Source organism: Acanthaster planci, linkage group LG18 (assembly GCF_054643075.1).
Source record: "Acanthaster planci isolate LZ-2023a linkage group LG18, COTS_SCS, whole genome shotgun sequence".
Taxonomy (NCBI): domain Eukaryota; kingdom Metazoa; phylum Echinodermata; class Asteroidea; order Valvatida; family Acanthasteridae; genus Acanthaster; species Acanthaster planci.
The window spans coordinates 6786286-6857394 of NC_141794.1; the positions used below are offsets into that span (position 1 = coordinate 6786286).

The following is a 71109-nucleotide window of genomic DNA, read 5'->3' on the forward strand; positions in this document are numbered from 1 at the left end:
CCTTGCGCAGGAATCGGTGAACGCGGCCAACGGGAAACTGAAGGCCAGCCCGCGATGACCTGCTCTTGGCCTTGCTTCTGGATTTGCCGCTCTTTCCTCGTCCAGACATCTTGAGAGAAATCAGTGTGCAGATCTGTTCACCGGGTCGCAGTTGCGCTGGAATGGTTGCTCCGGGGCCCGCGACACAAGTTATAGCAGTCCAGTGGATTGGCCGAAGCGTACCAACTAGCCAATCACGTCACGCAGCGGGTCCATCGCACGGTTGGATGAGCCGGAGCCCACAGGCCGGGATAAACACAAAATCAAGTCCATGAACGGGAACCAAAATGTAACAAAGCCAAAAGAAAGAAAGAACAGAGAGAAAAGAAAACCGGGTCCACATGAGTTACCACACCCCTGGGGGGGGGCTGAAGCCGTCAGAAATACAGTTTGTATATTTTGCGACAGGTCCCTCGCAAGGGGAATGCCCGTTTCACGGTGTCTGGACGTTTACACGAGGCACCCTCTTGGACAATCTGAACAACCGTCAAATATTAAGGTCAGAGCGAGTGCGAAAAAGATCAGGAAAAGTTTTCACCTCAACCCCCCCCCATACAAGCACCGTCAAGAGGTAATATCTATTTGCTTGCAGTGTGCGCGATATTCGGAAAAATACCTTTTTAATTACGAGGCACCTGTATTAGACAAAAGGAGACCAAGAACGGGGAAATAATGTACAACAGAATGTCTCAGTGAACCACACCCAACGTCGAAAACAAAAGGGGGAAAAGACTAACGAGGAGCAGAAAAGCAAAGCATCTCTTTCGTGGAGTTGTTTTGGCTCTGAAAAGAGCCGTTTGGTTGGTAGCGGCGGGCTACTTGGAAGTCGTGTACTTGGTGACGGCCTTGGTGCCCTCGCTGACTGCATGCTTGGCAAGCTCTCCCGGCAGGAGCAGGCGAACTGCTGTCTGCACCTCGCGGCTGGTGATGGTCGACTTCTTGTTGTAGTGTGCAAGGCGAGAGGCCTCGGTTGCGATGCGCTCGAAGACGTCATTGACAAAGCTGTTCATGATGCTCATGGCCTTGCTGGAGATGCCCGTGTCGGGGTGCACCTGTTTCATGACTTTATAAATGTAGATGCCGTAGCTCTCCTTGCGACGCCGGTGCCTCTTCTTGTCTGTGCGAGTCGGGGTCTTGGTGTTTCCGGCCTTCTTCTGACCTTTCCCGCTAACTTTAGGAGCCATGCTGGAGCGCTTGAAGTGTGAGAGATCGAGGGATCGAATGAAAAAGCGTCACGGCTACGCCGGCTTTTATCACGGGCGGCGTGGATTCTGAACACGGGCGCATTGTCCACCTTCCCGCCAGTTGAAAAGAGCGCCCCCCGGCCACCCAGGCGTGAAGACGCGCATGGCTTGCAAGGGCAAGCTGAAACTTACGGCAAGGGAAACGCTGAAAGCGGTCGGTCGTTCGTTCGGTCAATAACCGTTCCGTGCAACCGAGTTATCTGTTCTATTTGAATATTTGGTTATTTTCTCCGCCATCCTCTCAAGCGGCTAACGCGGAATTCGTCTGCCAAAGCACAACGCAGCCTTTCGCGTCGCTAACTAAATTGACAAGAGTACCAGTCAGGAAGTCGATCGGACTCCACAAAGGCGAAACAAGGTCGCTTTCAAAGCGAGGGCCGGGGTGAAGCTGTCGGGGAGGGGTCGTCTGATACTGTACGCTCATTCATACCCAAATACGAATAACTACACAAAACTTAAAGGAGAGGGAAGGAAAAGCAGACCAATCACGCCCCGTGTGAAATCGCAATCGGAGAGCCCTTTCAATTTGTTATATTATTGACTCAACTGTGGCCGTTACTCGGTTGTGTTTAATTTCCTCCCGCCCAGCACCTTTCCCCGCAGACAACTCGAGCAGAATCATTCTCTTTTTGAAGTAGTGGTGGCTCTGATAAGAGCCGTTAGGTTTGGTGGTCGTGGCGCGCCAACACTCAGGCCCGTTCACCGCGAATTCGGCGGGCCAACTGGATGTCCTTGGGCATGATGGTGACCCTCTTTGCGTGGATGGCGCACAGGTTGGTGTCCTCGAACAGGCCCACCAGGTAAGCCTCGCTAGCCTCCTGCAAAGCCATGACGGCAGAACTTTGGAATCGCAGCTCGGTCTTGAAATCCTGTGCAATTTCTCGCACAAGTCTCTGGAAGGGGAGCTTTCGGATCAGCAGTTCGGTGCTCTTCTGGTAGCGACGGATCTCACGGAGGGCAACGGTTCCCGGCCTGTACCGGTGAGGTTTCTTGACGCCGCCAGTAGCCGGAGCGCTCTTGCGGGCCGCCTTGGTGGCCAACTGCTTCCTGGGGGCTTTCCCGCCCGTGCTCTTTCTTGCCGTCTGCTTGGTGCGAGCCATGATGAGGTGCGTCGGGTGCTTGGAGCTTGACACAAGTGAGTGCAGGGCACGGCAACCCAGCGTCTCTTAAGCCCGGCAACGGCATCCCGGGCCGAAGGCCTGACAATGGACCGCTTTCCGATTGGATAACTCCAAGGGCGGGCGCAGCGCTTGACTGGTCACATGTACACTGAGGTTAATTTGGGGGGGGGGGACCGCGACAAGAAGGCAAAGTGCACCGACAGCTCTGTGTCAAGAGAAGAAAAAAACCACCCCCAGCACCACCACCGCCCAACCAACCACACACGGCACTTTCACGCTGAGCACAACTCCGCCTACATCGCGGCAACACCCTTCCGCCCGTCACGCGTTCCATCCAGTACTCAACGCTTTCCACCGTCAGGCTCAACGACAGTACACACGGACGCGCATCAGTGAAACAGCAGGGCTGTGGAAGTCACTTGGGTATCACGAACACATTACGACAACACGGCTACGTACCGTATTAAACGGAAAACGCGGAGAGGGACGAAATGAACCGCAACGACAAGGAACGGAGAGGGAAACGTACAAAAAGAATCCACGGGAAAACGATCGGGGTCATTGATCGAGCTTAAGGAAGGATGGCAATTATAGCTATTAATTACGAACAGGGTAATCATACAGCAGCTATGCGTGGGAATAAATCTCTTTTGGAAAACTGTCGTGGCTCTGAAGAGAGCCGTTGGTTTTGAAATGGGAATTCGGCGGTCTAGCCCCCAAAGCCGTACAGCGTCCGCCCTTGCCTCTTGAGCGCGTACACCACGTCCATGGCAGTGACAGTCTTCCTCTTGGCGTGTTCGCAGTAGGTGACCGCATCGCGGATGACGTTCTCCAGGAAGACTTTCAGGACTCCACGCGTTTCCTCGTAAATGAGACCGGAGATGCGCTTCACTCCTCCCCGGCGGGCAAGGCGACGAATGGCCGGCTTGGTGATGCCCTGGATGTTGTCACGGAGGACCTTCCGGTGGCGTTTGGCACCCCCCTTGCCCAGTCCTTTGCCTCCCTTGCCTCGTCCAGACATGATGTTCTTGCTCTGTTCAATCGCTAGTGCAAATGATGCGGACGACAAGCCGGCAGAGCAGGTATAACGCCTGCGCGGACGCGGTAGAAGCTGCGCGAGCGTGCGGTTGGGGCGACAGCGCCCTCTGGCGGTAAACGGGGTCAAGAGAGCGAGGTCAAAGGTCCACGGGGGGGACGGACAGAAGGAGAATTGGAGGAGGGGGGGGGAGATCGTCATGTGAAAACCCGTCAAAATAAAATGCGATGACGCCAGACAAGAAGTGGGTGTCGTGTCTTTGTCTCTCTCTTTTCCCTGCCACTTTTTATTGGCATTCTTGCATGCCGTTATTGCTCAGAAACATACGGTATATAATGTCCATTTTTGTAAAATGGCCTTTTTTTGTCGAAATGTTTCGGAGAGGAAGAAATAGCCGAGAGATAAAGTAATTCAACAAAAATTAAGTCAGTCCGTGTTTTTATCTTTTTTTATGTCCCCCGAAGGGAGTGGGCCGAATCCCGGATGTACTGCTATACCGGGCCAACCCGTGGCCGGGACGAGGCAAGCCCCTATTCCACAGCCCAAGTTCAAAAATCAGTTTGATAAACTGGCTGTTCAATGAACAGCGTTTCAGATATCACACTGAAAAGAACAGAGGTTTATTACAAATATAATCATTTAAGATACAAAAAGATAAGTAATTATACAATCCAAAGCCTCTTTAACAGAGGTGCTTATAATAAAGTGAACTTTGAAAAAGATCATAAGTTAAACAGGGCGGATTTAAACCCTGTATAATAAGCATAGTTAACTTAGCTAAGTAAAAAATTAAATAAACTGGCATCCTCTTCCGGTCTTCAGTCTTCTTCGTCGCAGCCCCGGCAGATTGCACCTGTAGGAAAGAAGAAAATGAGAAAGTATGGTTATTAGCAAAATACACAATGCAGTATCTTTTCGACAAGTTCGGGAAAGGCCTACTCGTCAGTGTACTGACGGTGGCCGGTGACATGTTCGATGTAGGTGTCCCGGGAACCCTTGATGGCGTCTATGCAGCACAGACGGCGCATCAGACCTCGGTAGCGCTTGGATATCCCAAGGCGCCGAAGTGCTCTCTCGTTTCCCGGGAACCAGGAGCCGAGGGAACCGACCGCGAAGCCGTACACTTCAACGTCCTTACCCGCAGCAGCCAAGGCCTGCCGAAGTCCATCGTACTTGGCGACCTTGGCCGCCGCGGCGATATCCAAGGCATCACGGCCGTTGTCAAAGGGACAGCAGACGTCAACAATGGTGACTTTGTTGCCCTCAACAACCGTGATGTCAGGTCGCTCACGAGGCGTAGGATCCCCTGGGACGTGCTGGTCAATGAAGACCTGCCCGTGTCGCACCGCCGCTTTGATCCGGTTCTGGATCAGGTTGTGCCTTCTCCGGATTGGCAGCATGTTTGGAGGGCAATGGTTGAGGATGTGGGGCAGAGTCTCCTCCCGACTTCCGCAGCGGCGACATTTGGCATCGGTTGCCGCACTCCACCTCTTCGCCGCTGCGTTGGTCGGAAGACAGTTCAGGCGGGCCCTGTGAATGAACCGCCAGTCGCAGAATCGGATGAAACTGCCGGTGGTCATCCACGAGGAGCCGTTACGGTAGGGGTCCTGCTCCAGCGAAGCGGCGACCTTACCCTGGTCCGGGAGAGAGAGCAACTTACCGGAGTAGTGCTCTCGGACAGCGGCCCGCAAGGCGGTGGTGATGCTCTTGGCCGGTATCTCCTTCCCCCCCTCCGTACGCGTGACTACTGTGCCGGAACAGCAGCCGGAAAGAGAGATACGCAGCCGACGAGCCGCTGCCCTGGCCCGGGACCAGAGGGTAGAGATCTGCCCGCTCCAACCGAAGTTGGCCAGTTCCCCTCCATGGACCCGCTCATGAACTGATCGAGCTCCGCTGCGGTGGGGACTCGATGGAGGGTGCGGCGGACGACAGAGGTCAACTGCTGGGTGGCGACACCGCGAACGGTATCATCGGGTGAGGACAGGATACGGACTGCCTGCGTGACTGTTTGAATGTCAGCATCCCGGTTGGGATCCAACAGACCCAGACCGCCCACCTTTCTGTCGGCGAAGACATAATTGGTGGTGGCCCGGGTCGGAAGGTTGCAGACTTTCCGCACCGTCTTCACAATCTCGCTCCTGAGCCGCCGCAGGCTAGCCTTCTGACAGTTGCCGGCACGCAATACATAGGAGGCGCACGGTTCCACAAAGGTTCGTATTGCGTCCAGCTTCTGCCAGGGGGCCAGGAGCGAGGATTCCACCTTGCGTAGATCCTCTGTCATCTTGGCCACCAGTGCCTCAAGGCTCTCGCCGCTCCTGTACAGCCCGACGGGAATGCCGAGGTAGCGGTAATGCTCCTCCTCAGTCAACGCTGGAATTTCGCCGCCCTGCACTCGGTAGACTGAGGGAAGCACCCGCTGACCCCTGCGACACGTCAGGGACAGAGTGGCGCACTTCGATGGTTTGAAGGTGAGCCGAAGCTTGGTGGCCATGATGCTTGCCGTATCCAAAAGCCTCTGCAGGCCCTCGGCCGAGTTGCTGAGTAACACGAGGTCGTCAGCATAGGCGAGGACCGGGATGTCGTGCCCGTGCACCCGAGGAGAGCACTGGCCGGATCTTCCGAAGCTACTCGCGAGTCCTCCATCAGCCCAAGACAGTCACTTCAGCCGAGGGCGAATATATCATGGGGCGAGGATGTGCTACCCCCGCCTACCCTCAGGAGTCGAACCGGCAGGCGGTGCCACCGTACCACTGCGTTTATGGGTTTGGTAGTGGTTGGAGGCACGCCTACCAGAATCGAACTCCCGCGAGCAGACGGAGCACCGGTAGACGTAGTTGAAAGCCATCCGGGGATGGATTCGCTGCTGATGCCGGGTCAGCGCTTGCTGAGCGTGGTAGTTGGAGTGGCAAACCACACAACTCCACCTCCGACAGAACGGGTACAGGAAGACCTGGTCCACCGTTCCGGATTCCTCGGAGAACCCGGACATGAGATGAACCCTTCCCATGTGACGCCGTAGACCATCGGCCGAAAGAAACGACCTCTGGCACAGCGCACACGGGACAGCACTATCCCGGCCCACAGCCTCACCCGTGTTACGAGGACCCCGAGGGGCCCCCGAGCATGCATCCACGGGGTGTTGGGGGGCCAAGACGTTTCCCTCAGAGAGGGAATGTGCCGGATCCAAACTCACATCCGAAGCTACTCGCGAGTCCTCCATCAGCCCAAGACAGACAGCCAATATATCTCTCTGCAGCCCCGGTAGTCCTCCTCCGCCAGCTCCGGTAGTCCTCCTCCGCCGGCTCCGGTAGATCCGTCACAGCCAACTCCGGTAGTTCACGTCAAAAGCGAGATCACAGAAGATCACACTGAAAAGAACAGAGGTTTATTACAAATATAATCATTTAAGATACAAAAAGATAAGTAATTATACAATCCAAAGCCTCTTTAACAGAGGTGCTTATAATAAAGTGAACTTTGAAAAAGAACATAAGTTAAACAGGGCGGATTTAAACCCTGTATAATAAGCATAGTTAACTTAGCTAAGTAAAAAATTAAATATCATGAACAATCTTTCAGTGAGAAATGTTCCCACGGTCGACTCTGCGCAAGTACCTGCGCCGCACTATATGCAAGCCACAAGATGGCGCCCTTCACAATTGCAATTGCACTGTGTCTACACTCGACACCGCGCCGGAAGTGATCCCACGTTGTGGGCGTGGCGATATAGCACGCTTCCAAGACCTCGTGACAGTGACAGTGTGCCATTGCTTACACTCTTTACTTTTAACGGCAGAACCCGTGATATATCCGTATTTCACATTCAGGACTTGTGAGAAGAACCTATCGGGTTTTAAACTTGAAAGGCCGTGAGGGTGTGCTTCACGGGATCACGTGTTGAATGTACGTGTGAAAGGATGGTTTACTGTCGGCAGTAAGAGCCAAACGATGCAGTTCCAAAATTATTGAAAATCATCCATGAGGCACGCACTTGCCTTTTGCGCTACGTAGAAGCGCGCACCCGACGGCGCATAATAAAAAGCTGAACATGTCAATACACAATGATGAACCAACACATCATTTGTAAACTTGGAAAGTTTGCAAGCACACACTGCGTGCTGAATATTTGATGAGATGAACGGCCCTTAGAACAATGAAAAGAATGCACGTCTGTTGCGTAAGTTATACGCGTTGCATATTTGACGCGCGTTGCCTGGATTCAGGTTCGAAACACAAACATGTCATTATACAGCACCGCAACGGCCGGCACGGCAGGAGTAAAGAGAAAGGCAGGGGGGGGCTGAAGCCGTCAGAAATACAGTTTGTATATTTTGCGACAGGTCCCTCGCAAGGGGAATGCCCGTTTCACGGTGTCTGGACGTTTACACGAGGCACCCTCTTGGACAATCTGAACAACCGTCAAATATTAAGGTCAGAGCGAGTGCGAAAAAGATCAGGAAAAGTTTTCACCTCAACCCCCCCCCATACAAGCACCGTCAAGAGGTAATATCTATTTGCTTGCAGTGTGCGCGATATTCGGAAAAATACCTTATTAATTACGAGGCACCTGTATTAGACAAAAGGAGACCAAGAACGGGGAAATAATGTACAACAGAATGTCTCAGTGAACCACACCCAACGTCGAAAACAAAAGGGGGAAAAGACTAACGAGGAGCAGAAAAGCAAAGCATCTCTTTCGTGGAGTTGTTTTGGCTCTGAAAAGAGCCGTTTGGTTGGTAGCGGCGGGCTACTTGGAAGTCGTGTACTTGGTGACGGCCTTGGTGCCCTCGCTGACTGCATGCTTGGCAAGCTCTCCCGGCAGGAGCAGGCGAACTGCTGTCTGCACCTCGCGGCTGGTGATGGTCGACTTCTTGTTGTAGTGTGCAAGGCGAGAGGCCTCGGTTGCGATGCGCTCGAAGACGTCATTGACAAAGCTGTTCATGATGCTCATGGCCTTGCTGGAGATGCCCGTGTCGGGGTGCACCTGTTTCATGACTTTATAAATGTAGATGCCGTAGCTCTCCTTGCGACGCCGGTGCCTCTTCTTGTCTGTGCGAGTCGGGGTCTTGGTGTTTCCGGCCTTCTTCTGACCTTTCCCGCTAACTTTAGGAGCCATGCTGGAGCGCTTGAAGTGTGAGAGATCGAGGGATCGAATGAAAAAGCGTCACGGCTACGCCGGCTTTTATCACGGGCGGCGTGGATTCTGAACACGGGCGCATTGTCCACCTTCCCGCCAGTTGAAAAGAGCGCCCCCCGGCCACCCAGGCGTGAAGACGCGCATGGCTTGCAAGGGCAAGCTGAAACTTACGGCAAGGGAAACGCTGAAAGCGGTCGGTCGTTCGTTCGGTCAATAACCGTTCCGTGCAACCGAGTTATCTGTTCTATTTGAATATTTGGTTATTTTCTCCGCCATCCTCTCAAGCGGCTAACGCGGAATTCGTCTGCCAAAGCACAACGCAGCCTTTCGCGTCGCTAACTAAATTGACAAGAGTACCAGTCAGGAAGTCGATCGGACTCCACAAAGGCGAAACAAGGTCGCTTTCAAAGCGAGGGCCGGGGTGAAGCTGTCGGGGAGGGGTCGTCTGATACTGTACGCTCATTCATACCCAAATACGAATAACTACACAAAACTTAAAGGAGAGGGAAGGAAAAGCAGACCAATCACGCCCCGTGTGAAATCGCAATCGGAGAGCCCTTTCAATTTGTTATATTATTGACTCAACTGTGGCCGTTACTCGGTTGTGTTTAATTTCCTCCCGCCCAGCACCTTTCCCCGCAGACAACTCGAGCAGAATCATTCTCTTTTTGAAGTAGTGGTGGCTCTGATAAGAGCCGTTAGGTTTGGTGGTCGTGGCGCGCCAACACTCAGGCCCGTTCACCGCGAATTCGGCGGGCCAACTGGATGTCCTTGGGCATGATGGTGACCCTCTTTGCGTGGATGGCGCACAGGTTGGTGTCCTCGAACAGGCCCACCAGGTAAGCCTCGCTAGCCTCCTGCAAAGCCATGACGGCAGAACTTTGGAATCGCAGCTCGGTCTTGAAATCCTGTGCAATTTCTCGCACAAGTCTCTGGAAGGGGAGCTTTCGGATCAGCAGTTCGGTGCTCTTCTGGTAGCGACGGATCTCACGGAGGGCAACGGTTCCCGGCCTGTACCGGTGAGGTTTCTTGACGCCGCCAGTAGCCGGAGCGCTCTTGCGGGCCGCCTTGGTGGCCAACTGCTTCCTGGGGGCTTTCCCGCCCGTGCTCTTTCTTGCCGTCTGCTTGGTGCGAGCCATGATGAGGTGCGTCGGGTGCTTGGAGCTTGACACAAGTGAGTGCAGGGCACGGCAACCCAGCGTCTCTTAAGCCCGGCAACGGCATCCCGGGCCGAAGGCCTGACAATGGACCGCTTTCCGATTGGATAACTCCAAGGGCGGGCGCAGCGCTTGACTGGTCACATGTACACTGAGGTTAATTTGGGGGGGGGGACCGCGACAAGAAGGCAAAGTGCACCGACAGCTCTGTGTCAAGAGAAGAAAAAAACCACCCCCAGCACCACCACCGCCCAACCAACCACACACGGCACTTTCACGCTGAGCACAACTCCGCCTACATCGCGGCAACACCCTTCCGCCCGTCACGCGTTCCATCCAGTACTCAACGCTTTCCACCGTCAGGCTCAACGACAGTACACACGGACGCGCATCAGTGAAACATCAGGGCTGTGGAAGTCACTTGGGTATCACGAACACATCACGACAACACGGCTACGTACCGTATTAAACGGAAAACGCGGAGAGGGACGAAATGAACCGCAACGACAAGGAACGGAGAGGGAAACGTACAAAAAGAATCCACGGGGGGGGGGGGGAGATCGTCATGTGAAAACCCGTCAAAATAAAATGCGATGACGCCAGACAAGAAGTGGGTGTCGTGTCTTTGTCTCTCTCTTTTCCCTGCCACTTTTTATTGGCATTCTTGCATGCCGTTATTGCTCAGAAACATACTGTATAATGTCCATTTTTGTAAAATGGCCTTTTTTTGTCGAAATGTTTCGGAGAGGAAGAAATAGCCGAGAGATAAAGTAATTCAACAAAAATTAAGTCAGTCCGTGTTTTTATCTTTTTTTATGTCCCCCGAAGGGAGTGGGCCGAATCCCGGATGTACTGCTATACCGGGCCAACCCGTGGCCGGGACGAGGCAAGCCCCTATTCCACAGCCCAAGTTCAAAAATCAGTTTGATAAACTGGCTGTTCAATGAACAGCGTTTCAGATATCACACTGAAAAGAACAGAGGTTTATTACAAATATAATCATTTAAGATACAAAAAGATAAGTAATTATACAATCCAAAGCCTCTTTAACAGAGGTGCTTATAATAAAGTGAACTTTGAAAAAGATCATAAGTTAAACAGGGCGGATTTAAACCCTGTATAATAAGCATAGTTAACTTAGCTAAGTAAAAAATTAAATAAACTGGCATCCTCTTCCGGTCTTCAGTCTTCTTCGTCGCAGCCCCGGCAGATTGCACCTGTAGGAAAGAAGAAAATGAGAAAGTATGGTTATTAGCAGAATACACAATGCAGTATCTTTTCGACAAGTTCGGGAAGGCCTACTCGTCAGTGTACTGACGGTGGCCGGTGACATGTTCGATGTAGGTGTCCCGGGAACCCTTGATGGCGTCTATGCAGCACAGACGGCGCATCAGACCTCGGTAGCGCTTGGATATCCCAAGGCGCCGAAGTGCTCTCTCGTTTCCCGGGAACCAGGAGCCGAGGGAACCGACCGCGAAGCCGTACACTTCAACGTCCTTACCCGCAGCAGCCAAGGCCTGCCGAAGTCCATCGTACTTGGCGACCTTGGCCGCCGCGGCGATATCCAAGGCATCACGGCCGTTGTCAAAGGGACAGCAGACGTCAACAATGGTGACTTTGTTGCCCTCAACAACCGTGATGTCAGGTCGCTCACGAGGCGTAGGATCCCCTGGGACGTGCTGGTCAATGAAGACCTGCCCGTGTCGCACCGCCGCTTTGATCCGGTTCTGGATCAGGTTGTGCCTTCTCCGGATTGGCAGCATGTTTGGAGGGCAATGGTTGAGGATGTGGGGCAGAGTCTCCTCCCGACTTCCGCAGCGGCGACATTTGGCATCGGTTGCCGCACTCCACCTCTTCGCCGCTGCGTTGGTCGGAAGACAGTTCAGGCGGGCCCTGTGAATGAACCGCCAGTCGCAGAATCGGATGAAACTGCCGGTGGTCATCCACGAGGAGCCGTTACGGTAGGGGTCCTGCTCCAGCGAAGCGGCGACCTTACCCTGGTCCGGGAGAGAGAGCAACTTACCGGAGTAGTGCTCTCGGACAGCGGCCCGCAAGGCGGTGGTGATGCTCTTGGCCGGTATCTCCTTCCCCCCCTCCGTACGCGTGACTACTGTGCCGGAACAGCAGCCGGAAAGAGAGATACGCAGCCGACGAGCCGCTGCCCTGGCCCGGGACCAGAGGGTAGAGATCTGCCCGCTCCAACCGAAGTTGGCCAGGTCCCCCTCCATGGACCCGCTCATGAACTGATCGAGCTCCGCTGCGGTGGGGACTCGATGGAGGGTGCGGCGGACGACAGAGGTCAACTGCTGGGTGGCGACACCGCGAACGGTATCATCGGGTGAGGACAGGATACGGACTGCCTGCGTGACTGTTTGAATGTCAGCATCCCGGTTGGGATCCAACAGACCCAGACCGCCCACCTTTCTGTCGGCGAAGACATAATTGGTGGTGGCCCGGGTCGGAAGGTTGCAGACTTTCCGCACCGTCTTCACAATCTCGCTCCTGAGCCGCCGCAGGCTAGCCTTCTGACAGTTGCCGGCACGCAATACATAGGAGGCGCACGGTTCCACAAAGGTTCGTATTGCGTCCAGCTTCTGCCAGGGGGCCAGGAGCGAGGATTCCACCTTGCGTAGATCCTCTGTCATCTTGGCCACCAGTGCCTCAAGGCTCTCGCCGCTCCTGTACAGCCCGACGGGAATGCCGAGGTAGCGGTAATGCTCCTCCTCAGTCAACGCTGGAATTTCGCCGCCCTGCACTCGGTAGACTGAGGGAAGCACCCGCTGACCCCTGCGACACGTCAGGGACAGAGTGGCGCACTTCGATGGTTTGAAGGTGAGCCGAAGCTTGGTGGCCATGATGCTTGCCGTATCCAAAAGCCTCTGCAGGCCCTCGGCCGAGTTGCTGAGTAACACGAGGTCGTCAGCATAGGCGAGGACCGGGATGTCGTGCCCGTGCACCCGAGGAGAGCACTGGCCGGATCTTGCCGCCACGGACACGGCCCGCACCACCAGCTCGAGAGTCAAGTTGAAAAGAATCGGTGAGATCGGACAACCCTGCTTGACTCCCGAACAGATGGATACGGGCGCAGTCCTTCCAGACGCCACCATAAACTCCGTGCTGGCCCCGGTATAGACATTCCGCAAGATGTCTATGAATCCCGGAGGCGCACCGACAGAGGCCAGCACGGTGAATATGGCATCATGGGGAACACTGCCGAAAGCATTCTGAAGATCCAACCACGCAACGTGGAGGTTCTTCTGATTCCGACGAGCGTCCGCCACGATGGAAGACATCAGGAAGGTGTGCTCGTAGCAGCCCTCACCGGGCCTAGCACTCTTCTGGGCACCGCTGATGAGATCGCAGTCCAAAGCCCAACGAGTCAGGCGGTCAGACAGGATCGCCATCAGCAGTTTGTACAGGCACGACTGCAGGGCGATTGGCCGGAAGTTGGCCGGGCATGCCGGGTCCCCCTTCTTGTACAACAGCACCGTAGTAGCCGTCTTCCAAGAGCGGGGGACGCGCCCCTCACGCAGACACCGGTTGAATATCGCCACAGTTACTCGAAACGCACCATCCGCAATCTTGATGTGACGATACTCTAGCCGGTCTTTCCCGGGAGCGGAGTTTGACATCCGACCCAGGCGGGAGGAGACCTCCTTCTGCGTTACGGGGCGTAGCAATTCCGAACCAGACTCCCGGGCCCGGGCAGAGTCTGGGAACAGGAGTTCAGAGTCAACACGGATTCGATCGCAATCCACCGCCCTCTCGGAGTGAACTTCCGTGAAGAAGTCCACCAGTGTTTCCTCCGAGCCGCCATACCTGACTTCAGAGCCGTCCAGGACAACTCGCATCGCCCGCCGCCTACTAGACCTGTAGAGCTTCTGAAGTCGGCTGGCCTCCTGCACGTCAAACTCTGGCCCGAGCATACGACGCCGCCGCACCGCCCGTGTGTCCGCACCACCGCGTTGTTGCGCTGGTCGGGCTTCCGTCCTGCGCTGATTCCTCGAAGAAGCATAAGCCAGGTCGACCGCATGCTGGGCAAAACGGTCGCACACCGACTCAAACTCCTCAAAGTCATCGGCACGAGACAGCGCCACCAGCCAGGGATTCTCCTCCACCGCGGCCTGGGAGGCCCGAGGTGTCGGCGAAGCCCGACTGGGTAGCGCGGAATCCCTCAGGGTCGCGGTCCGGCCCGTTCCCTCACCCGTGGCGTTATTCGAGCGCCGCACATCAGCCACGGGGTGTTGGTCACGTCCCCGGCACATACCCTCATCCGTGTTACGGGGGCCCCGAGGGACCCCCGCGCATGCATCCACGGAGTGTTGGAGCGCCGGGACACCTTCCTCATCCACGCAACGGGAAACCGAGCATACCTCCGTGGAGTGTTGGGAGATGGCCGAACCTTGATCCCGATCCCAGCTTGGTCGTCCCTCATCCATGCTCGGGTGAGCCAAGGAGTGTTGGGCCGGGTCGCTGGTCCGAGACAGTGCTCCCTGTCGGCTTCGAGGTGAAGCCCGGTCGGGAGACACTGACCTCGACGGGGACGCGAGCCGGTCGGAACCCACACCTGTGGCATTATCGGAACGACGCACTACTGTCACAGGGTGTGGAGAACTCGCCGGATCTTGTCTCCCTTCCCAGCTTGGCATTTCCTCAACCATGCCCTGGGGAGTCGGGGTGCTAGGAACCACTTCGTTGGCGCGAGGCAGGGCCCCCTGTCGGCCTCGTGGTGAGGCCCGGTCAGGAGCCACTGATCGCGGCGGGGACGCAAACCGGTCGGAACCCTCATCTGTGACATTTTCGGGTCGACGCACTGCAGTCACAGAGTTTTGGGAACTCGCCGGGTCTTGTCCCCTCACCAAGGTGGGTGGCCCCTTACCCCTCCTCCGCCCTGCCAAGGAGAGTTTGGCTTTGTCGCTGGTTCGGGATAGCGCCCCCAGTCGGCCCCTTGTGGGGGCCCGGTCGGGAAACGCTGATCTCACTGGGGACGCGAGCCGGTCCGCTCCCTCATCCGTGGCATTATTGGAACGCCGCACTTCAGCCACGGAGTGTTGGGAACTCGCCGGTTCTTGTCCCCCGTCCCAGCTTGGTAGTCCCTCATCCCTGCTCCGAGGAGACAAGGAGTGTTGGGCCGGGTCGCCGGTTCGGGATAGCGCCCCCAGTCGGCCCCTTGTGGGGGCCCGGTCGGGAAACGCTGATCTCACTGGGGACGCAAGCCGGTCGGAACCCTCATCCGTGGCATTATTGGAACGCCGCACTTCAGCCACGGAGTGTTGGGAACTCGCCGGTTCTTGTCCCCCGTCCCAGCTTGGTAGTCCCTCATCCCTGCTCCGAGGAGGCAAGGAGTGTTGGGCCGGGTCGCCGGTTCGGGATAGCGCCCCCAGTCGGCCCCTTGTGGGGGCCCGGTCGGGAAACGCTGATCTCACTGGGGACGCGAGCCGGTCGGAACCCTCATCCGTGGCATTATTGGAACGCCGCACTTCAGCCACGGAGTGTTGGGAACTCGCCGGTTCTTGTCCCCCGTCCCAGCTTGGTAGTCCCTCATCCCTGCTCCGAGGAGGCAAGGAGTGTTGGGCCGAGGTAGTCATCGGTGGATCACCAACCAAGCCCCGGATGAGCTCCATTGGAGACAGAGCCTCCGCAGTCACTTCAGCCGAGGGCGAGGATGTGCTACCCCGCCTACCCACAGGAGTCGAACCGGCAGGCGGTGCCACCGTACCACTGCGTTTATGGGTTTGGTAGTGGTTGGAGGCACGCCTACCAGAATCGAACTCCCGCGAGCAGACGGAGCACCGGTAGACGTAGTTGAAAGCCATCCGGGGATGGATTCGCTGCTGATGCCGGGTCAGCGCTTGCTGAGCGTGGTAGTTGGAGTGGCAAACCACACAACTCCACCTCCGACAGAACGGGTACAGGAAGACCTGGTCCACCGTTCCGGATTCCTCGGAGAACCCGGACATGAGATGAACCCTTCCCATGTGACGCCGTAGACCATCGGCCGAAAGAAACGACCTCTGGCACAGCGCACACGGGACAGCACTATCTCGGCCCACAGCCTCACCCGTGTTACGAGGACCCCGAGGGGCCCCCGAGCATGCATCCACGGGGTGTTGGGGGGCCAAGACGTTTCCCTCAGAGAGGGAATGTGCCGGATCCAAACTCACATCCGAAGCTACTCGCGAGTCCTCCATCAGCCCAAGACAGACAGCCAATATATCTCTCTGCAGCCCCGGTAGTCCTCCTCCGCCAGCTCCGGTAGTCCTCCTCCGCCGGCTCCGGTAGATCCGTCACAGCCAACTCCGGTAGTTCACGTCAAAAGCGAGATCACAGAAGATCACACTGAAAAGAACAGATACTGAATTTTGATTTGGGACTTAAGAATGTCCCGGGCAGGCCGACTTACCAGTCGCCGGAACTCAGTTTGTTGGGGTTTCGAGCCCCCCTGCCCGTACGGGAACTAACTAAAACCATACAAACAGGAAAACAAGTGTCACCGGTCGACAACAAACATCAAAAGGACCAAAAAGTCACAAAACACACCAGAGGTATCTACCAATTCCAAATTACATAAGTCCCGAAGTTAACTACAATAACCAAATTACATAAGTCTCCAAGTTAAACTACTATTACCACAACACAGTTACTCCCAAACCGCAGTATGGGGATACGCCAGTCCCGCCGCCGGAGATCCTTAAGGGGTCCCAGCAGCATCGGTGAAGTCTCGACTTTTCCCAGGGGCTGGCGCCTCCTATCTACAATAAGGATACAAAAAGATTAATTACAAAAAGATGTACAATTTATCCTTTTCAATTTTGACCGTGCGACCGTGGGCACACCAGTGTTTGACGAACCTGATCTGGTCCATTCTCAAGAAGTCGGCCTGAATCCGACCCTTAATGAAATTTCTACAACGACGCAGAATCAACTCGGGAGAGACAACTGACTGGTCGAACAGCACTTCGCAACGCGAAGACCAAATGTGGAATTTCACAGCGGAAATAATGTACCAAATAAAAATGTGACTGGAATTACCGGGTGTAAGCCCCTCACCATACAAGACACAATTCTTAGTGAGGGTAAAGTTCCTACCCAGGGTACGGTGGCACAGATTCTGAACCCAGTCCCACAGAAGGGACACAAACGAGCATTCCCATAGAACGTGGGACAGCGACTCCAGCTGCTTACAATTACTTCGGGGGCACAGAGAATTTCCAATGCCCCACACAGCAAGACGTTGTCTGGTTTTCACTGCCCCCCAGGCTGTTCTCCAGTTGAACTCCCGGAGTTTACCATCTACAAAAGAGTGAGAAATAATTTGAAAATCCGCGTCCCTAGGAGGGCTATACCTCGACGGGGGCGGAAGACAAATGTTGAGCACAAAAATATTATACAAATATTTAGCCAAAACTGTTTCCCAATCTAGATCAGGAACCAAGGCGGCAGTCGATCGCACCAGTTTACAGAGATAATTATAACAATTATTAACATGAGACGAGTGAGGATAAACGTTTGAACATACCCTGGTCGGCAAAAAATCTCTAAGGGAAAGAGCGGCCCAAAAATAGGCAAAAAATCGCCAAGGTGGTCCGTTCTCACCGTACAGAGAGGATACGCATCGAAGATAAAGGGCCTCACATTTACAACGTAAATGACAAATACCTAAACCACCTTTCTCTACTGGGAGAAACAAAAAGGCCCTTTGAACCAGTTCCGTTTTGCCAGACCACAGGAATGAAAAGATAAGTCGGTTAACCTCCTTCTCGACGACACTTGGAAGTGGATAAACTGGGGCTACATAAAATAAAAGTGACAAAAGAAACACATTAATAACATAAACTTTACTGAACAGGGGGAGAGTGCGGGACTGCCAGTGTTCTACTTGAGCTCGGAACTTTGGAAGTCTCGCCTCCCAATTCTTGGCAGCCGTGTCCCCCGGACCAACCCAGAAACCGTTGATCTTTATTGGTTCCCGGGTCCAGTTAATGCCGGCAAAGTTGGACAGGGGAATCGGCCAATCACCTAAAATGAGACCACATGATTTATGAAAGTTCAATCTCGAACCGGTGCTTTTCTCAAAAAGAGAAATAATATAAAACAATCGTTTCAGAGACTTATAGTCCCTGACAACACACGTGGTGTCATCGGCATACTGAATTATTTTGCATTGCAGCCCATCAGCACCAGGGATGGTTACCCCATTAATGAAGTTGTCTTTGTAGACTCTGCAAGCAAACGGTTCAATGAAAAGAACATACAGTAATGGAGATAAAGGACAACCTTGTCTTACTCCCTTCCAAACAGAGAAGGGAGCAGACAAGCAACCGTTAACTAAAACACGACTAGAAATATCAGTATAAAAAAGTTTAATGTAACGTATAAAAACAGGGCCGAAGCCCAATCTTTTCAGAACTTTGAACAAAAAATTCCAGTTAACACGGTCGAACGCCTTCTGCTGATCTAAAGAGATGACGAGAGTGTTAAGGTTCTTAGACTCAATGAAATCTACCAGGTCTCTAAGAAGACGGGCGTTATCATGAATACTTCGGCCTTTAATACCACATGTTTGGAAATGGTTAATAATGCATGGAAGAACTCTTCCCAATCGAAGGGAAATGGCTTTAGCAAATATCTTGTAATCTACATTTAACAGAGAAATCGGCCTCTTATTCTGCGGATCAAGAGGATCTCCTGATTTATCTAACAAAGTGATAACACCCCTTCGCATGGAAGGGGGGAGAGTACTCAGATTAAAAGAAGCATTATAAACTCTAAGGAGGTCCGGGCCAATAATGTCCCAAAATTGGGAATAAAATTCTTTTGGCAACCCATCATCACCTGGCGATTTATCATTTTTCATATTATTTAAGGCAAAACCTAATTCCTCTAAAGTCAGCGGCGAATCCAGGTCATCCCGAAAATCGTCGGGGACCCTAGAAGTTAAATTATCTAAAAATTCCGCATGTAAATCTTCAATTACTTCGTCCTCTGAAAACAAATCAGAATAAAATTCATGAAATACTTCAGCTATGCTTGGGTTGTCAGAAACAACGTCTCCCTTTGAACTACGGATGGAGGGAATAGACTTCTTTTTAACATAATTAGTTTCATAATTAAAGAATCTCTTGGAAGGGCGCTCGCCCTCAACCAGGTCAGAGACCCTGGCTCGAACACGAGCACCCTCCGCTGCAAAATCATCCAGTTTTGACAACCCAGATCTGACTTCATCCAGGCGACGAAGCAAATCCGGGCTGCTGTGACCTGTGTTGAGCTCAGAAATCAGATTATTGTATTTTTCTAACAATTTGTTTTTATGCTTTTTTCTGGCTTTTGCCAGACGACAACAATGAGATATGATCAGTTTTTTGGTGCGAGTCTTAACTTCCTCCCACCAGAGAAGTTCAGAATCAAACCCCTCCAGGAGAGTTTGCCAGTCCCTGTATGACTTCCTGAAACATTTATTGAAAACAGGGTCATTAAGAATGGAAGTATTACACTTCCAGTAACCACGCTTAGCCTTAACCTGTTTGGGGAGATGTAATTTTAAAACAACACCATCATGGTCTGAAAAATATACTGGATGGTGTGAACAGTCTTCCACCACCAGTGCATTTGAGACATAAAATCTGTCAAGACGGCTCATGGCAGTATTTGCGGCATTACGCCAAGTAAAAGAAAAAGAAGAAGGATTACCCGATCTCCAAATGTCACGAAGGGAAAAATCTTGGAGAATTTCCCCCAGCTCCGCGGCACCAATACTGATAGAAGAAAAGGAGGAACCTCGTCTATCTAAGCCAGGATCTAGAACACAATTGAAATCACCAACTAAAATCACCGGAAGGCTAGAAGAAAGAAAAGGAGATAAATTATTGAAGAAAGAACGACGATCAAGGGGTGAAACGGGGGCATAAACCGTGCACAAGTGCACACGGCCTGCGGGTCCGCTTAACACCCCGCTAACAATCCGACCAGAGGAATCTGTAGAAACAGAAGAAAAAGAAAAAGAACAATTTTTATTGACAAGAATAATGGTGCCACAAGAGCTGGAGGTTCCAAGAGAAGCAAAAAGAGCGCCACCCCATTCTGATTTCCAAGTGGAAATGTCAGAGAGGGTGGCCACATGGCATTCTTGTAAACAAGAAATATCATAATTGTTACAGAGCTCAAAAACCTTTGTTCTCTTAGAGACGTCCCTCATGCCGTTTACATTTAGGGATATAAGGGAGACCATAACTAGAATAGAAAAAAGTCTAATGAAGAACATCATAAAACACGGGAAGAAATGAAAATAACACGAGAAAACAACTGAACACAGTAAAAGAGAAAGAAACACAAAATGTCAGACAAAAGGAGATAATGGGAAAAAGAGAGGGAGCCATCGTATGACAACAGTAAGAGGGCAGACAGACAAATTAAGGATAGATATCCAAAAACGATGGGGTTTTATCTAACACCTCCTTGGCATGGAAATTGGCCATGTGTGAAATCCACTCGGCTGGATTCTTTAAACGGCAGTCACACAACTTACAGAACAGATCCAGGAGGGTGAGGTCTTGATGTTCCTCCTGGACGTGCCGCCGTAGGAAGACCCAAGAGCACGTAGAAAAGTCGCACTCTGTCCGGCGGCACAAAAGGGTGAAGTCCGGATGGCCAGGTCTGTGCGTGATGTTCATCATCTTCGATCGTGCCGCTACGATTTGGGACGAGGCTTCATCCCAAAAAGTCGGCACGTGCTCGTTGTCTGTGGTGGAAGACGTTTCCATGTCACTAGAATCCGTCTCTGAAGCGGAAGAGGAGGATGAAGAAGAAAGGGGTTGAGGAGGGGCGGGAGGGACGGTTGGGTTAGGTGGGGATGAGGGAGGAAGGGGAGACACGGGAGAAGGGATGGGGGAAGAGTCCGCCTCAGCCGGGGCCGACTCGGTGACAGGGGGAGAGACAGTCCGCTGGGTAACTGGCTCAGACTCTACAACAATAATCTTATTGACCTTGTCAGACGACTCTGGTGACCTTGATCTCTTGGTTGCCTTCTTGGTGATTTTGACTTTGACGGACTTCTCACATGCGGACCTGCTACATACAAGACGGGGAGGACCATTACGGCCCAGACAGTTAACACAACTAATAACTGTAAACTTAGATTCAATAAAATTATCACAAACAATACATACAGATTCCACCGGGAATGGTCCAGCCATTGCATTGCACCTAATGCACAATGCGGCAGGGATTTCATCCCGCGTAGCCGTTGGCACCGAGGAGGCCGATGTTGCTGTTTCGGTGGATATCTGCTCCTCTTCGTCGTCCGTCTGGTGTACATCTACTTTGGACCATCTACGACCTGGGGAAATCTTATTAGCAAATGACTTAGGGCAAGCCCTAAATCCGTGCCCCTCCCGGCCACAGATGGTGCATCTCAGACTATTTGGACAATCAGAGGAAACATGACCGATTTCAAGGCATTTCAGGCACTTATGTTCCTGGCAGTCCTTGGCCATATGGCCATCGCTCCCACATCGAGCACAGGTACGAACCTGGCCCGGGTGAGAGATCCAGGCATTTCTGTCGCCAATCCGGATGACGGAGGGAATAGGTTTCGTCACCCTCATCCGGTATTGGCGGTTACCATTGAATACAGTGGGTTCATTCGGGAAGGTGCAGAAGCGACCCTCCAGAACTTGCCCGAAACGCCCCAAAATCGATCTTACAACATTATCGTCAATGTCAAGAGAAACATACTTAACAGTTACTACAGTTAATCCATCAAAATCCGTCACAATACAATTATCAAGCTGCTCCAGTTTGGGCACAAACTCCCGGCAAAGGCACGACGACTTAAACTTCACATCGTACCTATTACCCGGGAGTTGTTGTGCAGCTACTAGATGGCCCGCAGTTGACACTCCCAACTGCTTCAATCTTTGAAATAACCTATCCGGAGAGACTGGGCCGTCGAACCTTAGCTCGACAACACCAGCCCTCCTAACTGAAGTCATAATGAAATGTAAAAATGCCGTCAACTGCACGGCCAGAAAATAAGCAAAGAAAAAGTGAAAAAAGCAAAAGGATCACTGCACTGAGCAGAAATGAAAAAAGAAAAAAGAAAAAAGCACAGACTACTACTGCTAGACTGTACAGAAAAGAAAAAGGCACAGACCACAACTGCTGGACTATGCTGAAAAAAGGAACACTCACCGGACCGGCTCTGAAATACCCAGGGTCCGCGCACTGCACAGGGCAGGCGGGCGTGTTCAGCTGACTGAAGACTGCAGCTCCCTGGGTAGAGGTAGAAGACCAGCCGGCAAGTGACGAAAGTACAAAATGTACAAAGTTGTACCAGGTGAAGCTTGATGTTCAGGAAGAAACCGATGAGCGGTGAACCCAGCCCAGCCGATGAATACCTCCAGAACGGCCAGATGTCGGGAAAATCTTCGAGCAGACCTCCGGAACTCGCTCCTGGTGCCGATGTGAAGGCCAAGAACAAAGATATGTGATCTTAGCCAAAAGGCCGAGAAGCGATAAAGATCAGTATTTTCCACATTACGCAGCCCAAGATAACCTCTCGATCGTGACAGTAAATGAGGACATGACCTTGAACTTTGGCAATTTCTGTTAATATCATGAACAATCTTTCAGTGAGAAATGTTCCCACGGTCGACTCTGCGCAAGTACCTGCGCCGCACTATATGCAAGCCACAAGATGGCGCCCTTCACAATTGCACTGTGTCTACACTCGACACCGCGCCGGAAGTGATCCCACGTTGTGGGCGTGGCGATATAGCACGCTTCCAAGACCTCGTGACAGTGACAGTGTGCCATTGCTTACACTCTTTACTTTTAACGGCAGAACCCGTGATATATCCGTATTTCACATTCAGGACTTGTGAGAAGAACCTATCGGGTTTTAAACTTGAAAGGCCGTGAGGGTGTGCTTCACGGGATCACGTGTTGAATGTACGTGTGAAAGGATGGTTTACTGTCGGCAGTAAGAGCCAAACGATGCAGTTCCAAAATTATTGAAAATCATCCATGAGGCACGCACTTGCCTTTTGCGCTACGTAGAAGCGCGCACCCGACGGCGCATAATAAAAAGCTGAACATGTCAATACACAATGATGAACCAACACATCATTTGTAAACTTGGAAAGTTTGCAAGCACACACTGCGTGCTGAATATTTGATGAGATGAACGGCCCTTAGAACAATGAAAAGAATGCACGTCTGTTGCGTAAGTTATACGCGTTGCATATTTGACGCGCGTTGCCTGGATTCAGGTTCGAAACACAAACATGTCATTATACAGCACCGCAACGGCCGGCACGGCAGGAGTAAAGAGAAAGGCAGGCTGCAATTTGGAGTCGCAAAGAGACACAGACCGGGCCTCGGTTCGAAGGCGGGGCCGACGTTTGAAGGAGGAACAAGCAGGTGGGACTTCGGCAAGGCCGAACTGCGGCGTATCGTTCAATATTGGAATGAAACGAAAAGAGGGAAGCGATCAAGAACGAATATTAATACAGTTCAGAGAAGTAACTAGAAAGATAAACCTAGAAAATAACACAACATCCGAAGTAGCATGGCACAAAGGGGGCTTTCAATTAAACAGCCATCGACCTGTCTCTTCTTTGAAATAGTGGCGGCCCTGAAAAGAGCCTTTGGGTTCGCGGGGCAAGGGGCCCGTCCTTTCAGTTGGAGACTTTGGCGGTCTTCTTGGGCAAGAGGACCGACTGAATATTGGGGAGCACACCTCCTTGCGCGATGGTTACCCCGCTCATCAGCTTGTTGAGCTCCTCGTCGTTGCGTATGGCAAGTTGCAGGTGACGTGGGTTGATTCTTGTCTTCTTGTTGTCGCGGGCAGCATTACCGGCTAGCTCCAAGATCTCAGCGGTAAGGTACTCCATCACTGCAGCCAGGTAGACAGGGGCACCGGCGCCAACACGTTCGGCGTAGTTTCCCTTGCGCAGGAATCGGTGAACGCGGCCAACGGGAAACTGAAGGCCAGCCCGCGATGACCTGCTCTTGGCCTTGCTTCTGGATTTGCCGCTCTTTCCTCGTCCAGACATCTTGAGAGAAATCAGTGTGCAGATCTGTTCACCGGGTCGCAGTTGCGCTGGAATGGTTGCTCCGGGGCCCGCGACACAAGTTATAGCAGTCCAGTGGATTGGCCGAAGCGTACCAACTAGCCAATCACGTCACGCAGCGGGTCCATCGCACGGTTGGATGAGCCGGAGCCCACAGGCCGGGATAAACACAAAATCAAGTCCATGAACGGGAACCAAAATGTAACAAAGCCAAAAGAAAGAAAGAACAGAGAGAAAAGAAAACCGGGTCCACATGAGTTACCACACCCCTGGGGGGGGGGCTGAAGCCGTCAGAAATACAGTTTGTATATTTTGCGACAGGTCCCTCGCAAGGGGAATGCCCGTTTCACGGTGTCTGGACGTTTACACGAGGCACCCTCTTGGACAATCTGAACAACCGTCAAATATCAAGGTCAGAGCGAGTGCGAAAAAGATCAGGAAAAGTTTTCACCTCAACCCCCCCCCATACAAGCACCGTCAAGAGGTAATATCTATTTGCTTGCAGTGTGCGCGATATTCGGAAAAATACCTTTTTAATTACGAGGCACCTGTATTAGACAAAAGGAGACCAAGAACGGGGAAATAATGTACAACAGAATGTCTCAGTGAACCACACCCAACGTCGAAAACAAAAGGGGGAAAAGACTAACGAGGAGCAGAAAAGCAAAGCATCTCTTTCGTGGAGTTGTTTTGGCTCTGAAAAGAGCCGTTTGGTTGGTAGCGGCGGGCTACTTGGAAGTCGTGTACTTGGTGACGGCCTTGGTGCCCTCGCTGACTGCATGCTTGGCAAGCTCTCCCGGCAGGAGCAGGCGAACTGCTGTCTGCACCTCGCGGCTGGTGATGGTCGACTTCTTGTTGTAGTGTGCAAGGCGAGAGGCCTCGGTTGCGATGCGCTCGAAGACGTCATTGACAAAGCTGTTCATGATGCTCATGGCCTTGCTGGAGATGCCCGTGTCGGGGTGCACCTGTTTCATGACTTTATAAATGTAGATGCCGTAGCTCTCCTTGCGACGCCGGTGCCTCTTCTTGTCTGTGCGAGTCGGGGTCTTGGTGTTTCCGGCCTTCTTCTGACCTTTCCCGCTAACTTTAGGAGCCATGCTGGAGCGCTTGAAGTGTGAGAGATCGAGGGATCGAATGAAAAAGCGTCACGGCTACGCCGGCTTTTATCATGGGCGGCGTGGATTCTGAACACGGGCGCATTGTCCACCTTCCCGCCAGTTGAAAAGAGCGCCCCCCGGCCACCCAGGCGTGAAGACGCGCATGGCTTGCAAGGGCAAGCTGAAACTTACGGCAAGGGAAACGCTGAAAGCGGTCGGTCGTTCGTTCGGTCAATAACCGTTCCGTGCAACCGAGTTATCTGTTCTATTTGAATATTTGGTTATTTTCTCCGCCATCCTCTCAAGCGGCTAACGCGGAATTCGTCTGCCAAAGCACAACGCAGCCTTTCGCGTCGCTAACTAAATTGACAAGAGTACCAGTCAGGAAGTCGATCGGACTCCACAAAGGCGAAACAAGGTCGCTTTCAAAGCGAGGGCCGGGGTGAAGCTGTCGGGGAGGGGTCGTCTGATACTGTACGCTCATTCATACCCAAATACGAATAACTACACAAAACTTAAAGGAGAGGGAAGGAAAAGCAGACCAATCACGCCCCGTGTGAAATCGCAATCGGAGAGCCCTTTCAATTTGTTGTATTATTGACTCAACTGTGGCCGTTACTCGGTTGTGTTTAATTTCCTCCCGCCCAGCACCTTTCCCCGCAGACAACTCGAGCAGAATCATTCTCTTTTTGAAGTAGTGGTGGCTCTGATAAGAGCCGTTAGGTTTGGTGGTCGTGGCGCGCCAACACTCAGGCCCGTTCACCGCGAATTCGGCGGGCCAACTGGATGTCCTTGGGCATGATGGTGACCCTCTTTGCGTGGATGGCGCACAGGTTGGTGTCCTCGAACAGGCCCACCAGGTAAGCCTCGCTAGCCTCCTGCAAAGCCATGACGGCAGAACTTTGGAATCGCAGCTCGGTCTTGAAATCCTGTGCAATTTCTCGCACAAGTCTCTGGAAGGGGAGCTTTCGGATCAGCAGTTCGGTGCTCTTCTGGTAGCGACGGATCTCACGGAGGGCAACGGTTCCCGGCCTGTACCGGAGCGCTCTTGCGGGCCGCCTTGGTGGCCAACTGCTTCCTGGGGGCTTTCCCGCCCGTGCTCTTTCTTGCCGTCTGCTTGGTACGAGCCATGATGAGGTGCGTCGGGTGCTTGGAGCTTGACACAAGTGAGTGCAGGGCACGGCAACCCAGCGTCTCTTAAGCCCGGCAACGGCATCCCGGGCCGAAGGCCTGACAATGGACCGCTTTCCGATTGGATAACTCCAAGGGCGGGCGCAGCGCTTGACTGGTCACATGTACACTGAGGTTAATTGGGGGGGGGGGACCGCGACAAGAAGGCAAAGTGCACCGACAGCTCTGTGTCAAGAGAAGAAAAAAACCACCCCCAGCACCACCACCGCCCCAACCAACCACACACGGGCACTTTCACGCTGAGCACAACTCCGCCTACATCGCGGCAACACCCTTCCGCCCGTCACGCGTTCCATCCAGTACTCAACGCTTTCCACCGGTCAGGCCTCAACGACAGTACACACGGACGCGCATCAGTGAAACAGCAGGGCTGTGGAAGTCACTTGGGTATCACGAACACATTACGACAACACGGCTACGTACCGTATATTAAACGGAAAACGCGGGGAAGGACGAAATGAACCGCAACGACAAGGAACGGAGAGGGAAACGTACAAAAAGAAATCCACGGGAAAACGATCGGGGTCATTGATCGAGCTTAAGGAAGGATGGCAATTATAAGCTATTAATTACGAACAGGGTAATCATACAGCAGCTATGCGTGGGAATAAATCTCTTTTGGAAAACTGTCGTGGCTCTGAAGAGAGCCGTTGGTTTTGAAATGGGAATTCGGCGGTCTAGCCCCCAAAGCCGTACAGCGTCCGCCCTTGCCTCTTGAGCGCGTACACCACGTCCATGGCAGTGACAGTCTTCCTCTTGGCGTGTTCGCAGTAGGTGACCGCATCGCGGATGACGTTCTCCAGGAAGACTTTCAGGACTCCACGCGTTTCCTCGTAAATGAGACCGGAGATGCGCTTCACTCCTCCCCGGCGGGCAAGGCGACGAATGGCCGGCTTGGTGATGCCCTGGATGTTGTCACGGAGGACCTTCCGGTGGCGTTTGGCACCCCCCTTGCCCAGTCCTTTGCCTCCCTTGCCTCGTCCAGACATGATGTTCTTGCTCTGTTCAATCGCTAGTGCAAATGATGCGGACGACAAGCCGGCAGAGCAGGTATAACGCCTGCGCGGACGCGGTAGAAGCTGCGCGAGCGTGCGGTCGGGGCGACAGCGCCATCTGGCGGTAAACGGGGGTCAAGAGAGCGAGGTCAAAGGTCCACGGGGGGGGGGACGGACAGAAGGAGAATTGGAGGAGGGGGGGGGGGAGATCGTCATGTGAAAACCCGTCAAAATAAAATGCGATGACGCCAGACAAGAAGTGGGTGTCGTGTCTTTGTCTCTCTCTTTTCCCTGCCACTTTTTATTGGCATTCTTGCATGCCGTTATTGCTCAGAAACATACTGTATATAATGTCCATTTTTGTAAAATGGCCTTTTTTGTCGAAATGTTTCGGAGAGGAAGAAATAGCCGAGAGATAAAGTAATTCAACAAAAATTAAGTCAGTCCGTGTTTTATCTTTTTTTTATGTCCCCCGAAGGGAGTGGGGCCCAATCCCGGATGTACTGCTATACCGGGCCAACCCGTGGCCGGGACGAGGCAAGCCCCTATTCCACAGCCCAAGTTCAAAAATCAGTTTGATAAACTGGCTGTTCAATGAACAGCGTTTCAGATATCACACTGAAAAGAACAGATACTACACATGATCTTAGCCAAATGGCCGAGAAGCGATAAAAGATCAGTATTTTCCACATTACGCAGCCCAAGATAACCTCTCGATCGTTGACAGTAAATGAGGACATGACCTTGAACTTTGGCAATTTCTGTTAATATCATGAACAATCTTTCAGTGAGAAATGTTCCCACGGTTCGACTCTGCGCAAGTACCTGCGCCGCACTATATGCAAGCCACAAGATGGCGCCCTTCACAATTGCACTGTGTCTACACTCGACACCGCGCCGGAAGTGATCCCACGTTGTGGGGCGTGGCGATATAGCACGCTTCCAAGACCTCGTGACAGTGACAGTGTGCCATTGCTTACACTCTTTACTTTTAACGGCAGAACCCGTGATATATCCGTATTTCACATTCAGGGACTTGTGAGAAGAACCTATCGGGTTTTTAAACTTGAAAGGCCGTGAGGGTGTGCTTCACGGGATCACGTGTTGAATGTACGTGTGAAAGGATGGTTTACTGTCGGCAGTAAGAGCCAAACGAAGCAGTTCCAAAATTATTGAAAATCATCCATGAGGCACGCACTTGCCTTTTGCGCTACGTAGAAGCGCGCACCCGACGGCTCATAATAAAAAGCTGAACATGTCAATACACAATGATGAACCAACACATCATTTGTAAACTTGGAAAGTTTTGCAAGCACACACTGCGTGCTGAATATTTGATGAGATGAACGGCCCTTAGAACAATGAAAAGAATGCACGTCTGTTGCGTAAGTTATACGCGTTGCATATTTGACGCGCGTTGCCTGGATTCAGGTTCGAAACACAAACATGTCATTATACAGCACCGCAACGGCCGGCACGGCAGGAGTAAAGAGAAAGGCAGGCTGCAATTTGGAGTCGCAAAGAGACACAGACCGGGCCTCGGTTCGAAAGGCGGGGGCCGACGTTTGAAGGAGGAACAAGCAGGTGGGGGACTTCGGCAAGGCCGAACTGCGGGCGTATCCGTTCAATATTTGGAATGAAACGAAAAGAGGGAAGCGATCAAGACCGAATATTAATACAGTTCAGAGAAGTAACTAGAAAGATAAACCTAGAAAATAACACAACATCCGAAGTAGCATGGCACAAAGGGGGCTTTCAATTAAACAGCCATCGACCTGTCTCTTCTTTGAAATAGTGGCGGCCCTGAAAAGAGCCTTTGGGTTCGCGGGGCAAGGGGCCCGTCCTTTCAGTTGGAGAACTTTGGCGGTCTTCTTGGGCAAGAGGACCGACTGAATATTGGGGAGCACACCTCCTTGCGCGATGGTTACCCCGCTCATCAGCTTGTTGAGCTCCTCGTCGTTGCGTATGGCAAGTTGCAGGTGACGTGGGGTGAGTCTTGTCTTCTTGTTGTCGCGGGCAGCATTACCGGCTAGCTCCAAGATCTCAGCGGTAAGGTACTCCATCACTGCAGCCAGGGTAGACAGGGGCACCGGCGCCAACACGTTCGGCGTAGTTTCCCCTTGCGCAGGAATCGGGTGAACGGGCCCACCGGGAAACTGAAGGCCAGCCCGCGATGACCTGCTCTTGGCCTTGCTTCTGGATTTGCCGCTCTTTCCTCGTCCAGACATCTTGAGAGAAATCAGTGTGCAGATCTGTTCACCGGGTCGCAGTTGCGCTGGAATGGTTGCTCCGGGGCCCGCGACACAAGTTATAGCAGTCCAGTGGATTGGCCGAAGCGTACCAACTAGCCAATCACGTCACGCAGCGGGTCCATCGCACGGTTGGATGAGCCGGAGCCCACAGGCCGGGATAAACACAAAATCAAGTCCATGAACGGGAACCAAAATGTAACAAAGCCAAAAGAAAGAAAGAACAGAGAGAAAAGAAAACCGGGTCCACATGAGTTACCACACCCCTGGGGGGGGGGGGGCTGAAGCCGTCAGAAATACAGTTTGTATATTTTGCGACAGGTCCCTCGCAAGGGGAATGCCCGTTTCACGGTGTCTGGACGTTTACACGAGGCACCCTCTTGGACAATCTGAACAACCGTCAAATATCAAGGTCAGAGCGAGTGCGAAAAAGATCAGGAAAAGTTTTCACCTCAACCCCCCCCCATACAAGCACCGTCAAGAGGTAATATCTATTTGCTTGCAGTGTGCGCGATATTCGGAAAAATACCTTTTTAATTACGAGGCACCTGTATTAGACAAAAGGAGACCAAGAACGGGGAAATAATGTACAACAGAATGTCTCAGTGAACCACACCCAACGTCGAAAACAAAAGGGGGAAAAGACTAACGAGGAGCAGAAAAGCAAAGCATCTCTTTCGTGGAGTTGTTTTGGCTCTGAAAAGAGCCGTTTGGTTGGTAGCGGCGGGCTACTTGGAAGTCGTGTACTTGGTGACGGCCTTGGTGCCCTCGCTGACTGCATGCTTGGCAAGCTCTCCCGGCAGGAGCAGGCGAACTGCTGTCTGCACCTCGCGGCTGGTGATGGTCGACTTCTTGTTGTAGTGTGCAAGGCGAGAGGCCTCGGTTGCGATGCGCTCGAAGACGTCATTGACAAAGCTGTTCATGATGCTCATGGCCTTGCTGGAGATGCCCGTGTCGGGGTGCACCTGTTTCATGACTTTATAAATGTAGATGCCGTAGCTCTCCTTGCGACGCCGGTGCCTCTTCTTGTCTGTGCGAGTCGGGGTCTTGGTGTTTCCGGCCTTCTTCTGACCTTTCCCGCTAACTTTAGGAGCCATGCTGGAGCGCTTGAAGTGTGAGAGATCGAGGGATCGAATGAAAAAGCGTCACGGCTACGCCGGCTTTTATCATGGGCGGCGTGGATTCTGAACACGGGCGCATTGTCCACCTTCCCGCCAGTTGAAAAGAGCGCCCCCCGGCCACCCAGGCGTGAAGACGCGCATGGCTTGCAAGGGCAAGCTGAAACTTACGGCAAGGGAAACGCTGAAAGCGGTCGGTCGTTCGTTCGGTCAATAACCGTTCCGTGCAACCGAGTTATCTGTTCTATTTGAATATTTGGTTATTTTCTCCGCCATCCTCTCAAGCGGCTAACGCGGAATTCGTCTGCCAAAGCACAACGCAGCCTTTCGCGTCGCTAACTAAATTGACAAGAGTACCAGTCAGGAAGTCGATCGGACTCCACAAAGGCGAAACAAGGTCGCTTTCAAAGCGAGGGCCGGGGTGAAGCTGTCGGGGAGGGGTCGTCTGATACTGTACGCTCATTCATACCCAAATACGAATAACTACACAAAACTTAAAGGAGAGGGAAGGAAAAGCAGACCAATCACGCCCCGTGTGAAATCGCAATCGGAGAGCCCTTTCAATTTGTTGTATTATTGACTCAACTGTGGCCGTTACTCGGTTGTGTTTAATTTCCTCCCGCCCAGCACCTTTCCCCGCAGACAACTCGAGCAGAATCATTCTCTTTTTGAAGTAGTGGTGGCTCTGATAAGAGCCGTTAGGTTTGGTGGTCGTGGCGCGCCAACACTCAGGCCCGTTCACCGCGAATTCGGCGGGCCAACTGGATGTCCTTGGGCATGATGGTGACCCTCTTTGCGTGGATGGCGCACAGGTTGGTGTCCTCGAACAGGCCCACCAGGTAAGCCTCGCTAGCCTCCTGCAAAGCCATGACGGCAGAACTTTGGAATCGCAGCTCGGTCTTGAAATCCTGTGCAATTTCTCGCACAAGTCTCTGGAAGGGGAGCTTTCGGATCAGCAGTTCGGTGCTCTTCTGGTAGCGACGGATCTCACGGAGGGCAACGGTTCCCGGCCTGTACCGGTGAGGTTTCTTGACGCCGCCAGTAGCCGGAGCGCTCTTGCGGGCCGCCTTGGTGGCCAACTGCTTCCTGGGGGCTTTCCCGCCCGTGCTCTTTCTTGCCGTCTGCTTGGTACGAGCCATGATGAGGTGCGTCGGGTGCTTGGAGCTTGACACAAGTGAGTGCAGGGCACGGCAACCCAGCGTCTCTTAAGCCCGGCAACGGCATCCCGGGCCGAAGGCCTGACAATGGACCGCTTTCCGATTGGATAACTCCAAGGGCGGGCGCAGCGCTTGACTGGTCACATGTACACTGAGGTTAATTGGGGGGGGGGGGACCGCGACAAGAAGGCAAAGTGCACCGACAGCTCTGTGTCAAGAGAAGAAAAAAACCACCCCCAGCACCACCACCGCCCAACCAACCACACACGGCACTTTCACGCTGAGCACAACTCCGCCTACATCGCGGCAACACCCTTCCGCCCGTCACGCGTTCCATCCAGTACTCAACGCTTTCCACCGTCAGGCTCAACGACAGTACACACGGACGCGCATCAGTGAAACAGCAGGGCTGTGGAAGTCACTTGGGTATCACGAACACATTACGACAACACGGCTACGTACCGTATATTAAACGGAAAACGCGGAGAGGGACGAAATGAACCGCAACGACAAGGAACGGAGAGGGAAACGTACAAAAAGAATCCACGGGAAAACGATCGGGGTCATTGATCGAGCTTAAGGAAGGATGGCAATTATAGCTATTAATTACGAACAGGGTAATCATACAGCAGCTATGCGTGGGAATAAATCTCTTTTGGAAAACTGTCGTGGCTCTGAAGAGAGCCGTTGGTTTTGAAATGGGAATTCGGCGGTCTAGCCCCCAAAGCCGTACAGCGTCCGCCCTTGCCTCTTGAGCGCGTACACCACGTCCATGGCAGTGACAGTCTTCCTCTTGGCGTGTTCGCAGTAGGTGACCGCATCGCGGATGACGTTCTCCAGGAAGACTTTCAGGACTCCACGCGTTTCCTCGTAAATGAGACCGGAGATGCGCTTCACTCCTCCCCGGCGGGCAAGGCGACGAATGGCCGGCTTGGTGATGCCCTGGATGTTGTCACGGAGGACCTTCCGGTGGCGTTTGGCACCCCCCTTGCCCAGTCCTTTGCCTCCCTTGCCTCGTCCAGACATGATGTTCTTGCTCTGTTCAATCGCTAGTGCAAATGATGCGGACGACAAGCCGGCAGAGCAGGTATAACGCCTGCGCGGACGCGGTAGAAGCTGCGCGAGCGTGCGGTCGGGGCGACAGCGCCATCTGGCGGTAAACGGGGTCAAGAGAGCGAGGTCAAAGGTCCACGGGGGGGGGACGGACAGAAGGAGAATTGGAGGAGGGGGGGGGGGAGATCGTCATGTGAAAACCCGTCAAAATAAAATGCGATGACGCCAGACAAGAAGTGGGTGTCGTGTCTTTGTCTCTCTCTTTTCCCTGCCACTTTTTATTGGCATTCTTGCATGCCGTTATTGCTCAGAAACATACTGTATATAATGTCCATTTTTGTAAAATGGCCTTTTTTGTCGAAATGTTTCGGAGAGGAAGAAATAGCCGAGAGATAAAGTAATTCAACAAAAATTAAGTCAGTCCGTGTTTTTATATTTTTTTATGTCCCCCGAAGGGAGTGGGCCGAATCCCGGATGTACTGCTATACCGGGCCAACCCGTGGCCGGGACGAGGCAAGCCCCTATTCCACAGCCCAAGTTCAAAAATCAGTTTGATAAACTGGCTGTTCAATGAACAGCGTTTCAGATATCACACTGAAAAGAACAGATACTACACATGATCTTAGCCAAAAGGCCGAGAAGCGATAAAGATCAGTATTTTCCACATTACGCAGCCCAAGATAACCTCTCGATCGTGACAGTAAATGAGGACATGACCTTGAACTTTGGCAATTTCTGTTAATATCATGAACAATCTTTCAGTGAGAAATGTTCCCACGGTCGACTCTGCGCAAGTACCTGCGCCGCACTATATGCAAGCCACAAGATGGCGCCCTTCACAATTGCACTGTGTCTACACTCGACACCGCGCCGGAAGTGATCCCACGTTGTGGGCGTGGCGATATAGCACGCTTCCAAGACCTCGTGACAGTGACAGTGTGCCATTGCTTACACTCTTTACTTTTAACGGCAGAACCCGTGATATATCCGTATTTCACATTCAGGACTTGTGAGAAGAACCTATCGGGTTTTAAACTTGAAAGGCCGTGAGGGTGTGCTTCACGGGATCACGTGTTGAATGTACGTGTGAAAGGATGGTTTACTGTCGGCAGTAAGAGCCAAACGATGCAGTTCCAAAATTATTGAAAATCATCCATGAGGCACGCACTTGCCTTTTGCGCTACGTAGAAGCGCGCACCCGACGGCGCATAATAAAAAGCTGAACATGTCAATACACAATGATGAACCAACACATCATTTGTAAACTTGGAAAGTTTGCAAGCACACACTGCGTGCTGAATATTTGATGAGATGAACGGCCCTTAGAACAATGAAAAGAATGCACGTCTGTTGCGTAAGTTATACGCGTTGCATATTTGACGCGCGTTGCCTGGATTCAGGTTCGAAACACAAACATGTCATTATACAGCACCGCAACGGCCGGCACGGCAGGAGTAAAGAGAAAGGCAGGCTGCAATTTGGAGTCGCAAAGAGACACAGACCGGGCCTCGGTTCGAAGGCGGGGCCGACGTTTGAAGGAGGAACAAGCAGGTGGGACTTCGGCAAGGCCGAACTGCGGCGTATCGTTCAATATTGGAATGAAACGAAAAGAGGGAAGCGATCAAGAACGAATATTAATACAGTTCAGAGAAGTAACTAGAAAGATAAACCTAGAAAATAACACAACATCCGAAGTAGCATGGCACAAAGGGGGCTTTCAATTAAACAGCCATCGACCTGTCTCTTCTTTGAAATAGTGGCGGCCCTGAAAAGAGCCTTTGGGTTCGCGGGGCAAGGGGCCCGTCCTTTCAGTTGGAGACTTTGGCGGTCTTCTTGGGCAAGAGGACCGACTGAATATTGGGGAGCACACCTCCTTGCGCGATGGTTACCCCGCTCATCAGCTTGTTGAGCTCCTCGTCGTTGCGTATGGCAAGTTGCAGGTGACGTGGGTTGATTCTTGTCTTCTTGTTGTCGCGGGCAGCATTACCGGCTAGCTCCAAGATCTCAGCGGTAAGGTACTCCATCACTGCAGCCAGGGTAGACAGGGGCACCGGCGCCAACACGTTCGGCGTAGTTTCCCTTGCGCAGGAATCGGTGAACGCGGCCAACGGGAAACTGAAGGCCAGCCCGCGATGACCTGCTCTTGGCCTTGCTTCTGGATTTGCCGCTCTTTCCTCGTCCAGACATCTTGAGAGAAATCAGTGTGCAGATCTGTTCACCGGGTCGCAGTTGCGCTGGAATGGTTGCTCCGGGGCCCGCGACACAAGTTATAGCAGTCCAGTGGATTGGCCGAAGCGTACCAACTAGCCAATCACGTCACGCAGCGGGTCCATCGCACGGTTGGATGAGCCGGAGCCCACAGGCCGGGATAAACACAAAATCAAGTCCATGAACGGGAACCAAAATGTAACAAAGCCAAAAGAAAGAAAGAACAGAGAGAAAAGAAAACCGGGTCCACATGAGTTACCACACCCCTGGGGGGGGGGGCTGAAGCCGTCAGAAATACAGTTTGTATATTTTGCGACAGGTCCCTCGCAAGGGGAATGCCCGTTTCACGGTGTCTGGACGTTTACACGAGGCACCCTCTTGGACAATCTGAACAACCGTCAAATATTAAGGTCAGAGCGAGTGCCAAAAAGATCAGGAAAAGTTTTCACCTCAACCCCCCCCCCATACAAGCACCGTCAAGAGGTAATATCTATTTGCTTGCAGTGTGCGCGATATTCGGAAAAATACCTTTTTAATTACGAGGCACCTGTATTAGACAAAAGGAGACCAAGAACGGGGAAATAATGTACAACAGAATGTCTCAGTGAATCACACCCAACGTCGAAAACAAAAGGGGGAAAAGACTAACGAGGAGCAGAAAAGCAAAGCATCTCTTTCGTGGAGTTGTTTTGGCTCTGAAAAGAGCCGTTTGGTTGGTAGCGGCGGGCTACTTGGAAGTCGTGTACTTGGTGACGGCCTTGGTGCCCTCGCTGACTGCATGCTTGGCAAGCTCTCCCGGCAGGAGCAGGCGAACTGCTGTCTGCACCTCGCGGCTGGTGATGGTCGACTTCTTGTTGTAGTGTGCAAGGCGAGAGGCCTCGGTTGCGATGCGCTCGAAGACGTCATTGACAAAGCTGTTCATGATGCTCATGGCCTTGCTGGAGATGCCCGTGTCGGGGTGCACCTGTTTCATGACTTTATAAATGTAGATGCCGTAGCTCTCCTTGCGACGCCGGTGCCTCTTCTTGTCTGTGCGAGTCGGGGTCTTGGTGTTTCCGGCCTTCTTCTGACCTTTCCCGCTAACTTTAGGAGCCATGCTGGAGCGCTTGAAGTGTGAGAGATCGAGGGATCGAATGAAAAAGCGTCACGGCTACGCCGGCTTTTATCATGGGCGGCGTGGATTCTGAACACGGGCGCATTGTCCACCTTCCCGCCAGTTGAAAAGAGCGCCCCCCGGCCACCCAGGCGTGAAGACGCGCATGGCTTGCAAGGGCAAGCTGAAACTTACGGCAAGGGAAACGCTGAAAGCGGTCGGTCGTTCGTTCGGTCAATAACCGTTCCGTGCAACCGAGTTATCTGTTCTATTTGAATATTTGGTTATTTTCTCCGCCATCCTCTCAAGCGGCTAACGCGGAATTCGTCTGCCAAAGCACAACGCAGCCTTTCGCGTCGCTAACTAAATTGACAAGAGTACCAGTCAGGAAGTCGATCGGACTCCACAAAGGCGAAACAAGGTCGCTTTCAAAGCGAGGGCCGGGGTGAAGCTGTCGGGGAGGGGTCGTCTGATACTGTACGCTCATTCATACCCAAATACGAATAACTACACAAAACTTAAAGGAGAGGGAAGGAAAAGCAGACCAATCACGCCCCGTGTGAAATCGCAATCGGAGAGCCCTTTCAATTTGTTGTATTATTGACTCAACTGTGGCCGTTACTCGGTTGTGTTTAATTTCCTCCCGCCCAGCACCTTTCCCCGCAGACAACTCGAGCAGAATCATTCTCTTTTTGAAGTAGTGGTGGCTCTGATAAGAGCCGTTAGGTTTGGTGGTCGTGGCGCGCCAACACTCAGGCCCGTTCACCGCGAATTCGGCGGGCCAACTGGATGTCCTTGGGCATGATGGTGACCCTCTTTGCGTGGATGGCGCACAGGTTGGTGTCCTCGAACAGGCCCACCAGGTAAGCCTCGCTAGCCTCCTGCAAAGCCATGACGGCAGAACTTTGGAATCGCAGCTCGGTCTTGAAATCCTGTGCAATTTCTCGCACAAGTCTCTGGAAGGGGAGCTTTCGGATCAGCAGTTCGGTGCTCTTCTGGTAGCGACGGATCTCACGGAGGGCAACGGTTCCCGGCCTGTACCGGTGAGGTTTCTTGACGCCGCCAGTAGCCGGAGCGCTCTTGCGGGCCGCCTTGGTGGCCAACTGCTTCCTGGGGGCTTTCCCGCCCGTGCTCTTTCTTGCCGTCTGCTTGGTACGAGCCATGATGAGGTGCGTCGGGTGCTTGGAGCTTGACACAAGTGAGTGCAGGGCACGGCAACCCAGCGTCTCTTAAGCCCGGCAACGGCATCCCGGGCCGAAGGCCTGACAATGGACCGCTTTCCGATTGGATAACTCCAAGGGCGGGCGCAGCGCTTGACTGGTCACATGTACACTGAGGTTAATTGGGGGGGGGGACCGCGACAAGAAGGCAAAGTGCACCGACAGCTCTGTGTCAAGAGAAGAAAAAAACCACCCCCAGCACCACCACCGCCCAACCAACCACACACGGCACTTTCACGCTGAGCACAACTCCGCCTACATCGCGGCAACACCCTTCCGCCCGTTACGCGTTCCATCCAGTACTCAACGCTTTCCACCGTCAGGCTCAACGACAGTACACACGGACGCGCATCAGTGAAACAGCAGGGCTGTGGAAGTCACTTGGGTATCACGAACACATTACGACAACACGGCTACGTACCGTATATTAAACGGAAAACGCGGAGAGGGACGAAATGAACCGCAACGACAAGGAACGGAGAGGGAAACGTACAAAAAGAATCCACGGGAAAACGATCGGGGTCATTGATCGAGCTTAAGGAAGGATGGCAATTATAGCTATTAATTACGAACAGGGTAATCATACAGCAGCTATGCGTGGGAATAAATCTCTTTTGGAAAACTGTCGTGGCTCTGAAGAGAGCCGTTGGTTTTGAAATGGGAATTCGGCGGTCTAGCCCCCAAAGCCGTACAGCGTCCGCCCTTGCCTCTTGAGCGCGTACACCACGTCCATGGCAGTGACAGTCTTCCTCTTGGCGTGTTCGCAGTAGGTGACCGCATCGCGGATGACGTTCTCCAGGAAGACTTTCAGGACTCCACGCGTTTCCTCGTAAATGAGACCGGAGATGCGCTTCACTCCTCCCCGGCGGGCAAGGCGACGAATGGCCGGCTTGGTGATGCCCTGGATGTTGTCACGGAGGACCTTCCGGTGGCGTTTGGCACCCCCCTTGCCCAGTCCTTTGCCTCCCTTGCCTCGTCCAGACATGATGTTCTTGCTCTGTTCAATCGCTAGTGCAAATGATGCGGACGACAAGCCGGCAGAGCAGGTATAACGCCTGCGCGGACGCGGTAGAAGCTGCGCGAGCGTGCGGTCGGGGCGACAGCGCCATCTGGCGGTAAACGGGGTCAAGAGAGCGAGGTCAAAGGTCCACGGGGGGGGGGACGGACAGAAGGAGAATTGGAGGAGGGGGGGGGGGAGATCGTCATGTGAAAACCCGTCAAAATAAAATGCGATGACGCCAGACAAGAAGTGGGTGTCGTGTCTTTGTCTCTCTCTTTTCCCTGCCACTTTTTATTGGCATTCTTGCATGCCGTTATTGCTCAGAAACATACTGTATATAATGTCCATTTTTGTAAAATGGCCTTTTTTGTCGAAATGTTTCGGAGAGGAAGAAATAGCCGAGAGATAAAGTAATTCAACAAAAATTAAGTCAGTCCGTGTTTTTATCTTTTTTTATGTCCCCCGAAGGGAGTGGGCCGAATCCCGGATGTACTGCTATACCGGGCCAACCCGTGGCCGGGACGAGGCAAGCCCCTATTCCACAGCCCAAGTTCAAAAATCAGTTTGATAAACTGGCTGTTCAATGAACAGCGTTTCAGATATCACACTGAAAAGAACAGATACTACACATGATCTTAGCCAAAAGGCCGAGAAGCGATAAAGATCAGTATTTTCCACATTACGCAGCCCAAGATAACCTCTCGATCGTGACAGTAAATGAGGACATGACCTTGAACTTTGGCAATTTCTGTTAATATCATGAACAATCTTTCAGTGAGAAATGTTCCCACGGTCGACTCTGCGCAAGTACCTGCGCCGCACTATATGCAAGCCACAAGATGGCGCCCTTCACAATTGCACTGTGTCTACACTCGACACCGCGCCGGAAGTGATCCCACGTTGTGGGCGTGGCGATATAGCACGCTTCCAAGACCTCGTGACAGTGACAGTGTGCCATTGCTTACACTCTTTACTTTTAACGGCAGAACCCGTGATATATCCGTATTTCACATTCAGGACTTGTGAGAAGAACCTATCGGGTTTTAAACTTGAAAGGCCGTGAGGGTGTGCTTCACGGGATCACGTGTTGAATGTACGTGTGAAAGGATGGTTTACTGTCGGCAGTAAGAGCCAAACGATGCAGTTCCAAAATTATTGAAAATCATCCATGAGGCACGCACTTGCCTTTTGCGCTACGTAGAAGCGCGCACCCGACGGCGCATAATAAAAAGCTGAACATGTCAATACACAATGATGAACCAACACATCATTTGTAAACTTGGAAAGTTTGCAAGCACACACTGCGTGCTGAATATTTGATGAGATGAACGGCCCTTAGAACAATGAAAAGAATGCACGTCTGTTGCGTAAGTTATACGCGTTGCATATTTGACGCGCGTTGCCTGGATTCAGGTTCGAAACACAAACATGTCATTATACAGCACCGCAACGGCCGGCACGGCAGGAGTAAAGAGAAAGGCAGGCTGCAATTTGGAGTCGCAAAGAGACACAGACCGGGCCTCGGTTCGAAGGCGGGGCCGACGTTTGAAGGAGGAACAAGCAGGTGGGACTTCGGCAAGGCCGAACTGCGGCGTATCGTTCAATATTGGAATGAAACGAAAAGAGGGAAGCGATCAAGAACGAATATTAATACAGTTCAGAGAAGTAACTAGAAAGATAAACCTAGAAAATAACACAACATCCGAAGTAGCATGGCACAAAGGGGGCTTTCAATTAAACAGCCATCGACCTGTCTCTTCTTTGAAATAGTGGCGGCCCTGAAAAGAGCCTTTGGGTTCGCGGGGCAAGGGGCCCGTCCTTTCAGTTGGAGACTTTGGCGGTCTTCTTGGGCAAGAGGACCGACTGAATATTGGGGAGCACACCTCCTTGCGCGATGGTTACCCCGCTCATCAGCTTGTTGAGCTCCTCGTCGTTGCGTATGGCAAGTTGCAGGTGACGTGGGTTGATTCTTGTCTTCTTGTTGTCGCGGGCAGCATTACCGGCTAGCTCCAAGATCTCAGCGGTAAGGTACTCCATCACTGCAGCCAGGTAGACAGGGGCACCGGCGCCAACACGTTCGGCGTAGTTTCCCTTGCGCAGGAATCGGTGAACGCGGCCAACGGGAAACTGAAGGCCAGCCCGCGATGACCTGCTCTTGGCCTTGCTTCTGGATTTGCCGCTCTTTCCTCGTCCAGACATCTTGAGAGAAATCAGTGTGCAGATCTGTTCACCGGGTCGCAGTTGCGCTGGAATGGTTGCTCCGGGGCCCGCGACACAAGTTATAGCAGTCCAGTGGATTGGCCGAAGCGTACCAACTAGCCAATCACGTCACGCAGCGGGTCCATCGCACGGTTGGATGAGCCGGAGCCCACAGGCCGGGATAAACACAAAATCAAGTCCATGAACGGGAACCAAAATGTAACAAAGCCAAAAGAAAGAAAGAACAGAGAGAAAAGAAAACCGGGTCCACATGAGTTACCACACCCCTGGGGGGGGGGGGCTGAAGCCGTCAGAAATACAGTTTGTATATTTTGCGACAGGTCCCTCGCAAGGGGAATGCCCGTTTCACGGTGTCTGGACGTTTACACGAGGCACCCTCTTGGACAATCTGAACAACCGTCAAATATCAAGGTCAGAGCGAGTGCGAAAAAGATCAGGAAAAGTTTTCACCTCAACCCCCCCCCCATACAAGCACCGTCAAGAGGTAATATCTATTTGCTTGCAGTGTGCGCGATATTCGGAAAAATACCTTTTTAATTACGAGGCACCTGTATTAGACAAAAGGAGACCAAGAACGGGGAAATAATGTACAACAGAATGTCTCAGTGAACCACACCCAACGTCGAAAACAAAAGGGGGAAAAGACTAACGAGGAGCAGAAAAGCAAAGCATCTCTTTCGTGGAGTTGTTTTGGCTCTGAAAAGAGCCGTTTGGTTGGTAGCGGCGGGCTACTTGGAAGTCGTGTACTTGGTGACGGCCTTGGTGCCCTCGCTGACTGCATGCTTGGCAAGCTCTCCCGGCAGGAGCAGGCGAACTGCTGTCTGCACCTCGCGGCTGGTGATGGTCGACTTCTTGTTGTAGTGTGCAAGGCGAGAGGCCTCGGTTGCGATGCGCTCGAAGACGTCATTGACAAAGCTGTTCATGATGCTCATGGCCTTGCTGGAGATGCCCGTGTCGGGGGTGCACCTGTTTCATGACTTTATAAATGTAGATGCCGTAGCTCTCCTTGCGACGCCGGTGCCTCTTCTTGTCTGTGCGAGTCGGGGTCTTGGTGTTTCCGGCCTTCTTCTGACCTTTCCCGCTAACTTTAGGAGCCATGCTGGAGCGCTTGAAGTGTGAGAGATCGAGGGATCGAATGAAAAAGCGTCACGGCTACGCCGGCTTTTATCATGGGCGGCGTGGATTCTGAACACGGGCGCATTGTCCACCTTCCCGCCAGTTGAAAAGAGCGCCCCCCGGCCACCCAGGCGTGAAGACGCGCATGGCTTGCAAGGGCAAGCTGAAACTTACGGCAAGGGAAACGCTGAAAGCGGTCGGTCGTTCGTTCGGTCAATAACCGTTCCGTGCAACCGAGTTATCTGTTCTATTTGAATATTTGGTTATTTTCTCCGCCATCCTCTCAAGCGGCTAACGCGGAATTCGTCTGCCAAAGCACAACGCAGCCTTTCGCGTCGCTAACTAAATTGACAAGAGTACCAGTCAGGAAGTCGATCGGACTCCACAAAGGCGAAACAAGGTCGCTTTCAAAGCGAGGGCCGGGGTGAAGCTGTCGGGGAGGGGTCGTCTGATACTGTACGCTCATTCATACCCAAATACGAATAACTACACAAAACTTAAAGGAGAGGGAAGGAAAAGCAGACCAATCACGCCCCGTGTGAAATCGCAATCGGAGAGCCCTTTCAATTTGTTGTATTATTGACTCAACTGTGGCCGTTACTCGGTTGTGTTTAATTTCCTCCCGCCCAGCACCTTTCCCCGCAGACAACTCGAGCAGAATCATTCTCTTTTTGAAGTAGTGGTGGCTCTGATAAGAGCCGTTAGGTTTGGTGGTCGTGGCGCGCCAACACTCAGGCCCGTTCACCGCGAATTCGGCGGGCCAACTGGATGTCCTTGGGCATGATGGTGACCCTCTTTGCGTGGATGGCGCACAGGTTGGTGTCCTCGAACAGGCCCACCAGGTAAGCCTCGCTAGCCTCCTGCAAAGCCATGACGGCAGAACTTTGGAATCGCAGCTCGGTCTTGAAATCCTGTGCAATTTCTCGCACAAGTCTCTGGAAGGGGAGCTTTCGGATCAGCAGTTCGGTGCTCTTCTGGTAGCGACGGATCTCACGGAGGGCAACGGTTCCCGGCCTGTACCGGTGAGGTTTCTTGACGCCGCCAGTAGCCGGAGCGCTCTTGCGGGCCGCCTTGGTGGCCAACTGCTTCCTGGGGGCTTTCCCGCCCGTGCTCTTTCTTGCCGTCTGCTTGGTACGAGCCATGATGAGGTGCGTCGGGTGCTTGGAGCTTGACACAAGTGAGTGCAGGGCACGGCAACCCAGCGTCTCTTAAGCCCGGCAACGGCATCCCGGGCCGAAGGCCTGACAATGGACCGCTTTCCGATTGGATAACTCCAAGGGCGGGCGCAGCGCTTGACTGGTCACATGTACACTGAGGTTAATTGGGGGGGGGGGGACCGCGACAAGAAGGCAAAGTGCACCGACAGCTCTGTGTCAAGAGAAGAAAAAAACCACCCCCAGCACCACCACCGCCCAACCAACCACACACGGCACTTTCACGCTGAGCACAACTCCGCCTACATCGCGGCAACACCCTTCCGCCCGTCACGCGTTCCATCCAGTACTCAACGCTTTCCACCGTCAGGCTCAACGACAGTACGCACGGACGCGCATCAGTGAAACAGCAGGGCTGTGGAAGTCACTTGGGTATCACGAACACATTACGACAACACGGCTACGTACCGTATATTAAACGGAAAACGCGGAGAGGGACGAAATGAACCGCAACGACAAGGAACGGAGAGGGAAACGTACAAAAAGAATCCACGGGAAAACGATCGGGGTCATTGATCGAGCTTAAGGAAGGATGGCAATTATAGCTATTAATTACGAACAGGGTAATCATACAGCAGCTATGCGTGGGAATAAATCTCTTTTGGAAAACTGTCGTGGCTCTGAAGAGAGCCGTTGGTTTTGAAATGGGAATTCGGCGGTCTAGCCCCCAAAGCCGTACAGCGTCCGCCCTTGCCTCTTGAGCGCGTACACCACGTCCATGGCAGTGACAGTCTTCCTCTTGGCGTGTTCGCAGTAGGTGACCGCATCGCGGATGACGTTCTCCAGGAAGACTTTCAGGACTCCACGCGTTTCCTCGTAAATGAGACCGGAGATGCGCTTCACTCCTCCCCGGCGGGCAAGGCGACGAATGGCCGGCTTGGTGATGCCCTGGATGTTGTCACGGAGGACCTTCCGGTGGCGTTTGGCACCCCCCTTGCCCAGTCCTTTGCCTCCCTTGCCTCGTCCAGACATGATGTTCTTGCTCTGTTCAATCGCTAGTGCAAATGATGCGGACGACAAGCCGGCAGAGCAGGTATAACGCCTGCGCGGACGCGGTAGAAGCTGCGCGAGCGTGCGGTCGGGGCGACAGCGCCATCTGGCGGTAAACGGGGTCAAGAGAGCGAGGTCAAAGGTCCACGGGGGGGGGGGGGCAGGGACAGAAGGAGAATTGGAGGAGGGGGGGGGAGATCGTCATGTGAAAACCCGTCAAAATAAAATGCGATGACGCCAGACAAGAAGTGGGTGTCGTGTCTTTGTCTCTCTCTTTTCCCTGCCACTTTTTATTGGCATTCTTGCATGCCGTTATTGCTCAGAAACATACTGTATATAATGTCTTTTTGTAAAATGGCCTTTTTTTTGTCGAAATGTTTCGGAGAGGAAGAAATAGCCGAGAGATAAAGTAATTCAACAAAAATTAAGTCAGTCCGTGTTTTTATCTTTTTTTATGTCCCCCGAAGGGAGTGGGCCGAATCCCGGATGTACTGCTATACCGGGCCAACCCGTGGCCGGGACGAGGCAAGCCCCTATTCCACAGCCCAAGTTCAAAAATCAGTTTGATAAACTGGCTGTTCAATGAACAGCGTTTCAGATATCACACTGAAAAGAACAGATACTGAATTTTGATTTGGGACTTAAGAATGTCCCGGGCAGGCCGACTTACCAGTCGCCGGAACTCAGTTTGTTGGGGTTTCGAGCCCCCCTGCCCGTACGGGAACTAACTAAAACCATACAAACAGGAAAACAAGTGTCACCGGTCGACAACAAACATCAAAAAGACCAAAAAGTCACAAAACACACCAGAGATATCTACAGATTCCAAATTACATAAGTCCCGAAGTTAACTACAATAACCAAATTACATAAGTCTCAAAGTTAAACTACTATTACCACAACACAGTTACTCCCAAACCGCAGTATGGGGATACGCCAGTCCCGCCGCCGGAGATCCTTAAGGGGTCCCAGCAGCATCGGTGAAGTCTCGACTTTTCCCAGGGGCTGGCGCCTCCTATCTACAATAAGAATACAAAAAGATTAATTACAAAAAGATGTACAATTTATCCTTTTCAATTTTGACCGTGCGACCGTGGGCGCACCAGTGTTTGACGAACCTGATCTGGTCCATTCTCAAGAAGTCGGCCTGAATCCGACCCTTAATGAAATTTCTACAACGACGCAGAATCAACTCGGGAGAGACAACTGACTGATCGAACAGCACTTCGCAACGCGAAGACCAAATGTGGAATTTCACAGCGGAAATAATGTACCAAATAAAAATGTGACTGGAATTACCGGGTGTAAGCCCCTCACCATACAAGACACAATTCTTAGTGAGGGTAAAGTTCCTACCCAGGGTACGGTGGCACAGATTCTGAACCCAGTCCCACAGAAGGGACACAAACGAGCATTCCCATAGAACGTGGGACAGCGACTCCAGCTGCTTACAATTACTTCGGGGGCACAGAGAATTTCCAATGCCCCACACAGCAAGACGTTGTCTGGTTTTCACTGCCCCCCAGGCTGTTCTCCAGTTGAACTCCCGGAGTTTACCATCTACAAAAGAGTGAGAAATAATTTGAAAATCCGCGTCCCTAGGAGGGCTATACCTCGACGGGGGCGGAAGACAAATGTTGAGCACAAAAATATTATACAAATATTTAGCCAAAACTGTTTCCCAATCTAGATCAGGAACCAAGGCGGCAGTCGATCGCACCAGTTTACAGAGATAATTATAACAATTATTAACATGAGACGAGTGAGGATAAACGTTTGAACATACCCTGGTCGGCAAAAAATCTCTAAGGGAAAGAGCGGCCCAAAAATAGGCAAAAAATCGCCAAGGTGGTCCGTTCTCACCGTACAGAGAGGATACGCATCGAAGATAAAGGGCCTCACATTTACAACGTAAATGACAAATACCTAAACCACCTTTCTCTACTGGGAGAAACAAAAAGGCCCTTTGAACCAGTTCCGTTTTGCCAGACCACAGGAATGAAAAGATAAGTCGGTTAACCTCCTTCTCGACGACACTTGGAAGTGGATAAACTGGGGCTACATAAAATAAAAGTGACAAAAGAAACACATTAATAACATAAACTTTACTGAACAGGGGGAGAGTGCGGGACTGCCAGTGTTCTACTTGAGCTCGGAACTTTGGAAGTCTCGCCTCCCAATTCTTGGCAGCCGTGTCCCCCGGACCAACCCAGAAACCGTTGATCTTTATTGGTTCCCGGGTCCAGTTAATGCCGGCAAAGTTGGACAGGGGAATCGGCCAATCACCTAAAATGAGACCACATGATTTATGAAAGTTCAATCTCGAACCGGTGCTTTTCTCAAAAAGAGAAATAATATAAAACAATCGTTTCAGAGACTTATAGTCCCTGACAACACACGTGGTGTCATCGGCATACTGAATTATTTTGCATTGCAGCCCATCAGCACCAGGGATGGTTACCCCATTAATGAAGTTGTCTTTGTAGACTCTGCAAGCAAACGGTTCAATGAAAAGAACATACAGTAATGGAGATAAAGGACAACCTTGTCTTACTCCCTTCCAAACAGAGAAGGGAGCAGACAAGCAACCGTTAACTAAAACACGACTAGAAATATCAGTATAAAAAAGTTTAATGTAACGTATAAAAACAGGGCCGAAGCCCAATCTTTTCAGAACTTTGAACAAAAAATTCCAGTTAACACGGTCGAACGCCTTCTGCTGATCTAAAGAGATGACGAGAGTGTTAAGGTTCTTAGACTCAATGAAATCTACCAGGTCTCTAAGAAGACGGGCGTTATCATGAATACTTCGGCCTTTAATACCACATGTTTGGAAATGGTTAATAATGCATGGAAGAACTCTTCCCAATCGAAGGGAAATGGCTTTAGCAAATATCTTGTAATCTACATTTAACAGAGAAATCGGCCTCTTATTCTGCGGATCAAGAGGATCTCCTGATTTATCTAACAAAGTGATAACACCCCTTCGCATGGAAGGGGGGAGAGTACTCAGATTAAAAGAAGCATTATAAACTCTAAGGAGGTCCGGGCCAATAATGTCCCAAAATTGGGAATAAAATTCTTTTGGCAACCCATCATCACCTGGCGATTTATCATTTTTCATATTATTTAAGGCAAAACCTAATTCCTCTAAAGTCAGCGGCGAATCCAGGTCATCCCGAAAATCGTCGGGGACCCTAGAAGTTAAATTATCTAAAAATTCCGCATGTAAATCTTCAATTACTTCGTCCTCTGAAAACAAATCAGAATAAAATTCATGAAATACTTCAGCTATGCTTGGGTTGTCAGAAACAACGTCTCCCTTTGAACTACGGATGGAGGGAATAGACTTCTTTTTAACATAATTAGTTTCATAATTAAAGAATCTCTTGGAAGGGCGCTCGCCCTCAACCAGGTCAGAGACCCTGGCTCGAACACGAGCACCCTCCGCTGCAAAATCATCCAGTTTTGACAACCCAGATCTGACTTCATCCAGGCGACGAAGCAAATCTGGGCTGCTGTGACCTGTGTTGAGCTCAGAAATCAGATTATTGTATTTTTCTAACAATTTGTTTTTATGCTTTTTTCTGGCTTTTGCCAGACGACAACAATGAGATATGATCAGTTTTTTGGTGCGAGTCTTAACTTCCTCCCACCAGAGAAGTTCAGAATCAAACCCCTCCAGGAGAGTTTGCCAGTCCCTGTATGACTTCCTGAAACATTTATTGAAAACAGGGTCATTAAGAATGGAAGTATTACACTTCCAGTAACCACGCTTAGCCTTAACCTGTTTGGGGAGATGTAATTTTAAAACAACACCATCATGGTCTGAAAAATATACTGGATGGTGTGAACAGTCTTCCACCACCAGTGCATTTGAGACATAAAATCTGTCAAGACGGCTCATGGCAGTATTTGCGGCATTACGCCAAGTAAAAGAAAAAGAAGAAGGATTACCCGATCTCCAAATGTCACGAAGGGAAAAATCTTGGAGAATTTCCCCCAGCTCCGCGGCACCAATACTGATAGAAGAAAAGGAGGAACCTCGTCTATCTAAGCCAGGATCTAGAACACAATTGAAATCACCAACTAAAATCACCGGAAGGCTAGAAGAAAGAAAAGGAGATAAATTATTGAAGAAAGAACGACGATCAAGGGGTGAAACGGGGGCATAAACCGTGCACAAGTGCACACGGCCTGCGGGTCCGCTTAACACCCCGCTAACAATCCGACCAGAGGAATCTGTAGAAACAGAAGAAAAAGAAAAAGAACAATTTTTATTGACAAGAATAATGGTGCCACAAGAGCTGGAGGTTCCAAGAGAAGCAAAAAGAGCGCCACCCCATTCTGATTTCCAAGTGGAAATGTCAGAGAGGGTGGCCACATGGCATTCTTGTAAACAAGAAATATCATAATTGTTACAGAGCTCAAAAACCTTTGTTCTCTTAGAGACGTCCCTCATGCCGTTTACATTTAGGGATATAAGGGAGACCATAACTAGAATAGAAAAAAGTCTAATGAAGAACATCATAAAACACGGGAAGAAATGAAAATAACACGAGAAAACAACTGAACACAGTAAAAGAGAAAGAAACACAAAATGTCAGACAAAAGGAGATAATGGGAAAAAGAGAGGGAGCCATCGTATGACAACAGTAAGAGGGCAGACAGACAAATTAAGGATAGATATCCAAAAACGATGGGGTTTTATCTAACACCTCCTTGGCATGGAAATTGGCCATGTGTGAAATCCACTCGGCTGGATTCTTTAAACGGCAGTCACACAACTTACAGAACAGATCCAGGAGGGTGAGGTCTTGATGTTCCTCCTGGACGTGCCGCCGTAGGAAGACCCAAGAGCACGTAGAAAAGTCGCACTCTGTCCGGCGGCACAAAAGGGTGAAGTCCGGATGGCCAGGTCTGTGCGTGATGTTCATCATCTTCGATCGTGCCGCTACGATTTGGGACGAGGCTTCATCCCAAAAAGTCGGCACGTGCTCGTTGTCTGTGGTGGAAGACGTTTCCATGTCACTAGAATCCGTCTCTGAAGCGGAAGAGGAGGATGAAGAAGAAAGGGGTTGAGGAGGGGCGGGAGGGACGGTTGGGTTAGGTGGGGATGAGGGAGGAAGGGGAGACACGGGAGAAGGGATGGGGGAAGAGTCCGCCTCAGCCGGGGCCGACTCGGTGACAGGGGGAGAGACAGTCCGCTGGGTAACTGGCTCAGACTCTACAACAATAATCTTATTGACCTTGTCAGACGACTCTGGTGACCTTGATCTCTTGGTTGCCTTCTTGGTGATTTTGACTTTGACGGACTTCTCACATGCGGACCTGCTACATACAAGACGGGGAGGACCATTACGGCCCAGACAGTTAACACAACTAATAACTGTAAACTTAGATTCAATAAAATTATCACAAACAATACATACAGATTCCACCGGGAATGGTCCAGCCATTGCATTGCACCTAATGCACAATGCGGCAGGGATTTCATCCCGCGTAGCCGTTGGCACCGAGGAGGCCGATGTTGCTGTTTCGGTGGATATCTGCTCCTCTTCGTCGTCCGTCTGGTGTACATCTACTTTGGACCATCTACGACCTGGGGAAATCTTATTAGCAAATGACTTAGGGCAAGCCCTAAATCCGTGCCCCTCCCGGCCACAGATGGTGCATCTCAGACTATTTGGACAATCAGAGGAAACATGACCGATTTCAAGGCATTTCAGGCACTTATGTTCCTGGCAGTCCTTGGCCATATGGCCATCGCTCCCACATCGAGCACAGGTACGAACCTGGCCCGGGTGAGAGATCCAGGCATTTCTGTCGCCAATCCGGATGACGGAGGGAATAGGTTTCGTCACCCTCATCCGGTATTGGCGGTTACCATTGAATACAGTGGGTTCATTCGGGAAGGTGCAGAAGCGACCCTCCAGAACTTGCCCGAAACGCCCCAAAATCGATCTTACAACATTATCGTCAATGTCAAGAGAAACATACTTAACAGTTACTACAGTTAATCCATCAAAATCCGTCACAATACAATTATCAAGCTGCTCCAGTTTGGGCACAAACTCCCGGCAAAGGCACGACGACTTAAACTTCACATCGTACCTATTACCCGGGAGTTGTTGTGCAGCTACTAGATGGCCCGCAGTTGACACTCCCAACTGCTTCAATCTTTGAAATAACCTATCCGGAGAGACTGGGCCGTCGAACCTTAGCTCGACAACACCAGCCCTCCTAACTGAAGTCATAATGAAATGTAAAAATGCCGTCAACTGCACGGCCAGAAAATAAGCAAAGAAAAAGTGAAAAAAGCAAAAGGATCACTGCACTGAGCAGAAATGAAAAAAGAAAAAAGAAAAAAGCACAGACTACTACTGCTAGACTGTACAGAAAAGAAAAAGGCACAGACCACAACTGCTGGACTATGCTGAAAAAAGGAACACTCACCGGACCGGCTCTGAAATACCCAGGGTCCGCGCACTGCACAGGGCAGGCGGGCGTGTTCAGCTGACTGAAGACTGCAGCTCCCTGGGTAGAGGTAGAAGACCAGCCGGCAAGTGACGAAAGTACAAAATGTACAAAGTTGTACCAGGTGAAGCTTGATGTTCAGGAAGAAACCGATGAGCGGTGAACCCAGCCCAGCCGATGAATACCTCCAGAACGGCCAGATGTCGGGAAAATCTTCGAGCAGACCTCCGGAACTCGCTCCTGGTGCCGATGTGAAGGCCAAGAACAAAGATATGTGATCTTAGCCAAAAGGCCGAGAAGCGATAAAGATCAGTATTTTCCACATTACGCAGCCCAAGATAACCTCTCGATCGTGACAGTAAATGAGGACATGACCTTGAACTTTGGCAATTTCTGTTAATATCATGAACAATCTTTCAGTGAGACATGTTCCCACGGTCGACTCTGCGCAAGTACCTGCGCCGCACTATATGCAAGCCACAAGATGGCGCCCTTCACAATTGCAATTGCACTGTGTCTACACTCGACACCGCGCCGGAAGTGATCCCACGTTGTGGGCGTGGCGATATAGCACGCTTCCAAGACCTCGTGACAGTGACAGTGTGCCATTGCTTACACTCTTTACTTTTAACGGCAGAACCCGTGATATACCCGTATTTCACATTCAGGACTTGTGAGAAGAACCTATCGGGTTTTAAACTTGAAAGGCCGTGAGGGTGTGCTTCACGGGATCACGTGTTGAATGTACGTGTGAAAGGATGGTTTACTGTCGGCAGTAAGAGCCAAACGATGCAGTTCCAAAATTATTGAAAATCATCCATGAGGCACGCACTTGCCTTTTGCGCTACGTAGAAGCGCGCACCCGACGGCGCATAATAAAAAGCTGAACATGTCAATACACAATGATGAACCAACACATCATTTGTAAACTTGGAAAGTTTGCAAGCACACACTGCGTGCTGAATATTTGATGAGATGAACGGCCCTTAGAACAATGAAAAGAATGCACGTCTGTTGCGTAAGTTATACGCGTTGCATATTTGACGCGCGTTGCCTGGATTCAGGTTCGAAACACAAACATGTCATTATACAGCACCGCAACGGCCGGCACGGCAGGAGTAAAGAGAAAGGCAGGCTGCAATTTGGAGTCGCAAAGAGACACCAACCGGGCCTCGTCCAGCGGGGTCGGTTCGAAGGCGGGGCCGACGTTTGAAGGAGGAACAAGCAGGTGGGACTTCGGCAAGGCCGAACTGCGGCGTATCGTTCAATATTGGAATGAAACGAAAAGATGGAAGCGATCAAGAACGAATATTAATACAGTTCCGAGAAGTAACTAGAAAGATAAACCTAGAAAATAACACAACATCCGAAGTAGCATGGCACAAAGGGGGCTTTCAATTAAACAGCCATCGACCTATCTCTTCTTTGAAATAGTGGCGGCCCTGAAAAGAGCCTTTGGGTTCGCGGGGCAAGGGGCCCGTCCTTTCAGTTGGAGACTTTGGCGGTCTTCTTGGGCAAGAGGACCGACTGAATATTGGGGAGCACACCTCCTTGCGCGATGGTTACCCCGCTCATCAGCTTGTTGAGCTCCTCGTCGTTGCGTATGGCAAGTTGCAGGTGACGTGGGTTGATTCTTGTCTTCTTGTTGTCGCGGGCAGCATTACCGGCTAGCTCCAAGATCTCAGCGGTAAGGTACTCCATCACTGCAGCCAGGTAGACAGGGGCACCGGCGCCAACACGTTCGGCGTAGTTTCCCTTGCGCAGGAATCGGTGAACGCGGCCAACGGGAAACTGAAGGCCAGCCCGCGATGACCTGCTCTTGGCCTTGCTTCTGGATTTGCCGCTCTTTCCTCGTCCAGACATCTTGAGAGAAATCAGTGTGCAGATCTGTTCACCGGGTCGCAGTTGCGCTGGAATGGTTGCTCTGGGGCCCGCGACACAAGTTATAGCAGTCCAGTGGATTGGCCGAAGCGTACCAACTAGCCAATCACGTCACGCAGCGGGTCCATCGCACGGTTGGATGAGCCGGAGCCCACAGGCCGGGATAAACACAAAATCAAGTCCATGAACGGGAACCAAAATGTAACAAAGCCAAAAGAAAGAAAGAACAGAGAGAAAAGAAAACCGGGTCCACATGAGTTACCACACCCCGGGGGGGGGGGGCTGAAGCCGTCAGAAATACAGTTTGTATATTTTGCGACAGGTCCCTCGCAAGGGGAATGCCCGTTTCACGGTGTCTGGACGTTTACACGAGGCACCCTCTTGGACAATCTGAACAACCGTCAAATATTAAGGTCAGAGCGAGTGCGAAAAAGATCAGGAAAAGTTTTCACCTCAACCCCCCCCCCCATACAAGCACCGTCAAGAGGCAATATCTATTTGCTTGCAGTGTGCGCGATATTCGGAAAAATACCTTTTTAATTACGAGGCACCTGTATTAGACAAAAGGAGACCAAGAACGCAGAAAAGCAAAGCATCTCTTTCGTGGAGTTGTTTTGGCTCTGAAAAGAGCCGTTTGGTTGGTAGCGGCGGGCTACTTGGAAGTCGTGTACTTGGTGACGGCCTTGGTGCCCTCGCTGACTGCATGCTTGGCAAGCTCTCCCGGCAGGAGCAGGCGAACTGCTGTCTGCACCTCGCGGCTGGTGATGGTCGACTTCTTGTTGTAGTGTGCAAGGCGAGAGGCCTCGGTTGCGATGCGCTCGAAGACGTCATTGACAAAGCTGTTCATGATGCTCATGGCCTTGCTGGAGATGCCCGTGTCGGGGTGCACCTGTTTCATGACTTTATAAATGTAGATGCCGTAGCTCTCCTTGCGACGCCGGTGCCTCTTCTTGTCTGTGCGAGTCGGGGTCTTGGTGTTTCCGGCCTTCTTCTGACCTTTCCCGCTAACTTTAGGAGCCATGCTGGAGCGCTTGAAGTGTGAGAGATCGAGGGATCGAATGAAAAAGCGTCACGGCTACGCCGGCTTTTATCACGGGCGGCGTGGATTCTGAACACGGGCGCATTGTCCACCTTCCCGCCAGTTGAAAAGAGCGCCCCCCGGCCACCCAGGCGTGAAGACGCGCATGGCTTGCAAGGGCAAGCTGAAACTTACGGCAAGGGAAACGCTGAAAGCGGTCGGTCGTTCGTTCGGTCAATAACCGTTCCGTGCAACCGAGTTATCTGTTCTATTTGAATATTTGGTTATTTTCTCCGCCATCCTCTCAAGCGGCTAACGCGGAATTCGTCTGCCAAAGCACAACGCAGCCTTTCGCGTCGCTAACTAAATTGACAAGAGTACCAGTCAGGAAGTCGATCGGACTCCACAAAGGCGAAAGAAGGTCGCTTTCAAAGCGAGGGCCGGGGTGAAGCTGTCGGGGAGGGGTCGTCTGATACTGTACGCTCATTCATACCCAAATACGAATAACTACACAAAACTTAAAGGAGAGGGAAGGAAAAGCAGACCAATCACGCCCCGTGTGAAATCGCAATCGGAGAGCCCTTTCAATTTGTTATATTATTGACTCAACTGTGGCCGTTACCTTTCCCCGCAGACAACTCGAGCAGAATCATTCTCTTTTTGAAGTAGTGGTGGCTCTGATAAGAGCCGTTAGGTTTGGTGGTCGTGGCGCGCCAACACTCAGGCCCGTTCACCGCGAATTCGGCGGGCCAACTGGATGTCCTTGGGCATGATGGTGACCCTCTTTGCGTGGATGGCGCACAGGTTGGTGTCCTCGAACAGGCCCACCAGGTAAGCCTCGCTAGCCTCCTGCAAAGCCATGACGGCAGAACTTTGGAATCGCAGCTCGGTCTTGAAATCCTGTGCAATTTCTCGCACAAGTCTCTGGAAGGGGAGCTTTCGGATCAGCAGTTCGGTGCTCTTCTGGTAGCGACGGATCTCACGGAGGGCAACGGTTCCCGGCCTGTACCGGTGAGGTTTCTTGACGCCGCCAGTAGCCGGAGCGCTCTTGCGGGCCGCCTTGGTGGCCAACTGCTTCCTGGGGGCTTTCCCGCCCGTGCTCTTTCTTGCCGTCTGCTTGGTGCGAGCCATGATGAGGTGCGTCGGGTGCTCGGAGCTTGACACAAGTGAGTGCAGGGCACGGCAACCCAGCGTCTCTTAAGCCCGGCAACGGCATCCCGGGCCGAAGGCCTGACAATGGACCGCTTTCCGATTGGATGACTCCAAGGGCGGGCGCAGCGCTTGACTGGTCACATGTACACTGAGGTTAATTTGGGGGGGGGGGACCGCGACAAGAGGGCAAAGTGCACCGACAGCTCTGTGTCAAGAGAAGAAAAAAACCACCCCCAGCACCACCACCGCCCAACCAACCACACACGGCACTTTCACGCTGAGCACAACTCCGCCTACATCGCGGCAACACCCTTCCGCCCGTCACGCGTTCCATCCAGTACTCAACGCTTTCCACCGTCAGGCTCAACGACAGTACACACGGACGCGCATCAGTGAAACAGCAGGGCTGTGGAAGTCACTTGGGTATCACGAACACATTACGACAAGACGGCTACGTACCGTATTAAACGGAAAACGCGGAGAGGGACGAAATGAACCGCAACGACAAGGAACGGAGAGGGAAACATACAAAAAGAATCCACGGGAAAACGATCGGGGTCATTGATCGAGCTTAAGGAAGGATGGCAATTATAGCTATTAATTACGAACAGGGTAATCATACAGCAGCTATGCGTGGGAATAAATCTCTTTTGGAAAACTGTCGTGGCTCTGAAGAGAGCCGTTGGTTTTGAAATGGGAATTCGGCGGTCTAGCCCCCAAAGCCGTACAGCGTCCGCCCTTGCCTCTTGAGCGCGTACACCACGTCCATGGCAGTGACAGTCTTCCTCTTGGCGTGTTCGCAGTAGGTGACCGCATCGCGGATGACGTTCTCCAGGAAGACTTTCAGGACTCCACGCGTTTCCTCGTAAATGAGACCGGAGATGCGCTTCACTCCTCCCCGGCGGGCAAGGCGACGAATGGCCGGCTTGGTGATGCCCTGGATGTTGTCACGGAGGACCTTCCGGTGGCGTTTGGCACCCCCCTTGCCCAGTCCTTTGCCTCCCTTGCCTCGTCCAGACATGATGTTCTTGCTCTGTTCAATCGCTAGTGCAAATGATGCGGACGACAAGCCGGCAGAGCAGGTATAACGCCTGCGCGGACGCGGTAGAAGCTGCGCGAGCGTGCGGTTGGGGCGACAGCGCCCTCTGGCTGGCGGTAAACGGGGTCAAGAGAGCGAGGTCAAAGGTCCACGGGGGGGGGGGACGGACAGAAGGAGAATTGGAGGAGGGGGGGGGGGAGATCGTCATGTGAAAACCCGTCAAAATAAAATGCGATGACGCCAGACAAGAAGTGGGTGTCGTGTCTTTGTCTCTCTCTTTTCCCTGCCACTTTTTATTGGCATTCTTGCATGCCGTTATTGCTCAGAAACATACGGTATATAATGTCCATTTTTGTAAAATGGCCTTTTTTTTGTCGAAATGTTTCGGAGAGGAAGAAATAGCCGAGAGATAAAGTAATTCAACAAAAATTAAGTCAGTCCGTGTTTTTATCTTTTTTTATGTCCCCCGAAGGGAGTGGGCCGAATCCCGGATGTACTGCTATACCGGGCCAACCCGTGGCCGGGACGAGGCAAGCCCCTATTCCACAGCCCAAGTTCAAAAATCAGTTTGATAAACTGGCTGTTCAATGAACAGCGTTTCAGATATCACACTGAAAAGAACAGATACTACACATGATCTTAGCCAAAAGGCCGAGAAGCGATAAAGATCAGTATTTTCCACATTACGCAGCCCAAGATAACCTCTCGATCGTGACAGTAAATGAGGACATGACCTTGAACTTTGGCAATTTCTGTTAATATCATGAACAATCTTTCAGTGAGACATGTTCCCACGGTCGACTCTGCGCAAGTACCTGCGCCGCACTATATGCAAGCCACAAGATGGCGCCCTTCACAATTGCAATTGCACTGTGTCTACACTCGACACCGCGCCGGAAGTGATCCCACGTTGTGGGCGTGGCGATATAGCACGCTTCCAAGACCTCGTGACAGTGACAGTGTGCCATTGCTTACACTCTTTACTTTTAACGGCAGAACCCGTGATATACCCGTATTTCACATTCAGGACTTGTGAGAAGAACCTATCGGGTTTTAAACTTGAAAGGCCGTGAGGGTGTGCTTCACGGGATCACGTGTTGAATGTACGTGTGAAAGGATGGTTTACTGTCGGCAGTAAGAGCCAAACGATGCAGTTCCAAAATTATTGAAAATCATCCATGAGGCACGCACTTGCCTTTTGCGCTACGTAGAAGCGCGCACCCGACGGCGCATAATAAAAAGCTGAACATGTCAATACACAATGATGAACCAACACATCATTTGTAAACTTGGAAAGTTTGCAAGCACACACTGCGTGCTGAATATTTGATGAGATGAACGGCCCTTAGAACAATGAAAAGAATGCACGTCTGTTGCGTAAGTTATACGCGTTGCATATTTGACGCGCGTTGCCTGGATTCAGGTTCGAAACACAAACATGTCATTATACAGCACCGCAACGGCCGGCACGGCAGGAGTAAAGAGAAAGGCAGGCTGCAATTTGGAGTCGCAAAGAGACACCAACCGGGCCTCGTCCAGCGGGGTCGGTTCGAAGGCGGGGCCGACGTTTGAAGGAGGAACAAGCAGGTGGGACTTCGGCAAGGCCGAACTGCGGCGTATCGTTCAATATTGGAATGAAACGAAAAGATGGAAGCGATCAAGAACGAATATTAATACAGTTCCGAGAAGTAACTAGAAAGATAAACCTAGAAAATAACACAACATCCGAAGTAGCATGGCACAAAGGGGGCTTTCAATTAAACAGCCATCGACCTATCTCTTCTTTGAAATAGTGGCGGCCCTGAAAAGAGCCTTTGGGTTCGCGGGGCAAGGGGCCCGTCCTTTCAGTTGGAGACTTTGGCGGTCTTCTTGGGCAAGAGGACCGACTGAATATTGGGGAGCACACCTCCTTGCGCGATGGTTACCCCGCTCATCAGCTTGTTGAGCTCCTCGTCGTTGCGTATGGCAAGTTGCAGGTGACGTGGGTTGATTCTTGTCTTCTTGTTGTCGCGGGCAGCATTACCGGCTAGCTCCAAGATCTCAGCGGTAAGGTACTCCATCACTGCAGCCAGGTAGACAGGGGCACCGGCGCCAACACGTTCGGCGTAGTTTCCCTTGCGCAGGAATCGGTGAACGCGGCCAACGGGAAACTGAAGGCCAGCCCGCGATGACCTGCTCTTGGCCTTGCTTCTGGATTTGCCGCTCTTTCCTCGTCCAGACATCTTGAGAGAAATCAGTGTGCAGATCTGTTCACCGGGTCGCAGTTGCGCTGGAATGGTTGCTCTGGGGCCCGCGACACAAGTTATAGCAGTCCAGTGGATTGGCCGAAGCGTACCAACTAGCCAATCACGTCACGCAGCGGGTCCATCGCACGGTTGGATGAGCCGGAGCCCACAGGCCGGGATAAACACAAAATCAAGTCCATGAACGGGAACCAAAATGTAACAAAGCCAAAAGAAAGAAAGAACAGAGAGAAAAGAAAACCGGGTCCACATGAGTTACCACACCCCGGGGGGGGGGGGGGGCTGAAGCCGTCAGAAATACAGTTTGTATATTTTGCGACAGGTCCCTCGCAAGGGGAATGCCCGTTTCACGGTGTCTGGACGTTTACACGAGGCACCCTCTTGGACAATCTGAACAACCGTCAAATATTAAGGTCAGAGCGAGTGCGAAAAAGATCAGGAAAAGTTTTCACCTCAACCCCCCCCCCCCATACAAGCACCGTCAAGAGGCAATATCTATTTGCTTGCAGTGTGCGCGATATTCGGAAAAATACCTTTTTAATTACGAGGCACCTGTATTAGACAAAAGGAGACCAAGAACGCAGAAAAGCAAAGCATCTCTTTCGTGGAGTTGTTTTGGCTCTGAAAAGAGCCGTTTGGTTGGTAGCGGCGGGCTACTTGGAAGTCGTGTACTTGGTGACGGCCTTGGTGCCCTCGCTGACTGCATGCTTGGCAAGCTCTCCCGGCAGGAGCAGGCGAACTGCTGTCTGCACCTCGCGGCTGGTGATGGTCGACTTCTTGTTGTAGTGTGCAAGGCGAGAGGCCTCGGTTGCGATGCGCTCGAAGACGTCATTGACAAAGCTGTTCATGATGCTCATGGCCTTGCTGGAGATGCCCGTGTCGGGGTGCACCTGTTTCATGACTTTATAAATGTAGATGCCGTAGCTCTCCTTGCGACGCCGGTGCCTCTTCTTGTCTGTGCGAGTCGGGGTCTTGGTGTTTCCGGCCTTCTTCTGACCTTTCCCGCTAACTTTAGGAGCCATGCTGGAGCGCTTGAAGTGTGAGAGATCGAGGGATCGAATGAAAAAGCGTCACGGCTACGCCGGCTTTTATCACGGGCGGCGTGGATTCTGAACACGGGCGCATTGTCCACCTTCCCGCCAGTTGAAAAGAGCGCCCCCCGGCCACCCAGGCGTGAAGACGCGCATGGCTTGCAAGGGCAAGCTGAAACTTACGGCAAGGGAAACGCTGAAAGCGGTCGGTCGTTCGTTCGGTCAATAACCGTTCCGTGCAACCGAGTTATCTGTTCTATTTGAATATTTGGTTATTTTCTCCGCCATCCTCTCAAGCGGCTAACGCGGAATTCGTCTGCCAAAGCACAACGCAGCCTTTCGCGTCGCTAACTAAATTGACAAGAGTACCAGTCAGGAAGTCGATCGGACTCCACAAAGGCGAAAGAAGGTCGCTTTCAAAGCGAGGGCCGGGGTGAAGCTGTCGGGGAGGGGTCGTCTGATACTGTACGCTCATTCATACCCAAATACGAATAACTACACAAAACTTAAAGGAGAGGGAAGGAAAAGCAGACCAATCACGCCCCGTGTGAAATCGCAATCGGAGAGCCCTTTCAATTTGTTATATTATTGACTCAACTGTGGCCGTTACTCGGTTGTGTTTAATTTCCTCCCGCCCAGCACCTTTCCCCGCAGACAACTCGAGCAGAATCATTCTCTTTTTGAAGTAGTGGTGGCTCTGATAAGAGCCGTTAGGTTTGGTGGTCGTGGCGCGCCAACACTCAGGCCCGTTCACCGCGAATTCGGCGGGCCAACTGGATGTCCTTGGGCATGATGGTGACCCTCTTTGCGTGGATGGCGCACAGGTTGGTGTCCTCGAACAGGCCCACCAGGTAAGCCTCGCTAGCCTCCTGCAAAGCCATGACGGCAGAACTTTGGAATCGCAGCTCGGTCTTGAAATCCTGTGCAATTTCTCGCACAAGTCTCTGGAAGGGGAGCTTTCGGATCAGCAGTTCGGTGCTCTTCTGGTAGCGACGGATCTCACGGAGGGCAACGGTTCCCGGCCTGTACCGGTGAGGTTTCTTGACGCCGCCAGTAGCCGGAGCGCTCTTGCGGGCCGCCTTGGTGGCCAACTGCTTCCTGGGGGCTTTCCCGCCCGTGCTCTTTCTTGCCGTCTGCTTGGTGCGAGCCATGATGAGGTGCGTCGGGTGCTCGGAGCTTGACACAAGTGAGTGCAGGGCACGGCAACCCAGCGTCTCTTAAGCCCGGCAACGGCATCCCGGGCCGAAGGCCTGACAATGGACCGCTTTCCGATTGGATGACTCCAAGGGCGGGCGCAGCGCTTGACTGGTCACATGTACACTGAGGTTAATTTGGGGGGGGGGGGGGACCGCGACAAGAGGGCAAAGTGCACCGACAGCTCTGTGTCAAGAGAAGAAAAAAACCACCCCCAGCACCACCACCGCCCAACCAACCACACACGGCACTTTCACGCTGAGCACAACTCCGCCTACATCGCGGCAACACCCTTCCGCCCGTCACGCGTTCCATCCAGTACTCAACGCTTTCCACCGTCAGGCTCAACGACAGTACACACGGACGCGCATCAGTGAAACAGCAGGGCTGTGGAAGTCACTTGGGTATCACGAACACATTACGACAAGACGGCTACGTACCGTATTAAACGGAAAACGCGGAGAGGGACGAAATGAACCGCAACGACAAGGAACGGAGAGGGAAACATACAAAAAGAATCCACGGGAAAACGATCGGGGTCATTGATCGAGCTTAAGGAAGGATGGCAATTATAGCTATTAATTACGAACAGGGTAATCATACAGCAGCTATGCGTGGGAATAAATCTCTTTTGGAAAACTGTCGTGGCTCTGAAGAGAGCCGTTGGTTTTGAAATGGGAATTCGGCGGTCTAGCCCCCAAAGCCGTACAGCGTCCGCCCTTGCCTCTTGAGCGCGTACACCACGTCCATGGCAGTGACAGTCTTCCTCTTGGCGTGTTCGCAGTAGGTGACCGCATCGCGGATGACGTTCTCCAGGAAGACTTTCAGGACTCCACGCGTTTCCTCGTAAATGAGACCGGAGATGCGCTTCACTCCTCCCCGGCGGGCAAGGCGACGAATGGCCGGCTTGGTGATGCCCTGGATGTTGTCACGGAGGACCTTCCGGTGGCGTTTGGCACCCCCCTTGCCCAGTCCTTTGCCTCCCTTGCCTCGTCCAGACATGATGTTCTTGCTCTGTTCAATCGCTAGTGCAAATGATGCGGACGACAAGCCGGCAGAGCAGGTATAACGCCTGCGCGGACGCGGTAGAAGCTGCGCGAGCGTGCGGTTGGGGCGACAGCGCCCTCTGGCTGGCGGTAAACGGGGTCAAGAGAGCGAGGTCAAAGGTCCACGGGGGGGGGGGACGGACAGAAGGAGAATTGGAGGAGGGGGGGGGGGGAGATCGTCATGTGAAAACCCGTCAAAATAAAATGCGATGACGCCAGACAAGAAGTGGGTGTCGTGTCTTTGTCTCTCTCTTTTCCCTGCCACTTTTTATTGGCATTCTTGCATGCCGTTATTGCTCAGAAACATACGGTATATAATGTCCATTTTTGTAAAATGGCCTTTTTTTTGTCGAAATGTTTCGGAGAGGAAGAAATAGCCGAGAGATAAAGTAATTCAACAAAAATTAAGTCAGTCCGTGTTTTTATCTTTTTTTATGTCCCCCGAAGGGAGTGGGCCGAATCCCGGATGTACTGCTATACCGGGCCAACCCGTGGCCGGGACGAGGCAAGCCCCTATTCCACAGCCCAAGTTCAAAAATCAGTTTGATAAACTGGCTGTTCAATGAACAGCGTTTCAGATATCACACTGAAAAGAACAGATACTACACATGATCTTAGCCAAAAGGCCGAGAAGCGATAAAGATCAGTATTTTCCACATTACGCAGCCCAAGATAACCTCTCGATCGTGACAGTAAATGAGGACATGACCTTGAACTTTGGCAATTTCTGTTAATATCATGAACAATCTTTCAGTGAGACATGTTCCCACGGTCGACTCTGCGCAAGTACCTGCGCCGCACTATATGCAAGCCACAAGATGGCGCCCTTCACAATTGCAATTGCACTGTGTCTACACTCGACACCGCGCCGGAAGTGATCCCACGTTGTGGGCGTGGCGATATAGCACGCTTCCAAGACCTCGTGACAGTGACAGTGTGCCATTGCTTACACTCTTTACTTTTAACGGCAGAACCCGTGATATACCCGTATTTCACATTCAGGACTTGTGAGAAGAACCTATCGGGTTTTAAACTTGAAAGGCCGTGAGGGTGTGCTTCACGGGATCACGTGTTGAATGTACGTGTGAAAGGATGGTTTACTGTCGGCAGTAAGAGCCAAACGATGCAGTTCCAAAATTATTGAAAATCATCCATGAGGCACGCACTTGCCTTTTGCGCTACGTAGAAGCGCGCACCCGACGGCGCATAATAAAAAGCTGAACATGTCAATACACAATGATGAACCAACACATCATTTGTAAACTTGGAAAGTTTGCAAGCACACACTGCGTGCTGAATATTTGATGAGATGAACGGCCCTTAGAACAATGAAAAGAATGCACGTCTGTTGCGTAAGTTATACGCGTTGCATATTTGACGCGCGTTGCCTGGATTCAGGTTCGAAACACAAACATGTCATTATACAGCACCGCAACGGCCGGCACGGCAGGAGTAAAGAGAAAGGCAGGCTGCAATTTGGAGTCGCAAAGAGACACCAACCGGGCCTCGTCCAGCGGGGTCGGTTCGAAGGCGGGGCCGACGTTTGAAGGAGGAACAAGCAGGTGGGACTTCGGCAAGGCCGAACTGCGGCGTATCGTTCAATATTGGAATGAAACGAAAAGATGGAAGCGATCAAGAACGAATATTAATACAGTTCCGAGAAGTAACTAGAAAGATAAACCTAGAAAATAACACAACATCCGAAGTAGCATGGCACAAAGGGGGCTTTCAATTAAACAGCCATCGACCTATCTCTTCTTTGAAATAGTGGCGGCCCTGAAAAGAGCCTTTGGGTTCGCGGGGCAAGGGGCCCGTCCTTTCAGTTGGAGACTTTGGCGGTCTTCTTGGGCAAGAGGACCGACTGAATATTGGGGAGCACACCTCCTTGCGCGATGGTTACCCCGCTCATCAGCTTGTTGAGCTCCTCGTCGTTGCGTATGGCAAGTTGCAGGTGACGTGGGTTGATTCTTGTCTTCTTGTTGTCGCGGGCAGCATTACCGGCTAGCTCCAAGATCTCAGCGGTAAGGTACTCCATCACTGCAGCCAGGTAGACAGGGGCACCGGCGCCAACACGTTCGGCGTAGTTTCCCTTGCGCAGGAATCGGTGAACGCGGCCAACGGGAAACTGAAGGCCAGCCCGCGATGACCTGCTCTTGGCCTTGCTTCTGGATTTGCCGCTCTTTCCTCGTCCAGACATCTTGAGAGAAATCAGTGTGCAGATCTGTTCACCGGGTCGCAGTTGCGCTGGAATGGTTGCTCTGGGGCCCGCGACACAAGTTATAGCAGTCCAGTGGATTGGCCGAAGCGTACCAACTAGCCAATCACGTCACGCAGCGGGTCCATCGCACGGTTGGATGAGCCGGAGCCCACAGGCCGGGATAAACACAAAATCAAGTCCATGAACGGGAACCAAAATGTAACAAAGCCAAAAGAAAGAAAGAACAGAGAGAAAAGAAAACCGGGTCCACATGAGTTACCACACCCCGGGGGGGGGGGGGGGCTGAAGCCGTCAGAAATACAGTTTGTATATTTTGCGACAGGTCCCTCGCAAGGGGAATGCCCGTTTCACGGTGTCTGGACGTTTACACGAGGCACCCTCTTGGACAATCTGAACAACCGTCAAATATTAAGGTCAGAGCGAGTGCGAAAAAGATCAGGAAAAGTTTTCACCTCAACCCCCCCCCCCCATACAAGCACCGTCAAGAGGCAATATCTATTTGCTTGCAGTGTGCGCGATATTCGGAAAAATACCTTTTTAATTACGAGGCACCTGTATTAGACAAAAGGAGACCAAGAACGCAGAAAAGCAAAGCATCTCTTTCGTGGAGTTGTTTTGGCTCTGAAAAGAGCCGTTTGGTTGGTAGCGGCGGGCTACTTGGAAGTCGTGTACTTGGTGACGGCCTTGGTGCCCTCGCTGACTGCATGCTTGGCAAGCTCTCCCGGCAGGAGCAGGCGAACTGCTGTCTGCACCTCGCGGCTGGTGATGGTCGACTTCTTGTTGTAGTGTGCAAGGCGAGAGGCCTCGGTTGCGATGCGCTCGAAGACGTCATTGACAAAGCTGTTCATGATGCTCATGGCCTTGCTGGAGATGCCCGTGTCGGGGTGCACCTGTTTCATGACTTTATAAATGTAGATGCCGTAGCTCTCCTTGCGACGCCGGTGCCTCTTCTTGTCTGTGCGAGTCGGGGTCTTGGTGTTTCCGGCCTTCTTCTGACCTTTCCCGCTAACTTTAGGAGCCATGCTGGAGCGCTTGAAGTGTGAGAGATCGAGGGATCGAATGAAAAAGCGTCACGGCTACGCCGGCTTTTATCACGGGCGGCGTGGATTCTGAACACGGGCGCATTGTCCACCTTCCCGCCAGTTGAAAAGAGCGCCCCCCGGCCACCCAGGCGTGAAGACGCGCATGGCTTGCAAGGGCAAGCTGAAACTTACGGCAAGGGAAACGCTGAAAGCGGTCGGTCGTTCGTTCGGTCAATAACCGTTCCGTGCAACCGAGTTATCTGTTCTATTTGAATATTTGGTTATTTTCTCCGCCATCCTCTCAAGCGGCTAACGCGGAATTCGTCTGCCAAAGCACAACGCAGCCTTTCGCGTCGCTAACTAAATTGACAAGAGTACCAGTCAGGAAGTCGATCGGACTCCACAAAGGCGAAAGAAGGTCGCTTTCAAAGCGAGGGCCGGGGTGAAGCTGTCGGGGAGGGGTCGTCTGATACTGTACGCTCATTCATACCCAAATACGAATAACTACACAAAACTTAAAGGAGAGGGAAGGAAAAGCAGACCAATCACGCCCCGTGTGAAATCGCAATCGGAGAGCCCTTTCAATTTGTTATATTATTGACTCAACTGTGGCCGTTACTCGGTTGTGTTTAATTTCCTCCCGCCCAGCACCTTTCCCCGCAGACAACTCGAGCAGAATCATTCTCTTTTTGAAGTAGTGGTGGCTCTGATAAGAGCCGTTAGGTTTGGTGGTCGTGGCGCGCCAACACTCAGGCCCGTTCACCGCGAATTCGGCGGGCCAACTGGATGTCCTTGGGCATGATGGTGACCCTCTTTGCGTGGATGGCGCACAGGTTGGTGTCCTCGAACAGGCCCACCAGGTAAGCCTCGCTAGCCTCCTGCAAAGCCATGACGGCAGAACTTTGGAATCGCAGCTCGGTCTTGAAATCCTGTGCAATTTCTCGCACAAGTCTCTGGAAGGGGAGCTTTCGGATCAGCAGTTCGGTGCTCTTCTGGTAGCGACGGATCTCACGGAGGGCAACGGTTCCCGGCCTGTACCGGTGAGGTTTCTTGACGCCGCCAGTAGCCGGAGCGCTCTTGCGGGCCGCCTTGGTGGCCAACTGCTTCCTGGGGGCTTTCCCGCCCGTGCTCTTTCTTGCCGTCTGCTTGGTGCGAGCCATGATGAGGTGCGTCGGGTGCTCGGAGCTTGACACAAGTGAGTGCAGGGCACGGCAACCCAGCGTCTCTTAAGCCCGGCAACGGCATCCCGGGCCGAAGGCCTGACAATGGACCGCTTTCCGATTGGATGACTCCAAGGGCGGGCGCAGCGCTTGACTGGTCACATGTACACTGAGGTTAATTTGGGGGGGGGGGGACCGCGACAAGAGGGCAAAGTGCACCGACAGCTCTGTGTCAAGAGAAGAAAAAAACCACCCCCAGCACCACCACCGCCCAACCAACCACACACGGCACTTTCACGCTGAGCACAACTCCGCCTACATCGCGGCAACACCCTTCCGCCCGTCACGCGTTCCATCCAGTACTCAACGCTTTCCACCGTCAGGCTCAACGACAGTACACACGGACGCGCATCAGTGAAACAGCAGGGCTGTGGAAGTCACTTGGGTATCACGAACACATTACGACAAGACGGCTACGTACCGTATTAAACGGAAAACGCGGAGAGGGACGAAATGAACCGCAACGACAAGGAACGGAGAGGGAAACATACAAAAAGAATCCACGGGAAAACGATCGGGGTCATTGATCGAGCTTAAGGAAGGATGGCAATTATAGCTATTAATTACGAACAGGGTAATCATACAGCAGCTATGCGTGGGAATAAATCTCTTTTGGAAAACTGTCGTGGCTCTGAAGAGAGCCGTTGGTTTTGAAATGGGAATTCGGCGGTCTAGCCCCCAAAGCCGTACAGCGTCCGCCCTTGCCTCTTGAGCGCGTACACCACGTCCATGGCAGTGACAGTCTTCCTCTTGGCGTGTTCGCAGTAGGTGACCGCATCGCGGATGACGTTCTCCAGGAAGACTTTCAGGACTCCACGCGTTTCCTCGTAAATGAGACCGGAGATGCGCTTCACTCCTCCCCGGCGGGCAAGGCGACGAATGGCCGGCTTGGTGATGCCCTGGATGTTGTCACGGAGGACCTTCCGGTGGCGTTTGGCACCCCCCTTGCCCAGTCCTTTGCCTCCCTTGCCTCGTCCAGACATGATGTTCTTGCTCTGTTCAATCGCTAGTGCAAATGATGCGGACGACAAGCCGGCAGAGCAGGTATAACGCCTGCGCGGACGCGGTAGAAGCTGCGCGAGCGTGCGGTTGGGGCGACAGCGCCCTCTGGCTGGCGGTAAACGGGGTCAAGAGAGCGAGGTCAAAGGTCCACGGGGGGGGGGGGGACGGACAGAAGGAGAATTGGAGGAGGGGGGGGGGGGAGATCGTCATGTGAAAACCCGTCAAAATAAAATGCGATGACGCCAGACAAGAAGTGGGTGTCGTGTCTTTGTCTCTCTCTTTTCCCTGCCACTTTTTATTGGCATTCTTGCATGCCGTTATTGCTCAGAAACATACGGTATATAATGTCCATTTTTGTAAAATGGCCTTTTTTTTGTCGAAATGTTTCGGAGAGGAAGAAATAGCCGAGAGATAAAGTAATTCAACAAAAATTAAGTCAGTCCGTGTTTTTATCTTTTTTTATGTCCCCCGAAGGGAGTGGGCCGAATCCCGGATGTACTGCTATACCGGGCCAACCCGTGGCCGGGACGAGGCAAGCCCCTATTCCACAGCCCAAGTTCAAAAATCAGTTTGATAAACTGGCTGTTCAATGAACAGCGTTTCAGATATCACACTGAAAAGAACAGATACTGAATTTTGATTTGGGACTTAAGAATGTCCCGGGCAGGCCGACTTACCAGTCGCCGGAACTCAGTTTGTTGGGGTTTCGAGCCCCCCTGCCCGTACGGGAACTAACTAAAACCATACAAACAGGAAAACAAGTGTCACCGGTCGACAACAAACATCAAAAGGACCAAAAAGTCACAAAACACACCAGAGGTATCTACCAATTCCAAATTACATAAGTCCCGAAGTTAACTACAATAACCAAATTACATAAGTCTCCAAGTTAAACTACTATTACCACAACACAGTTACTCCCAAACCGCAGTATGGGGATACGCCAGTCCCGCCGCCGGAGATCCTTAAGGGGTCCCAGCAGCATCGGTGAAGTCTCGACTTTTCCCAGGGGCTGGCGCCTCCTATCTACAATAAGGATACAAAAAGATTAATTACAAAAAGATGTACAATTTATCCTTTTCAATTTTGACCGTGCGACCGTGGGCACACCAGTGTTTGACGAACCTGATCTGGTCCATTCTCAAGAAGTCGGCCTGAATCCGACCCTTAATGAAATTTCTACAACGACGCAGAATCAACTCGGGAGAGACAACTGACTGGTCGAACAGCACTTCGCAACGCGAAGACCAAATGTGGAATTTCACAGCGGAAATAATGTACCAAATAAAAATGTGACTGGAATTACCGGGTGTAAGCCCCTCACCATACAAGACACAATTCTTAGTGAGGGTAAAGTTCCTACCCAGGGTACGGTGGCACAGATTCTGAACCCAGTCCCACAGAAGGGACACAAACGAGCATTCCCATAGAACGTGGGACAGCGACTCCAGCTGCTTACAATTACTTCGGGGGCACAGAGAATTTCCAATGCCCCACACAGCAAGACGTTGTCTGGTTTTCACTGCCCCCCAGGCTGTTCTCCAGTTGAACTCCCGGAGTTTACCATCTACAAAAGAGTGAGAAATAATTTGAAAATCCGCGTCCCTAGGAGGGCTATACCTCGACGGGGGCGGAAGACAAATGTTGAGCACAAAAATATTATACAAATATTTAGCCAAAACTGTTTCCCAATCTAGATCAGGAACCAAGGCGGCAGTCGATCGCACCAGTTTACAGAGATAATTATAACAATTATTAACATGAGACGAGTGAGGATAAACGTTTGAACATACCCTGGTCGGCAAAAAATCTCTAAGGGAAAGAGCGGCCCAAAAATAGGCAAAAAATCGCCAAGGTGGTCCGTTCTCACCGTACAGAGAGGATACGCATCGAAGATAAAGGGCCTCACATTTACAACGTAAATGACAAATACCTAAACCACCTTTCTCTACTGGGAGAAACAAAAAGGCCCTTTGAACCAGTTCCGTTTTGCCAGACCACAGGAATGAAAAGATAAGTCGGTTAACCTCCTTCTCGACGACACTTGGAAGTGGATAAACTGGGGCTACATAAAATAAAAGTGACAAAAGAAACACATTAATAACATAAACTTTACTGAACAGGGGGAGAGTGCGGGACTGCCAGTGTTCTACTTGAGCTCGGAACTTTGGAAGTCTCGCCTCCCAATTCTTGGCAGCCGTGTCCCCCGGACCAACCCAGAAACCGTTGATCTTTATTGGTTCCCGGGTCCAGTTAATGCCGGCAAAGTTGGACAGGGGAATCGGCCAATCACCTAAAATGAGACCACATGATTTATGAAAGTTCAATCTCGAACCGGTGCTTTTCTCAAAAAGAGAAATAATATAAAACAATCGTTTCAGAGACTTATAGTCCCTGACAACACACGTGGTGTCATCGGCATACTGAATTATTTTGCATTGCAGCCCATCAGCACCAGGGATGGTTACCCCATTAATGAAGTTGTCTTTGTAGACTCTGCAAGCAAACGGTTCAATGAAAAGAACATACAGTAATGGAGATAAAGGACAACCTTGTCTTACTCCCTTCCAAACAGAGAAGGGAGCAGACAAGCAACCGTTAACTAAAACACGACTAGAAATATCAGTATAAAAAAGTTTAATGTAACGTATAAAAACAGGGCCGAAGCCCAATCTTTTCAGAACTTTGAACAAAAAATTCCAGTTAACACGGTCGAACGCCTTCTGCTGATCTAAAGAGATGACGAGAGTGTTAAGGTTCTTAGACTCAATGAAATCTACCAGGTCTCTAAGAAGACGGGCGTTATCATGAATACTTCGGCCTTTAATACCACATGTTTGGAAATGGTTAATAATGCATGGAAGAACTCTTCCCAATCGAAGGGAAATGGCTTTAGCAAATATCTTGTAATCTACATTTAACAGAGAAATCGGCCTCTTATTCTGCGGATCAAGAGGATCTCCTGATTTATCTAACAAAGTGATAACACCCCTTCGCATGGAAGGGGGGAGAGTACTCAGATTAAAAGAAGCATTATAAACTCTAAGGAGGTCCGGGCCAATAATGTCCCAAAATTGGGAATAAAATTCTTTTGGCAACCCATCATCACCTGGCGATTTATCATTTTTCATATTATTTAAGGCAAAACCTAATTCCTCTAAAGTCAGCGGCGAATCCAGGTCATCCCGAAAATCGTCGGGGACCCTAGAAGTTAAATTATCTAAAAATTCCGCATGTAAATCTTCAATTACTTCGTCCTCTGAAAACAAATCAGAATAAAATTCATGAAATACTTCAGCTATGCTTGGGTTGTCAGAAACAACGTCTCCCTTTGAACTACGGATGGAGGGAATAGACTTCTTTTTAACATAATTAGTTTCATAATTAAAGAATCTCTTGGAAGGGCGCTCGCCCTCAACCAGGTCAGAGACCCTGGCTCGAACACGAGCACCCTCCGCTGCAAAATCATCCAGTTTTGACAACCCAGATCTGACTTCATCCAGGCGACGAAGCAAATCCGGGCTGCTGTGACCTGTGTTGAGCTCAGAAATCAGATTATTGTATTTTTCTAACAATTTGTTTTTATGCTTTTTTCTGGCTTTTGCCAGACGACAACAATGAGATATGATCAGTTTTTTGGTGCGAGTCTTAACTTCCTCCCACCAGAGAAGTTCAGAATCAAACCCCTCCAGGAGAGTTTGCCAGTCCCTGTATGACTTCCTGAAACATTTATTGAAAACAGGGTCATTAAGAATGGAAGTATTACACTTCCAGTAACCACGCTTAGCCTTAACCTGTTTGGGGAGATGTAATTTTAAAACAACACCATCATGGTCTGAAAAATATACTGGATGGTGTGAACAGTCTTCCACCACCAGTGCATTTGAGACATAAAATCTGTCAAGACGGCTCATGGCAGTATTTGCGGCATTACGCCAAGTAAAAGAAAAAGAAGAAGGATTACCCGATCTCCAAATGTCACGAAGGGAAAAATCTTGGAGAATTTCCCCCAGCTCCGCGGCACCAATACTGATAGAAGAAAAGGAGGAACCTCGTCTATCTAAGCCAGGATCTAGAACACAATTGAAATCACCAACTAAAATCACCGGAAGGCTAGAAGAAAGAAAAGGAGATAAATTATTGAAGAAAGAACGACGATCAAGGGGTGAAACGGGGGCATAAACCGTGCACAAGTGCACACGGCCTGCGGGTCCGCTTAACACCCCGCTAACAATCCGACCAGAGGAATCTGTAGAAACAGAAGAAAAAGAAAAAGAACAATTTTTATTGACAAGAATAATGGTGCCACAAGAGCTGGAGGTTCCAAGAGAAGCAAAAAGAGCGCCACCCCATTCTGATTTCCAAGTGGAAATGTCAGAGAGGGTGGCCACATGGCATTCTTGTAAACAAGAAATATCATAATTGTTACAGAGCTCAAAAACCTTTGTTCTCTTAGAGACGTCCCTCATGCCGTTTACATTTAGGGATATAAGGGAGACCATAACTAGAATAGAAAAAAGTCTAATGAAGAACATCATAAAACACGGGAAGAAATGAAAATAACACGAGAAAACAACTGAACACAGTAAAAGAGAAAGAAACACAAAGTGTCAGACAAAAGGAGATAATGGGAAAAAGAGAGGGAGCCATCGTATGACAACAGTAAGAGGGCAGACAGACAAATTAAGGATAGATATCCAAAAACGATGGGGTTTTATCTAACACCTCCTTGGCATGGAAATTGGCCATGTGTGAAATCCACTCGGCTGGATTCTTTAAACGGCAGTCACACAACTTACAGAACAGATCCAGGAGGGTGAGGTCTTGATGTTCCTCCTG

At 51.5% G+C, this 71109-nt stretch overlaps 9 non-coding genes across 9 annotated transcripts; all 9 read right to left on the bottom strand.

Annotated features, from left to right (window-relative positions):
• Nucleotides 1-3902: 3902 nt before the first annotated feature.
• LOC147796135 (U2 spliceosomal RNA) lies at nt 3903-4103 on the bottom strand. The gene has a single exon (XR_015428359.1). It is a non-coding gene; the product is annotated as a U2 spliceosomal RNA (small nuclear RNA).
• Nucleotides 4104-10560: 6457 nt separating this feature from the next.
• Nucleotides 10561-10761, bottom strand: LOC147796136 (U2 spliceosomal RNA). Its single transcript, XR_015428360.1, has one exon. It is a non-coding gene; the product is annotated as a U2 spliceosomal RNA (small nuclear RNA).
• Nucleotides 10762-27567: 16806 nt separating this feature from the next.
• LOC147796137 (U2 spliceosomal RNA) lies at nt 27568-27759 on the bottom strand. The gene has a single exon (XR_015428355.1). It is a non-coding gene; the product is annotated as a U2 spliceosomal RNA (small nuclear RNA).
• A 5360-nt stretch (nt 27760-33119) lies between these two features.
• Nucleotides 33120-33312, bottom strand: LOC147796138 (U2 spliceosomal RNA). Its single transcript, XR_015428363.1, has one exon. It is a non-coding gene; the product is annotated as a U2 spliceosomal RNA (small nuclear RNA).
• Nucleotides 33313-38653: 5341 nt separating this feature from the next.
• Nucleotides 38654-38846, bottom strand: LOC147796139 (U2 spliceosomal RNA). The gene has a single exon (XR_015428364.1). It is a non-coding gene; the product is annotated as a U2 spliceosomal RNA (small nuclear RNA).
• A 5346-nt stretch (nt 38847-44192) lies between these two features.
• Nucleotides 44193-44378, bottom strand: LOC147796140 (U2 spliceosomal RNA). Its single transcript, XR_015428356.1, has one exon. It is a non-coding gene; the product is annotated as a U2 spliceosomal RNA (small nuclear RNA).
• An 11386-nt stretch (nt 44379-55764) lies between these two features.
• LOC147796141 (U2 spliceosomal RNA) lies at nt 55765-55957 on the bottom strand. The gene has a single exon (XR_015428365.1). It is a non-coding gene; the product is annotated as a U2 spliceosomal RNA (small nuclear RNA).
• Nucleotides 55958-61253: 5296 nt separating this feature from the next.
• Nucleotides 61254-61446, bottom strand: LOC147796142 (U2 spliceosomal RNA). The gene has a single exon (XR_015428346.1). It is a non-coding gene; the product is annotated as a U2 spliceosomal RNA (small nuclear RNA).
• Nucleotides 61447-66742: 5296 nt separating this feature from the next.
• Nucleotides 66743-66928, bottom strand: LOC147796143 (U2 spliceosomal RNA). The gene has a single exon (XR_015428357.1). It is a non-coding gene; the product is annotated as a U2 spliceosomal RNA (small nuclear RNA).
• Between the last annotated feature and the right edge of the window lie 4181 nt (nt 66929-71109).